The sequence below is a fragment of the Anabrus simplex genome, chromosome 5, assembly GCF_040414725.1.
Source record: "Anabrus simplex isolate iqAnaSimp1 chromosome 5, ASM4041472v1, whole genome shotgun sequence".
Classification (NCBI taxonomy): Eukaryota; Metazoa; Arthropoda; class Insecta; order Orthoptera; family Tettigoniidae; genus Anabrus; species Anabrus simplex.
In genome coordinates this window covers 44,288,325-44,360,413 of record NC_090269.1, presented here as the reverse complement: position 1 = coordinate 44,360,413, position 72,089 = coordinate 44,288,325, and the positions used below count along the sequence as shown (strand labels likewise).

Below are 72,089 nucleotides of genomic sequence, written 5' to 3'. Positions count from 1 at the left end.
ATTTACATTATAAATTATATTTCTTACATTCATTGAATTTTCATTATTGTAAGCAACTCTTTTATTTTTGTGATAGGTCACGTGAGATAACCTAAAACCATGTGGATTTGGCCCTGTTTTACGGCCGGATGCCCCTCCTGACGCCAACCCTATATGGAGGGATGTAATCACTATTGCGTGTTTCTGTGGAGGTTGGTAGTGTAGTGTGTTGTCTGAATATGATGAGGAGAGTGTTGGTTCGAACACATACAACCAGTCCCCGAGCCAGCAGAATTAATCAGAAGTGATTAAAATCCCCGACCCTGCCGGGAATCGAACCCGGGACCCTCTGAACTGAAGGCCAGAACGCTGACCATTCAGCCAACGAGTCGGACAAAATCTAGCATTAATATTGTTACAAATTCTACTTTTTTCATTTTGAAACCCCAAAAACTGCGTCTAAACTTTAATAATAATTATTTTGAAAATATGTTCAGCACTGGATACGGTCATTTATAATATGTACTGTTCATATAGTTAAGAGCCTCCGCGGTTCAAGCGGCAGCGCGCCCGCCTCTCACCGCTGGGTTCCGTGGTTCAAATCCCGGTCACTCCATGTGAGATTTGTGCTGGACAAAGCGGAGGCGGGACAGGTTTTTCCGGTTTTTCCTGTCATCTTTCATTCCAGAAACATTCTCCAATATCATTTAATTTCATCTGGCAGTCATTAATCATTGCCCCAGAGGAGTGCGACAGGCTTCGGCAGCCTGCGCAATTCCTATCCTCCCCGCTAGATGGGGGCTTCATTCATTCCATTCCTGACCCAGTCGATTGACTGGAAACAGACTGTGGACTTTCACTGTTCATATAGTTAAGCATACCACTATTTTCTGAAAGTTTTCAAGAACGTGCCAAGGTTGCACTTTTCATGGAGTCCATGTTTTACCTTTTTAGATCATATTTAGCTAGTTTTTAGGCCATATTTAGCTAATTTATAGGTCATATTTAGCTAGTTTAGGTCATATGTATCTAGTTTTAGACCATATTTAGACAATTTTACGTCATATTTAGCTAGTTTTTAGGTCATATTTAGTTTGTTTTTACGTCATTTATCTAGTTTTTGATCATAATGAGCGAATTTTAGGCCATATTTAGCTAGTTTGTAGGGCTATTTCCTTGCACATTTTGTACTTCTTTAGGTCAGAAATTTCCGAACCCTTATAATAATCTTTTATAAAAGTTAACTTGCACAAAATATTTTACAAAAGATCTTTGACAAACTTATTTGTTAGTGTAACACCAGACTTAGCATATGCGGCAGTGCTTCAGCGTCGTAATTTACCGCTACACCACTGTCTCTGTTTAATGGTTACGAAGGGTTGATAATTCTATTGCTTTGATCCTTATAACAAGAATCACCACAAAGTTCTAGATGTGTCCCTGTGGATCCTCGCATTCTACATTAGAATTCACTGTTCTTGATCATTAATCTTTCCTGCACCATTTCGAACCCAGTAAACGGACGTACAAGTACCGTCCATTATTCATACTTATCTGTCCTTGTCGCGCTGGATTGGCGCTAACGAAACGTTGTTAAAAGACCGACAAAGAGGCTTTTGTTGGGTCTCAACGTCCGCAGGAGTTAAACAAACTTGTAACTTACAACCGTATTTAAATCACATGAATTTATCCTGCCATTGCCGAGATCTGTTCTTAGAGCTTATACATAAACTACTGTAAGGTCATGGAGGAACCAAGAAAATAGTGGAGCTTATAGTTTTACATGATTTGATATCGTAATCATATTCCCGGTCCATCTCTGTGGTGTAGTGGTTAGTGTGGTTAGCTGCCACTCCCGGAGGTCCGGGTTCGATTCCTGGCTCTGCCACAAAATTTTTAAAGAGTGGTACGAGGACTGGAACAAGGTCCACTCAGCCTCGGAAGGTCAACTAAGTAGAGGGGGTTCGGTGCCCTCCTCAGCCATCCTCGAAGTGGTTTACCGTGGTTTCCCCACTTCTCCTCCAGGCAAATGCCGGGATGGTACCTAACTTAAGGCCACGGCCGCTTCCTTTCCTCTTCCTTGTCTATCCCGTCCGATATTCCCATCCCCCTACAAGGCCCCTGTTCAGCACAGCAGGGGAGGCCGCCTGGGCGAGGTACTGGTCCTCCTGCCCAGTTTTATCCACGACCCAAAGTCTTACGCTCCAGGACACTGTCCTTGAGGCGGTAGGGGTGGGATTCTTCTCTGAGTAGGAGGAAAAAAAACCCTGGACGGTAAACGGATAAAATAATAATAATAATAATAACGATAATAATAATAATAATAATAATAATAATAATAATAATAATAATAATAATAATAATAATAATAATAATAATAATAATAATACCGGAAGATACAGTTTTTTTTGCTACTTGCTTTACGTCGCACCGACACAGATATGTCTTATAGCGACGATGGGATAGGAAAGGCCTAGGAAGTGCAAGGAAGCGGCCGTGGCCTTAATTAAGGTACAGCCCCGGCATTTGCCTGGTGTGAAAATGGGAAACCACGGAAAACCATATTCAGGGCTGCCGACAGTGGGGCTCGAACCCACTATCTCCCGATTACTGGATACTGACCGCACTTAAGCGACTGCAGCTATCGAGCTCGGTAGATCCAGTTTTACGTATAATCCGAAGTACAGGAACATAATATCTCATTTCAAAACCACTTGCATTGGCTGAGATTCGAACGGCATCCCCTTGAAATGGCGTATGGCTTTTAGTGCCGGGAGTGTCCGAGGACAAGTTCGGCTCGCCAGATGCAGGTCTTTTTATTCGACTCCCGTAGGCGACCTGCGCGTCGTGATGAGCGAAATTAACCAATTAAGGTTAAAATTCTCGACCCTGCCGTGAATCGAACCCGGGACCCCTGTGGCTAAAGGCCAGCACGCTAACCATTTAGCCATGGAGCCGGACGGCATCCCCTTGATGAGAAGCCAGTGTCTGTGCCACTCGGCTACCACGCTTAGCTCAGCTGAATGATAAGACTAATGCAATTCGTTGCAATTGAGACTAATTTGCACATTGAATATTGAGTGTCGAATGGACATTTACGCCCTTCAATATTTCGACTACCTCCCCCGTGTTGGAACTCGCATTCTTGGGACCACACAGGGCGCTAGTCTGTATATGAGAACGTAGTACACTCTGAACTGTGTTTATCACCAGAGATGGATGTGTACAAGAGCCTGAGTCCTTTATTATGCCTACGTTTGGAGCTCTAGCAGAAATTGAAGTTGAAGGGGGATGAGAGGCATTGTTACCGGCTGTTCACCAAGGCGATTACGGTTCGAATCTCGGCCATTGCACTTGGGAGTTTTTGAAATAAAAAATCACGTCTCTTTAATTAGGATTTCTGTCGGCGGTTGCAGAGTAGCCAGTCGTGGTCCGACAGCTCTGCACTCCTACCGGCCAACTGAACAGAGGACGGGTTGCCACGGTTTTGCCGTCGCTCTACACCTCCGCATTCGGGAGACGGAGAGGTACTGGTCTCCACCCTCGGCTGTCCTGAGAATGGTTTTCCGTGGTTTTTCATTCTCGTATATTAAGGCGAATACCGGGACCGCCAACCCTTCCCCACCTCTCAATCAAACAAAACCAAACAGACCCCATGGCGCAGCAGCCCCGGAGGGCCATGGCCTACCAAGCGACCGCTGCTCAACCCGAAGGCCTGCAGATTACGAGGTGTCGTGTGGTCGGCACGACGAATCCTCTCGGCTGTTATGCTTGGTGTTCTAGACCGGGGCCGCCATCTCTCCTTCAGGTAGCTCCTCAATTGTAATCACGTAGGCTGAGTGGACCTCGAACTAGCCCTCAGATCCAGGTAAAAATCGCTGACCTGGCCTGGAATCGAACTCGGGGCCTCCGGGTAAGAGTCAGGCACGTTACTCCTCCATAACCACCAAAAATCTCCTCGTCCGAGAGACGGCGTCACCGTTTAAGAGGCCCGCCTTCCCCCCTTCAGGAGGGGAATGAAAACAATCAGGACTTCACGTGAAACTGGAGGTCCCATGTCTTGTAATAATGTTATTATTTTTACATCCTACTAACTACTTTTACGGTTTTCGGAGACGCCGAGGTGCCGGAATTTAGTCCCACAGGAGTTCTTTTATGTGCCAGTAAATCTACCGAAACGAGGCTGATGTATTTGGTCACCTTCAAATACCACTGGACTGAGCCAGGATCGAACCTGCCAAGTTGGGGTCAGAGGCCAGTGCCTCAACCGTCTGAGCCACACAGCCCGGCAGGTTCCATGTCTGTTATCTCGAGTCACGTTGAAAATGGGGCTTAGCAAGAAATCGTGCCTGAGATGAGTTTGTCTTTATATTTCTTTTGTGCCTTCACGACGGGTTACACCTATATTGCGTTGAAACCAATTAATAAGAAATTAGTCGACCGTTAGTTGTTACACTAATTTAATAAATCGCATGACCACTGAAAGAGTTTAATGAGTCAGAATGAATTTAGTTCGCTTCATTTTGCAATCTTCTACCAGTATTGTAAATGTCACAGGAAATCTGCTGAAATTAATGTCTTTTTCGTTCCACTCTGATTACTCCGTAAGTTTTTCATAAACTAATTCATAATTCGTTAGAAATCATCGCTTCATGTTGTGACATATCCGCTCTCAATCGAACTGAAATTGTCAATTAAGCCCAGGTGGTAACAGGCTCTAGGTGAACACAAGGCCTGCCGAGTGAAGCGTACGCTAATGTAGGTGACCATGCTCCGTTTAGTACACGTTAACCTACATCTTGCAACTAAATTAATTCGCAAGCTTTCTTGCTCTCATCGTTGAGATTGGGATAATTGATTTAAAATTCGACTAGTAGTGAGAAATTATTATAATTATGAATTTTTAATGATTCCACGAACTGTTGTCCTCTAAAGATCCCTCGTTCCGAGAAAATATTAAACTATTTTGCTGTCACAATGATACGAGGAAGAGGATAATTGGTTCTCTACTTCTCTCACTTTCAATAAATGAAGCAATATACAGCGACTTTCAAAATGCTCTTTCTTCAGCAAGCAAAAACATCCACGTACTGGCCAAGAAGGCCCATGAAGGAGTGGAAAGTGGACTTCCACTGTTCTTAACTTAGGCGCTGAGTGCCCGGCCACATTTGCCACCAGGAATTAACATGCTATTCATTTTTAGTGTAGGCCGATTTAACATCAGGGTTTTTCGAAAATCCACTTAAGGTGGCGAAAAGAATTTAAAAAACGAAAAGAATTTTAAAAATGAGTTTATCTCATAAACTTAACTTGTTACCGACGTGAAAACTGGTATATGGAATTTCCTTTAATAATAAAGAGACACGTCGGTTTAGTTTTCGGAAAGTCCACTTAATCGGGGGAGGAAGTGAAAAGAATTGAAGGAGTTGAATTCTTTTTATGAAGATACTTGGACTATATGAGCCTCCGTGGCTCAGACGGCAGCGCGTCGGCCTCTCACCGCTGGATACCGTGGTTCAAATCCCGGTCACACCCATGTGAGATTTATGTTGGACAAAGCGGAGGCGGGGCAGGTTTTTCTCCGGGTACTCCAGTTTTCCCTGTCATCTTTCATTCCAGCAACACTCCACAGCATCTATCAGTCATTAATAAATCACTTTGGGAGTGGCGACCCCATCGTACTAATAGCCTATATCTGCTTCATTCATTCCATCCCTGACCCGGTCAATGACTGGAAAACAGGTTGTAGGTTTTTCACTTAGACCATATCTCAAAAACGGAAGATGTTGCAGACGTGGAAACAGGTATTTGAAATCTCCTTCAAAAGTAAATCAACAAGTTTTTTGTTTTTCTTGTTTTGTTTTCGACTAGAGAGAGCACTGTTTCTCACATGTAGAATTCCATGTCGCACGCTCCTGAGTTCGCTCTGCCAGTAGCCTCATCATCTTAGTCCCAAAAGGCAGTACCACAAACGTGGTTTACGGAGATGTTTTGGGGTAAATGAAATTAAATTTTTCGGTGATTTTTTATAATTTAGGGACTTTCGGATAATGTCTTAGTGCAGTACCGAGGAAAGATCATTTTATCAAATCATGAAATCCATGCGAGCGAAGCGGTGAGTAACAGCTAGTATATGAATAAATGTAACATATTATTATTGGTGAATGAAGACAAAATACCTTCAGAATAATAGTATATGTTTTAGATAGGACAGATGCATTTTTCTTCATAATTTTATTTGTCCTTACCATTTCCTTTACGCCACTCCGACACAGATACGTCTTATGGCGACGATGGGATAGGCAAGGGCTATGAGTGGGAAGGAAGCGGCCGTGTCCTTAAAGAAGGTACAGCCCCAGCATTTGCCTGGTGTGAAAAAAGGGAAACCACGGGAAACCATCTTCAGGACTGCTGACAGTGGGATTGGAACACACTACCTCCAGAATGCAAGCTCACAGTTGCGTGACCCTAACCGCACGGCCCAACTCGCCCGGGTTATCATTATTGTTCAATGTTTCTGCAGACATTGAAATTTATAAAAATATTCGTTGGTTAGTATGGTGGTTGTTGGAATTTTAAAACTTTTAGGCCTCCTAAAGAATTATTAACTAGAGTTGTTTTACTGCATAAAAGGGCACTGAAGATACTTTTTAAATTGCCTATGTTGACTCCTATCGGCTGCCTGGACGAGGCGGTAAAGGCGTGCTCGTTTCACCCGGGAGGACGTGGGTTCAATTGTCTGTCAGGAAGTCGAAAAATTTAAGAAACGAGATCTTCACTTCCGGAGATGCACATGGTCCAGAGGTTCAATCAGCCTAAACCAAAATTGAGTATTAGGTTAATTCCTGGGGGCAAAGGCGGCCGGGCGCAGAGCTAACCACTCTACCCCATCAAGTGCCGAGGTTACGGATAGTGGAAGCCTTTACCTTCCACACCGCCCAGGGCCTTCGTGGCCTGTACGGAGATAACTTTGCTTATTATTAAAGCCCGGATTTTTAAGCAGTAATAGGTTATATTGCAAACTAATTTGGTGAGTAGGAAGTGTCGGCCACATAAATTACAGGGGTTTTGATGGACCTTACCCCTAATGTCTATGCAATTTCCACAGCACAACGGTTGTGAAGGTAGACTATACTTACAACTCGCTTCAGTAAGTTTGCATCCTAACCTATTAATGCATACAAATCCGGGCTCTACTTATTATGTTGACCCCTACTGAACGATTGACAGACTATGCCTTGTTCTTTCACTTGATAGTCTACGACGGAAAGCTTCATTGGTCGTGATGTATAAAATATTCGTAATTTGACACACTCAAACACATTATGTAAAACAAATTCCGTAATTCACAATTATAATACAAGAAATGCTAATAATATCCATACAAACAAATATGGGAGTAAATTGTGGCATTATTCTGTTAGTCTGTATAATAAACTGCCAGAAGATATAAAGAATGCCCCTTCAATACAAATGTTCAAAACGAGGTTAATGAGCTATCTTAAAATTGTAGAGGTTATAAATTTTGAAATTCAGTGTTATAGTTTCTTTGTTTCTTTCTTTCTTGTATACATATTTGTTTGTTTACTCTTAGAGTGTATCAGTATGAAATATTTAAATAATATAATTCAATTACATATTTATTTATTTATTTCATCGAATAGCACTTTTACAGAGCTCGTTCAATCAATACTTCAATTCATGATATACAGGATGTTTCAAAAATAGGGGGCATAATTTCAGGTATGTATTTGTTACATGTAGACAATCAAAACAGTGCATTACAACATGTGTCTGGAAATGCTTCATTTCCGAGTTATGGCGTTCACAACACTGGACTTCACACCGGAACGTTTTTCTTCTTTCTTCTTGACCTGTGAACACGATCCCAAACTCCAGGAGTATTGCGTATGTCCTCACACGATGCCACAATTCGATTCCGAAGGGTTTCCACACCAGGCACCGGAGACGAATACACCGATGATTTTAAATGCCCCACAAGTATAAAACGAGAGCGTTCAGATCAGGTGAGCGTGGAGACCAAGCAATCGGGCCACCTCTACCTATCCATCGATCAGGAAACATTCGATCCAAGTCAATGAGACATCGATGTGAGGTCTGTATTCAAGCAGGAGGTGGACATTTTGAACATCTTCTGTAATTACAATGACTTGCGGAAATGATTCCCCCCATTTTTGAAACAACCTGTATATTCTTTCTCCCTGTCCGCCCACATTTGTTTCATCCGTTCTGTTTCCAGAGTAGTTCGATGTTATGTGGCTGCTTTCTTTCTGTTTATCGGGCGAGTTGGCCGTGCGGTTAGGGGCCCGCAGCTGTGAGCTTGCATCCGGGAGATAGTGGGTTCTAACCCCACTGTCGGTAGCCCTGAAAATGGTGGTCCATTTTCATACCAGGAAAAAGCTGGGGCCGTACCTTAATTAAGGCCACGTCGCCATAAGACCTATCTGTGTCGGTGTGACGTAAAACAAATTGTAAAAAATGTCCTTTTTCTTTCTTGTTTTATCACTGAAGATCACTTTTTGAATTTTGTCCCTAAATAACTTCATATTATGTGTATCTTAATGTCAATGTTTGCTTCTTTGAGGTCACTTCAAATATTTCCATTTTCATAAGAATACATATCAGAATAAATCAATACAACGATTCATTCTTCATATTATAATATACTGATAATATATGTATGATTAATATATTTTCTATGTAAATTTCATATTTTTGATATTAACGTATGTGTAATATACTGTATTCATGTAACCAAAATTATTGTTGAACTGGTTTGATGTTACAAACTTATAATACTGGAGTGAATGAATTTATCTTGTAAATACTCTGTAGCCATTGCAATGCTGAAGATGGCATCATGTGAAGAAATGAAGAAACCGAGGATCCAAAAGTCCTGACTCGATTTCAGTCAGAAACAATCGGCAGAAATCAACAAGCAAAAATTCGCCTGAACGGTTTAACATACGCACAGCAGTAAATTTATAAGCACACAGACGCAGGTCCCTTTTGATAATGTCTCGACACGACGGTCTTTTAATTCCTACTCGCACAGATAGATGTCGTTGAGATTCCGTCCCAGGCTTCATTCGAGCAATGTTTTCTGGTGTTCGAATTCTTATCGGATAGTTACGGTTTTTACTCGCTACAGAGCCTGTTTTACGCCATTTTGTCACTAAGTTTCACATTGCAGACTTTGTGCTGGAGGTGTTACCAAAACACTTCCAGTCTTAAACTCTTACGCAAACAGTTCCGCACAGGTTTTCCACGAATCGTGCTTCACAAATCCCTCGGCAATTAACACGTGCTATTTTATTGTGAGCACCATTTAGTGTTGCATTCAGCTGGTCACCAAACACCGTCTACTCCTCTCATTTTCTCACACATAACGACACAGCGACGTACTCGGGAGATGTGCGAGATGCGCCCACGCTGACATGTAACAGCAACCAATTAGTGCATCGAAATCATGGTTTACAGCATTTTCTGTGATGGGCAGTTCTCCTGTTCATTGACAAGGGTCAGTTCCGCGTCGGTCTTATAAATGTTTTCCGGGTCAGTTTTATTTTGCCCACCCGGTTTTAGAATACAGTGTACCACATCGAGCTTTCGCTCAGGTGCCTTGACAAATAAATAAAACATTCAGGCCCGGTTTCATCAACACATGTTATATATACACTAACAAGTATGTAGTTAATACGGAGTTAAAAATTTAACACTTTGTTAGGTTTCTTGCGTTTCATCAAACTTTTCTTGTGAAATGTTAACTAATCGACTGTTAACTCTCCCAATATTGCGAACTGGTGCGAATCAAGGAGGCAGTGGTACGAACATGCTGTTTTACAGCGCACTCCGATGCGCTTTTGTTTGAGTACAGCTGCAAAATATGGCGCGTGAAGTGAAACGGAATCGTAGTTCTAATTTTTCGAAAAAGAGTTGTTAATTGAATTAGTTAGTAAATGTATATAAGTTATTGAGTGCAAGCGCACGGATGGCTTGACGATAAAATAAAAGGACGAGGCGTGGAAAAGTCCGCGAGGGTTTCAATGGGGTTAAAAGATACTTTTTTAACGGGTATCCGCTATCACCTAACAAAATCACTTGGTTAATTGTCCCACTTCAAACTGTGCTCCGATATGGGAGTTATTAAATATTGTATTGTCGTGCGCAGAATCTGACCACCTAGCAAGTATATCTCTGATTTGGAGGTTAGGCTCACTAATCACCTGAACATTAACATTAACAGAGAAATATCCCTTCCGATTACGATATATTTCGGCCCAATTGCCTCCAGGTGATTGGATTCTAACATGTGTGCAATCTATTGCACCTAGAGCAAACATAAGGAAAACGGCTTATTTCATAGAAGTCGCGGATAATTCGCTGAAGCTCTCTACTGAAGGAAATATTATATACCTCCTTCTCATGGATGCTATTACTGCAGACACTCGACAAACAACTCTACTAACAGTGGCTTTAGAAATTCCAGCATTGTCTCCGAATATTATGTGAAAATAACCAGTACCAAAAATTGTAATATTATAAGTACCTGCAACATTGGAGAAAGAGGTAAGTTTCTCTTCGTAGGATATTCCAACCTCACTTGAATTTCGTCAACAACCTTAGCAACGACTATTTTCGATAACCTGTATCTATGAAGAAATTCCGCATCCGTCAAATTTTCAAAGTCATTACGTCGCTGAACTCTTCTTTGATTAGGATTGTTTTGTAAAAGATCTAAATAGAGCAATTCCACCTCGAAAGCGAGATTCATAGCAGCCATTTTGGAACAGGTTGCTAAATGCTCGTGTTAGCCATTTAACATTGGAAATGGCTGATGTTAACTTTAATACGCAGTTTAACATTTGTTAATGTTAACACTTGTTGATGAAACGCAAATTTTCTTAAATCGTATGTTAAAATGATTTAACACCTTATTAAGTACTAACATGTGTTGATGAAACCGGGCCTGAGTGTGGTCAGTGACTACGCACTGATGGTTTGTGGAAATCGGAAAGGAACTTTTTTCTTTTGCTAATGGCTTTACGTCGCACCGACACAGATAGGTCTTATTGCGATGATGGGATAGGAAAGGGCCAGGAGTGTCAAGGAAGCGGCCGTGCCCTTACTTAAGGTACAGCTCAAGCATTTGCCTGGTGTGAAAATGGGAAACCACGGAAAACCATCTTCAGAACTGCCGACAGTGGGGATTCGAACCCACTATCTCCCGGATGCAAACTCACAGTCGCGCGGCCCTAACCTCACGGCCAACTCGCCCGGTCGGAAAGGAATTGACCATGCTACTGCTAGTAAACTCTGGCTCAGGATACCGTGACAGCGGAGTTCATTATGTGCGCCAATGACCAGAATTGACACCAAACCAGAGGTGATGAGATGAGTCTGTCTTTTGATTTTTTTTCTTTCGTTGTGGAGGAGACTGCAGATAACTGAAAAAAGAAACACAACGCCCATGGGAGTGAGAAAAATAACTTTTATACAGAGAACGTGACCGAGCTCCAGTCGTGACCTTTTGTTTAAGATTTAATGTTATGTTCTGTAACGGCAATATCTCCCGGGCGTTCGAAAAGACGAATGGTTCTGTTTGATTTGAGGGGTTCACTATATCACTCCGTGGTGAACCGTACACCGGCAGAGTCGAGTAATGAGGTTACCTTTGATAAATACTTGCTCTGAATCTTGGCAGAGAAAGAGAAGGTTGAAGATAACGCCGTTCCCTTTCGAGTTGTATCTTACATTTTGACCTCTAAAATGGAGTACAAATGGCTTAAAATCTCATGGGATACTTCCTTACGAAACCTGGAATTTAGTATTACTCATTTAGATAAATTGTACACACCGATCGAGTTGGTTGTGCGGTTATGGGCGCACAGCTCTGAGCTTGCTTTCGGGAAGTAGTGGGTTCGAACCCCACTGTTGGGAGACCTCAATATGAATTTCCGTGGTTTCCCATTTTCACACCAGACAAATGGCGCGGCTGTACCGTAATTGATGATGATGATGATGCTTATTGTTTTAAGGGGACTAACATCGAAGGTCATCGGCCCTGTACCGTAACTAAGGCCACGGTCTATTCCTTCCAACTCCTTGCCCTTTCCTATCCCATCGTCGCCATAAAACCTACCTGTGTCGGTGCGAAGTAAAGCAGATTGCAAAGAACAAAATACATATTGTACCCATGAATAAAACGCCTATTACTTCAGGCCAGTGATAGACAGAAATAGTAAGGGCTGGATGAGTCAAGTGTGAGTTAGGTAAATGTGGAAACCTTATAGAAGAAAAAACACTGTTGTGATCTATGGGAATTGGCCACATTTTCTGTACGGAGGTGTACATATTCTTTTGACTTGAGTTTGAGGGAGAGTAATTTCTTGATATTATCTTCCAGGTCGTAACTTCTGTTTAATAAGAAGTGATCTGCGTGAGCTGGCGTTGTGCCATCTTTTTCAAAAGCTAGAAACAACTCAGACTTGAATATTAAATTATATGGAACAGATCCTATTAGGCCCACACGTAAAACTGTTCCGATCAGCCAAGAGATATTGAACATCGCAATATACAATTGTTAATTAAGTATGAAGCGTGAAGAAACTACTCCATGTTGGACACACCCAGTCCTTCTTGCAGAGGAATGACATTCCAATGTCTTATTTTTTATTTGTAATACTGGTACATATCGCACGATCAAATTTCGATTGCTATAATGTTTCATTCTGTAGTTACATCATATTGTGTTGCATGAATTAGTGCCATATGAAAGGAAAGTGATGAATGCAGTAAATAAATGTCATTCTGTCTTCAGCACTAATTTTCACATGGATCTAACATATAGTACGTACTTCATAATATGCACCGACAATAAAATACTCGTGTCACACAAATTAAATTGAGGGAAATAAAAGTCATCCTCAAGCAATATGATTTCTGTAATTTCTGGCAAAAATATGGTTACAAATTTACTGATTGGAGATGATTGTATTAATGAAACAACTATAAGTCCTTAGCGAAAAGACGAGTAATTGCGATTCTTCTATTTGTCTATAAATTATTTAACAATCTTATTGGTAGCCCTAACTTGCTCTCTCTGTTCAACTTGTCTGTCCCTAATCCTATACGTTCAAACATACTGTTCAAGATCAAGAACCCAACAACATAGTAATGAACATATTTAATGATTATAGCAATGAGTACATACTAGATATATTTGCAACTACATACTCTTTCATAGTAAAACAATGTAAAAAAGTAACTTAATTTTTTCTGTCCTAAATTAAAATACCAGTGTGCTGACCCTTACTGTAAAGTTCATATAATTAGTTCTCTTTCTAGTTTCTAGTAACACCATCTACCTCATCGTACTTATTCGATGACATCACTACTTTCATGTACAATTATGGTACCAATTGACGTTTTTTTTGCTAGTTGCTTTACGTCGCACCGACACAGATAGGTCTTATGGCGACCAATTGACGTTTAAAGCCGTTAATAAATAATTTTAATATTTTAAATACCTTGTTGCACTCTGTGCATATGCAACTAAATATTTGTCGCATTATGCTACTGAAGAAAAGTGTATTTATATTTCATATATGACTATTTTACAAGGACTTTCGTAGGAGATAATATATATGTCATTAGGTTTATACCCATCTAGGTAAGGGTTATTCTGCCCGAGGGGAGGTCCGAACCTCCGCAGAGGTGTTCCTGAGCCGGAGTTTACGTGCGGTAGGGTGGCCAGTTCCTTTCCGCTCCTCCATTCCCTTACCTCCCACCAACAGCGCGTGGCAACCCATCCAACTCCTGACCACGCCCAATGTTGCTTAACTTCGGAGATCTCACGGGATCCGGTGTTTCAACACGGCTGCGGCTGTTGTCATACCTATCTGAAACATATAAATAAATAAATAAATAAATAAATAAATAAATAAATAAATAAATAAATAAATAAATAAATAAATAAATAAATAAATAAATAAATAAAGTTAGTTCAGAACCTCATGCAGTTGGGTGTTTTAACGTAGACTTACGTTCCTCGACAACGGGTACACGGAAAGAAAAATTAAGATGCATTTAGAGTTTGGGTGGAACGCGTACATTGCCGAGAGCATTTAACTTACGATTATGTTCAATGTCTCGATTGGCAGATAAAATAGGAGGCTACCAGTTACAAAAATAATTAAAAAATGAAAACCTGAAACTCAGTTTTCATGAAATAGCGCTTCAAAGTAAGGCTAAATATGTGATGAGTGATGAGTAAAGCCCGGATTTTTATGCAGTAATAGGTTAGATTGCAAACTAATTTGGTCAGTAGGAAATGTCGGCCAGCCGCTCTTCCATAGCGTAGTAAGAGTAACATAAATTACAGGGGTTTTGATGGACCTTACACCTAATGTCTATGCAATTCCCATAGCACAACGGTTGTGAAGGTAGACTATACTTACAACTCGCTTCAGTAAGTTTGCATCCTAACCTATTAACGCATAAAAATCCGGGCTCTAGTGATGACACATGCATAATCTGTTATAAGATAGGCCTAATGCTGTGTTGACTCGCGCGCTTAGCTGTCGTTGTGAATACATCGTGGTCAGTTGCATAGAATAACAAATTTAATAAGTAAGTCTATGAAACCCTCAAAACCCTGCTGCCGTTAACAATAGTGACAGCCTACCTCCAACGTTTTGTTAATTTTCATGTTATTGTGGAGCATGTTTCAAGCTATAATATTCAGTCTGAGCCATGGGTAGTTTTGTAGAACATACACATTTTGTATATTTCCGAAGTACAGTATATCCTCACTGTATATTTCTTAAGTTTATTTACCTAAAGGAGCATACATATTTGTCTTTCTTGCAACAAATTGAAGATAATTCTCCTTCATTATTTCAGTTTGGTAACTCTCCTCACCAGTCATCGTCCTTGAGAGGTAGGATTGGCCTCCGCAGCCAGCATTGTTCCTATACTATGGTGCTCGTAGGAGCTTCACCACCTGATCTAACAATTGTCAAGAAATAATAATAATAATAATAATAATAATAATAATAATAATAATAATAATAATAATAATAATGTCAGCCTCTGTGGTGTAGTGGTTAGTGTGAATTGCTGCCACGAGGCCCGCGTTCGATTCCCGACTCCGCCACGAAATTTGAAAAGTGGTACAAGAGCTGGAATGGGGTCCACTCAACCTCGGGAGGTCAACTGAGTAGAGAAGGGTTCGATTCCCACCTCAGCCATCCCGGAAGTGGTTTTCTGTGGTTTCCCACCTCTCCTCCAGGGAAATGCCATGGCGGGCAACCTAGAAGGTAACGTTTTCTCCCTAGCTAGGAGATTCAGGCGGGTTAAAGCTTGAGTGAGGGATTTAGGAGTTGGGTAAGGGATGTGTAGAAATTAGGAAATAAAAGGGGTTTGGCCTACTTGCTAATCGTATTTGTATTTTTTCTTTTATTCTGTATTTTTTATTTATTTTTATTCATTGCATAAGTCATTTTTCCCCGATTAATTCGACGGGCTACTCTTAGATTTGACTGATGTGGAGGGTACCCTTTAAATGTAGACAGGGGCGGTGCGTGGTATTGTTGCAGGGTTGCACAACTCCCAATAATTTTGCACTTCATTTGTCGTCTTTTCTTCTAATGTCTTAGTTTAACAAACCTAACATGTATTCGAAAACCTGTTAAAATCAGCCATCTCGGTCGTTCGCTGTACTAATGTTTCGTAACGGACCAACAAACGCTGCTGGCTTCGAATCAAACTCAGGGGGTTTGCTTTCCTACGGCAACTCCCTAGCAGACAGCACGGCGCAATGTACCTCAGCAGGGACGGGTGTAAGTCTGCACAGCACCAGGTAGCATGCTCGCCAGTATCGGTCACAGGGAGTTGCACAAGACTAGCAAGTCCCCTATCGAGAAACAGTTCCAAATGTCCCCGTTAGATTGCTGTATTCTGCGGAGATTACTTCATTCCTACTTAATTAAGCCACAGCCACTGCATTTGCCTGGTTTGAAAATTGGAAACCTTGGAAAACCATTTTGAGGCCTTCCGACAGTGGTGTTCGAACCCACTACACCCCGAATGCAAGCTCACAGCTATGCGACCCTAACCGCACGGCCAACTTGTTGGGTAATTTCTTTTCCACGCCACACCAGACCACACACAATATTAGCAACAACTTTCTTCAATGAAAAAAGGACGGCAAATTTTCAGTTCAAGTGAGGCAAAAGTAACTGTGCCAGGCTGAGTGACTCAGGCGGTTGAGGCACTGGCCTTTTGACCCAACGTGGCAGGTTCGATCTTGCTTCAGTCCGGGGGCATTTGAAGGTGTTCAAATACGTCAGCCTCGTGTCAGTAGATTTACTGGCATGTAAAAGAACTCCGGCACCTCAGCGTCTCCGAAAACCTTAAAGAGTCGTTAGTGGGACATAAAGTCAATAACGTTTTTATTAAGAGTAACTGTAGTTACAGTGTATAATTAGCCTCTTATTTCCTCGTTTGTAATTGCCAGATATATTACAGTTTAGTAGGAATGTAGTTCATTACTTAACGATAACAGTTTCTTGTTATTTCTGTAAGCTATAAGAATGTGACACTGGAAATGTTGGTGCAACACCCAGCGCCAGATACCACCAACCGCCACTGAATGTAGAACGACTTAGAAGCGGATGTAGATCGGTATTCAGTAACATATTTCACAAGAACTCCCGCGTCTGTTCTAAGTCGAGAACAATGACCAGTTCCGTTCTTGTAAGCTAGGTGATCTTTAACTGGCGCCAAAGAAATGCGCGCCTCTTTTGCAGGGGGAAGGCATTGGCAAGTTACAGAGGAACAGCAGGAAAGTGAGAGTAAGCAAGGTGGTATTGGATATGGCCCTGAAGGAAGCATAAGAGACAATTTGAACATTTGAGTTAATGAAATAATTAAAAACGAAAAGTAGGAATGCGTAGTGCCGGTTGCTCTTCAAAGGCACAAGGTCACGTGACTCCCCAACCCCACCCTCTTATAAGATATGAGCCTCCTTGCTTTTCAGGTAGAAATTAAAATGAGGAAATAATCGAAATTAAGGTATATAGGTCATCATGTCATAAACTACAGCCAATTGCATGTATCATAAACATATTCTGCTAGTATCAATGCTAAATGCAGCAGCGGGATACAACCCCCTCTGTGACTGAAAGAGCAATCCATAAGGAAACCTTTCCGCTACTTTGGCGCTGGGCACGTGGACGAGGAAGAACACTGCAAACATTACAGGAGCCTCGGTCACAAGCTCAATGTGTCCGAGGCGCATGCTGGCACTGTGGGAGACGGCGGATTGGTGGTTTCTAACGGTTACAGTCTTTTCATCCTGGAGTGCTGTTCGAAGGCTGCAAACTGGCTGTTATAGTCAGTGTGTTAGGAACTGCGAAAGAAAGTGCGAGTGAGGTGTTTGATATTTATAAATCTAACAATTTAATCGTTATATTTAGTAGTTTCTTCGTAAAGATTATTTACTATACATTATACTTAGTGTATTTAGTTGACTATTTACTATACAACGTACTATATTCTGTGCAAAGCAGTTCACTTTTCTGAATATTCATCACTGTTGTAAAGTTAAACGATCCAGAGAATGATGACGATAAATAATAATAATAATAATAATAATAATAATAATAATAATAATAATAATAATAATGACAGGCGGAGTACTTCAGATGGCTGAACGCTGGCCTTCTGAGCTCAGATTCGCAGGTTCGAACCCGGTCAGTCCGGTAATATTTGAAGGTGTTCAAATATGTCTGTAAAGTTACTGGCGTGTAAAAAAACTCCTGCAGGACAAAATTCCGACACTTTTGCATCTCCGAAAAACGGAAATATTCAGTGGCGCCTGGTGAGGTGCAAATTTATTTATTTATTTATTTATAGGGTTTAGTTTAGTTCTGATCTCGTCTGTGTGACCTCAATTCATACCTCACGAGCCACCACTGAAAATACGAAGGAAGAGACTAATTAGGCGTTAAAAACGAAGTTTGGTTGTGATGATCAGGACCGGTTGCAATTATAATTTGCATATTCATCGTCCTAAATGAACTGATGTGGGCGCTGGGCGGAGTAGAGAAGATTTCGTTCGAATTAAATTACTCCCGTCGTTGAATCTTAATGGTGCGAGCACGAATAGCCTGGAGAGTTCCTCATCGTACTGCCCTGGTCGATACACGTTTGTATTTGAAAAATACCCGCGTGCGATCTTATGTTTTGTAATTGTTTTCGTTAATGAAACAATATATCAGGCAGTCATTCATATGAACTAATTACACGGGGCAATTGACCTCGACATCGTAGACCTCTTTCATGAAGCAACAACAACAAAACAACCGGAGCACACCCATAGTAGGATGGTTCAAATCCCGTCTGCTCCACTATCTACCGTAGCAGGTTCCCAGTTGTCCAGTCTCGTACAAAACAATTCAAATAAATAAATAAATAAATAAATAAATAAATAAATAAATAAATAAATAAATAAATAAATAAATAAATAAATAAATAAATAAATAAATAAATAAATAAATAAATAAATAAATAAATAAATAAATAAATAAATAAATAAATGATGGTCATAGTGTATGCGCAAATTTGCATGATCGAATGCAACTGTAATCGGTCAGTTTAAGAGAACTTACATGCAAGAGACCTGTGTCAGTAGATGGTGGTAGTGGTGGTGGTGATGATTGTTTTAAGAGGAAGTACAACTAAAAGAGAGAAAGAAAGGAAGGGATCCAACACTTCGAAAAATGAAGGTGTCGGCCAAGGAAAGACGAGGGCCACGAAAGGCGTGAAAATGAAGGACTCCCTAGACCTCGAATGCTCTAATGGCGTCGGGGTCAGAAAAGAACAAGAGTTGACCAAGGTAGGTCGGATACGGTAGTTGAAAGTGAGGAGTCTGGCACAAGTAAGTGGAAGCAATCCCAGGACTCAGCTAAGGGCTCCGTGGTGTACCATATCCTGGCCACCTCTATCTTTTCTCTGGTTCGCTTTATGGACGAACTGCTTGCCCTCTGTTACTTAGGTGTACTCGTTGACTTCGGTATCATGGCCGATTCAGTACAAGCAAACTTAGCCCAATGAGATCATAGATGTCGCCTTTGTCGTCCTGTGACTTTACGACGTTTCTTCCCGATCCTGTCTATCTAGCATTCTCCATGGCGCTTCTTCTAAGCTTTTTATCTTGGTGAAGGGTTATGGCGAGGGACACAATGTTTACCTACGCTTGTTTTTATAAACCTTATTTTAAACGTTTTAAGACATTATGCATTTTGTCTCCGAGCTTTCCAACGTACTTTCTTGCACATATATTGTACCTGTCCAAGGCTTCAGTACATAAATCAAATGTCGTGGCACATAAATATGATATCAGAATGGCGCACCCTTGATGAGAGCTTCGAACAAGCCCGGCGTCGAAGTCCCATCATCCCTACTAGAGTATGTCCGCGGCTGGGCTCAGGAGAGCATTACGGGTCAGTGGGCCGTTCGTGAAAAGGGCAATAAACTAATTATCTCTATAGTAGGCGAATTTTAACTATGAAAGGAATACAGATACACTAAGAAATGAGAAGAATGAATCTATTTTTCACAACACAAATTTAATGGGTAAGGAAGCATATGCATACTATCTGCACAGATATGCCACATTATTAAAATACATGAAACTACATACACTTCAAATTTTGAGTGATTCAATGTCTTTCTAGTCTGTTTCCTAGAACCGCATTACACTCTATAACTTTATAAACCTGAGAAGGCGTCCCTTCTCTGACCATTTAACTATCGGAAGCATTTGTCACATTATACACTTACTGTATATCACTGTGCACAAAGATAATTTTACAAAGGCATATCTTGCGATGTTTCGTCCTGTTTATATCGTTAATTTACATATTTAAACAACAAATTAGGATGCACTAATCTCATGTGAACTGAGGTGTTTGACAATGTTTTTACGATCCTTTTCAAGATACATGAAAGTCGTATCACAGCATTCGCTTGAAAACCTATCTTAACTCTCTCATAAATCATCAAATCTTATATGGTGCTTGTTTCATCGGGATATAACTTAAACACTCATTCATAAACAAGACACTTAGATAACGTCTTTTTCCTGGAACAATACATATAGTGAAGCGAAACCAGTACAATAAAACATATTAATTATCACTCCCTGAAATAAAGACAAAAGAATAATGCACTTCATATTCACACGACAAATCATGGACGATACAGTCCATCAGCAGGTGGCAACAGTGGGCATAACCTCCACTGCTGCTGCTTGGGAATGAACTCAAGCTCCTTTGACAGCGTGGGTGTGTAATCCATCTGAAATCCCTATACGCTTGAATTTAATGTAAATACATGGAGGAAATTCTCTCATCTCACGAACGGCGAATGTATCCAACGGTGTTAATATCTAAATGATGGCATGCAATTGTTATACCGAAAAGAAAGAAAGGCGAGCTTCCTGCAGTGCGTTTCTCAATGCGGCAGCACAAGTATCACTCCCTCTGTCGTCTCGACAGGGCCATAAATCAGGAAGGGCCAGCTGACTGCCTCCTTCCACTATCCCTTTCAATATAACGGACTCTGTTGCTCCACTGGCAGCTCTGCAGCTAATTTCTTATTCCTTTAATTTCCTCGGATGCTTTCGGCATCAATAACGCATATCGGCTTAAATGTAGCCTTATTCATATCATTGGCGTGGAATTCAGCATCGGGCTTATCAACCACTCATTGGGGAAATTCATATTCTCATATAACATCACATTCAATACAACCATCTCCCTAAAAAAAGCTCCGCCCCCCTCTCATGGTATATTAAACACATGCGCATTTAAAGAAGAAGTTCTATTCTCCGGGACAAATGTACGCTTCGCCCGCGATCTAAATTAAACATAATCACACCCACTGTCATTTCTCCATCTTCCGGTACATGGGAGGACTGTCTAGCACATATGTGAAGCGCAAAATAAATAGTCTCAGAATCTTTTGACGACTTATGCTGATTTATAAACCGATGGTAGCAGGAGTGACTTTGCTGAATATCAAAGCCTTTTTAAACATTATGGTGCTTTAAATTTAACACGCACTACATTTCCCGTAATAAATGAAATAAAAATACGGTTATCCAACCGTGAAGAAAACTCAATATAAAACCCTAATAAATAACTATTATGTCCCTCTGAAACAGCAAAATCGTATACTACATTCTGGTATATTTACATGCAGTTTACATTTAATTAAAGATACGACTTCATGCTATAAAACTTTAAATGGTACTCATCACTTCTGGATCACAAACATCTCTCTCGGGCAGGCACACACAGGGATCCTAGCGAACATCATAGCTGCTTCAGCGAAGTAGAGTCCGGAGTTCGGCTGCTGAAGGGTCGCTCGCATCTCGACGGGGTTCTCGTTCAGTGTGGGATGCTCTGGAAGTTCCACGACGCGTAGCACGAATACAGGTAACCTGCTTGTAGTCTCCCTCCTCGGATGATGATGTCACTGGTTCAAGTACACAAATGAGGAGACCTGACTGATTATAACTGTGCTAATTTTACTTCACAAATTATATTTATTATGATTAGAGATACTCATAGACTCGAGAATTCCAATCTAGTAACGGTATTGTTCATGTCGCCCGTTACTACTCACTCATTTGCATATGTAGTTCAATCTCAGCACTTTAGGCCCTGAATTAACACATGTTTGGCTGGTCACTGTCACCAGATATATACTGTTACTTCAAACAGAAGTAGTTTTAAGTTGACCTAACTCACAGCACTAGTTTTAGGTAATACAGATTATCTACTGCACTTGGGGTTGCCTAGCAAACACAGCCCTTTCCGACAATATTGTTAATAAGCCGATATTTCTTCTTCCAACTGGCTCTCACAATAACACATAATTATAGACCTTCTACATTGCTCCCTCAGCACTATTGGATCCATGCACTTAGTTATTTGTTAGTGTAGCCTACTACAATCGAGCTGCACTTATTTCACTTACGTACGGTTTAACATGCCGCCTCACACGTCACACAAATAATTATACTCACGGCTACGTACCGTCCTCTGTAAATTCTTTAACAGCGAATTTTATATGCACATTACTTTGGAATTATTTCACTGGCAAGTACCATCAGCCTCGTAATCACTATTGAATAATTACTGAATCACCATTTTACCATTTCACACTTTAACAAAGAATACTGTCGGCGCACCGTCACTCACGTACAGGTTCACATACATCTTTTGCTAGTGGCTTTACGTCGCACCGACGGGATAGGAAAGGCCTAGGAGTTGGAAGGAAGCGGCCGTGGCCTTAATTACGGTACAACACCAGCATTTGCCTGGTGTGAAAATCGGAAACCAAAGAAAACCATCTTCAGGGCTACCGACAGTGGGATTCGAACCCACTCTCTCCAGGATGCAAGCTCACAGCCGCGCACCTCTAACCGCACGACCAACTCGCCCGGTTGTTCACATACAATACGAATAGAAGTATCATTCGAAGTGTCATACCTTGCCTCAAACTGCATCCCTTAAATAGCTAGACCGGGCTGGCATGCGTGGAGAGGGAAAAACCACGCCTCTTCACTGATTTCGCTCCGCTAATAGGTAGTTCTCAATATCAGCTGAGATATCAAATTGAAGCTTGATCGTCCCAGTTTCCACTGATCGATTTTCATCAAGATTCCATCGTGGATTTATCTGTAATCTTGAAAGTGTCCTTTGGTAATTCAGTGTAGGAGGAGCTTCAGCTCGGGGAAATTTTGTATTCTCTCTCGCTGTCCGCTTTCAACATCTGGCTCCCATCTGCTTACAGCCTTGTTTACTGCGTACTCAGTATTATTTCAATTATGCAAAACACTTCTTAGTGTTATAAATTGGTATAAAATTCACTGATTCTTACGAGCCTTAACTCGCGAATAACCATCACGTACTTCACAATTATTATTATTATTATTATTATTATTATTATTATTATTATTATTATTATTATTATTATTACTACCAAAACAGCTGAAGACTGTGGATTGGTAATAATAAATCTGCAGGGAAAACATCGAAGAAATACTATTTCTAGGGTTGAACGCAATGTTTCGTGACCTACTTCGTCCGTCCTATGCGGCGTGCCTCGTCTCTTCTCTGTCCCACAGAGAAGGAGCGCTTTTCACTAGACCTGGGCCTCTCGGGCTAGCGGTGTGCTACTCGTGTCCCGAGAAGGGTGAAATGTGCTAACTTGGGCACTATTTGACGTAGAATCGCACGGAAAACGGCATATTCAAACTGCAGGGTATCATAACATGCTCCTGGCCATGTGATGAACGGTCACAATATGTATGGCTTGATTAAGGTAATGTATCTACGTTTTATTTTTCATTTTCTCTCTGTTATTTGAAGTTGGGCTTTTGGATCATGTCTGTTTTATATTGCCACGTGGCGTTGTGGTTGGCCACTATTTCTTGCTCTCCGTAGGTATTTATTTGGTGGCCCGTTTTGTTCTTTCTGTTGTTGCCCATGTAACGGTATTTATATCGGCTATGTTTTACTTTGTGTCACTATTCGGTACATTGATTTGCATCTTACTGTAATTCAGTGTCTGTATTGCGTGAATGAGCTCTGTTGCACCTTGGATGCGTGTTACGTCGATTTTATTCTACGGTTCATGTGTGGAAGTCTCTGTTATTATTCATGTACCAAATTCTCTCCGACGTCGCCACTATCTTGTTGTGTATCGAAAGGGCCTGTACATGGATGATTTGTGCTGTTTTGGAATTTGAATTGTATATGAGAGACGTATTCATGATGTGATTTGGGCCTCCGATCTTGTGTGGGTTTGGCCTCGTATGTCCGCGTGAGACGTTATTTGTGTACCGTGCTTCTACATTTTTGGGGTCCTATTGACCGTTGTTATCGTTTACGCGTTTCCTGTTCCTTGGATCACTTTTTTAACCTATTGTACGAGTGTTCGAATGTGAGATATGTAGGACCCATATCATATTGCCTATTTGTGTAATTTGTTCTTATTTTTGCTTTTTTGATCTCTGGCATTTTTTGGGTGTGTATATGTTCCCTTAGCAACGCCTTGTTTATTCCTGATCCCCGGCGCCAAGCTTACGCGTGCCTTCCTTTGCTTGATCTTTGGCTCGATCATATTTTATCTTTCGTCTTTTTTAGTTCGTTGGAAACCAATGTTGTGTGGCACCTCATTGAATGGCCATGTATTGCGATCTGTAATGGCTCGTCTTGTTGATATGGATTTCTAATAATTTATTACTTTGGGCTGAGCTCTGCGTCACGGATTCATTCTATTTTTCCCCCAGGTAACAATTCCTTTTGTTATTTTCTGATTAATTATAATTTATGTATGGTTGAACCTGTTTGGCTGAATCATGTTGTGAGGAGGCACGATGCTATGAGGATAGTGAATAGTTTATTAAGCTCATGTATTGTTTCAATCTGGGCCTGTTTTCCATTTTTCTGATTTTTCTGATTTTCGTGTGACCATTTACCATTTTGATTTATTTAATAAACTCTTTGTTTTTCTAATCGGCGTTATTATTGTTGGAATAGAAGTGGTCGCCTTTTAAATTTTATCTTTTTGGTTTAATACGCTCGAGTTCAGTTCATGACTTCGTTTATAGTCATTTTCGACCCGGTCCACGTGAAGATCATTGGTAAGTATTTATTTATCACCCCGTTACCTCTGGATGATTTGAGATTCCATTGATTTTAATTTTTATATTTTTGTTTTATTTTTTCGTTATCTTTCTGCCTGTGTATGCGTTGTGTTTTCCGGCTATTTATTCCTCGGTTCTCATCGTGCCGGACCTGCCGTAGGCATGCGAGAAGAATAAGATGGAGCTGGTCTAACACAACAACATATCATATTCGCCGTAGGCAACTACAGGTTCGCATTTAGTGGGGGTGCAGGGGTCATCAACTCACTCTCCAAAGTTAAGAGCCGTTTAGTCGCCTCTTATGTGTCAGTAGGTTCATTTGCACATTAAAGAAACACTTTCAAGAATAAATCCCGGTGTTCCTGTTATTGAATCGAAAATAAAGATTGTTTTCATTACTGCATAATCATCAAAGTCTTGTCCGGCTTCATGGCTAAATGGTTAGCGTGCTGGCCTTTGGTCGTAGGGGTCCCGGGTTCGATACCCGGCGGGGTCGGGAATTTTAACCATCATTGGTTAATTCCGTTGGCACGGGGGCTGGGTGTATGTGCCGTCTTAATCACCATTTCATCCTCATCACGACGCGCAGGTCGGCTATGGGAGTCAGCTCAAAAGACTTGCACCTGGCAAGCCAAACATGTCCTCGGACACTCTCGACACTAAAAGCCATACGCCATTTCATTTTATTATCGAAGGCTTAATCTCTTCATGCATACTACTAAGCTGGTACTGTTGTTTATCTACACAACTGACCTAGTGCTGACACATTGTGTTATAATACAGGTCACGATCAAACAATCAAATTAGCAGACCAGTGCCTACAGTAGTTCGAGTACCTGGTAGAAAAATATTTGCTATTCTCAAACATCTGGAGCCTCGTAAATGGCATTGCTTCCTGCAGGGGAGTGTTATAGCTGAATGATGACAACAGCTTCCCTCCAAGGTAGCTATGGGTTGAATCCTGGCCATTGCTTATGGTTCAGATTTGACATAAACCTTGAGAAAGTCTGAGACGAACAATCTCAACAAACTTGAGCTGTTACTTCATATTCATGTTGTTGTTTGAGTCATCAGTCCATAAACTGGTTTGATGCAGCTCTCCATGCCACCCAATCCTGTGCTAACCATTTCATTTCTACGTAACTACTGCATCCTATATCTGCTCTAATCTGCTTGTCATATTCAAACCTTGGTCTACCCCTACCGTTCTTACCACCTACACTTCCTTCAAAAACCCACTGCACAAGTCCTGGATGTCTTAAGATGTGTCCTATCATTCTATACCTTCTTCTTGTCACATTTAGCCAAATCGATCTTCTCTCGCCAATTCGATTCAATATCTTTTCATTCGTGATTCGATCTATCGATCTCACCTTCAGCATTCTTCTCTAACACCACATTTTAAAAGCTTCTATTATCTTTCTTTCTGAGCTGGTTATCGTCCATGTTTCACTTCCATACAATGCCACGCTCCACATGAAAGTCTTCAAAATCATCTAATTCCTATATCAATGTTTGAAGTGAGCAAATTTCTTTTCTTAAGAAAGCTCTTCCTTGCTTGTGCTAGTCTGCATTTTATGTCCTCCTTACTTCTGCCATCGTTAGTTATTTTACCACCCAAGTAACAATATTTATCTACTTCCTTTAAGACTTCATTTCCTAATCTAATATTTCCTGCATCACCTGCCTTCGTTCGACTGCACTCCATAATTTTGTTTTGGACTTCTTTATTTTCATCTTGTACTCCTTACCCAAGACTTGGTCCATACTATACAGCAGCTTCTCGAGATCTTCTGCAGTCTCAGATAAAATAACAATATCATCGGCAAATCTCAAGGTTTTGATTTCCTCTTCTTGGACTGTGATTCCCTTTCCAAATTCGTCTTTGATTTTCTTTACTGCCTGTTCTATGTAAACACTGAAAAGGAGTGCGGACAAACTGCAGCCTTGCCTCACTCCTTTCTAGATTGCTGCTTCTTTTTCAAAGCCCTCGATCCTTATCATTGTAGACTGATTTTTATACATATTGTAGATAATTCTTCGTTCTCGGTATCTGATACCAATCACCTTCAGAATCGTAAATAGCTTGGTCCAATCAACATTATCGAATGCCTTTTCTAGATCTACGAATGACCTGTACCTGGGCTTGTCCTTCTTGATTCGATCCTCTAAGATCAGACGTAATGTCAGGATTGCTGTACGTGTTTCTACATTTCTTCTGAAGCCAAATTGATCTTCTCCTAACTCAGCTTCAAATTGTTTTTCCATTCTTCTGCAAATAATACGTGTTAAAATTTTGCAGACTTGAGATACTAAACTAATGGTGGGTTGTTTTCACACCTGTCAGCACCGGCTTTCTTGGGAATAGGTATAACAACATTCTGCCGAAAATCGGATGGGACTTCTCCTGTCTCATACATCTTACACACTAAATGGAATAACCTTGCCATGCTGGTTTCTTCTAAGGCAGTCAGTAATTCAGAAGGAATATCATCAATTCCAGGTGCCTTGTTTCTATTTAGGTCTCTCACAGCTCTGTCGAACTCTGACCTCAAAATTGGGTCTCCCATTTCATCAGCATCAACAGCCTCTTCTTGTTCCAGAACCAAATTATCTACATCTTTACCTTGATACAACTGTTGGATATATTCTTGCCATCTTTCTGCTTTGTCTTCTTTCCCTAGAAATGGCTTTCCATCTGAGCTCTTAATATTCATACACCTAGATTTTCTTCCTCCAACGGTTTCCTTGATTTTCCTGTATGCAGCATCTACCTTTCCCAGGACCATACAACCTTCGACATCCTTGCACTTCTCCTTCAGCCATTCTTCCTAAGCTACCTTGCACTTTCTATCCACTTGATTCTTTAATCGCCTGTATTCTTTTCTGCCCTCTTCATTTCTAGCATTCTTGTATTTTCGTCGTTCATCAATCAGGTCTAGTATCTCCTGAGTTATCCACTGATTCTTAGTTGATCTTTTCTCCTTCCTAACATCTCTTCAGCAGCCCTACAGACTTCATTTTTCATGACTATCCATGCTTCCTCTATTGTGTTTCCTTCTGCCTTTTCATTTAGCCTTTGTGCAACATGTTCCTTGAAACAATCCCTCACACTCTTTTCTTTCAACTTGTCTAGATCCCATCTTTGCATTTTTTCCTTTTTTTCAATTTCTTCAACTTCAGATGGCATTTCATGACCAACAAGTTGTGGTCAGTGTCCACGTCTGCTCCTGGGAAAGTTTTGCAATCCAACACCTTGTTTCTGAATCTCTGCCTAATCATAATAAAGTCTATTTGATACCTTCCAGTGTCTCCAGGTCTCGTCCACGTATACAGCCGTCGTTTGTGGTGTTTGAACCAAGTATTGGCAAGGACTAAATTATGATCAGTGCAGAATTCAACCAGCCGAGTTCCTCTTTCTTTCCTTTGTCCCAATCCGAATTCTCCTACTGTATTACCTTCTCCTCCTTGGCCTACCACTGCATTCCAGTCTTCCATCACAATTAGATTCTCGTCACCGTTTACATATTGTATTAAATCTTCTATTTCTTCATATATTCTTTCAATTTCCTCATCATCCGCTGAACTAGTAGGCATATAGACCTGCACTATTGTGGTGGGCATTGGTTTGGTGTCTATCTTGAGGACAATAATTCTTTCACTGTGCTGGTCGTAGTAGCTTACCCGCTGCCCTATTTTCTTATTCATTATTAAACCAACTCCTGCATTTCCCCTGTTTGATTTGGTGTTGATAAATCGGTAGTCGCCTGACCAAAATTCCTGTTCTTCCTGCCAACGTACTTCACTTATACCAATTACATCTAACTTTAGTCTATCCAACTCCCTTTTCAGATTCTCTAACCTACCACAACGATTCAAACTTCTAACATTCCACGCTCCGACTCGCAGAATGTCAGTATCCATCTTCCTGATGATCGCCCCCTCTCGTGTAGTCCCCACCCGGAGATCCGAATGGGGGACTAGTTTACCTCCGGAATATTTTACCCGGGAGGAAGCCATCATCAGTACATACTTCATACAGAGAGAGCTGCATGTCCTCGGGAGGTAGTTACGGCTGTAGTTTCCCGTTGCTTTCAGCCGTGTAGCAGTATCAACACAGCTAAGCCATATTGAGAATTATTACACGGCCATATCAGTCAGTCATCTAAACTGCCACCCTTGCAACTTCCGAAGGGCTGCTACCCACCTTTCGATGAACCATTCGTTAGTCTGATCTCTCAACAGATACCCATCCGATATGGTTGCACCTGCGGCTCGGCTATCTGCGTCATTGGGACACGCAAGCCTCATAACCGCGGCAAGGTCACATGGTTCTTATAGAGGAGGTTCATATTCATAAATATACCATTTGTGTGGTTCTATGTCTTAGAAGAAGGAGAGGATGTGGAAGAAGAGGAAGATGCGAATGTAACATGATGATTACGACTGTGATAGTCACAGAGTAAGATAAAGATTGAGCATAAACAGCTTTAAAAACTCAAGGCAAGGGTACTTAGCTGTCAGTGATAACAAGTTTTATTCTTTTCGATTAGAATGGTTCAGTAAGTGACAAGTGTTCAACACAAGCCCCTAATGTGAAAATCAACTGACGATATAAGTTACTGTCAATGCTCTCCCCTACGGTATATCGCCTTTGGCCGCACTTGCTAAAAAGACCAGCTGGCGATATTTGCCAATGGAATAAATCTGAATGTCTTCGAAATATAAATTTTTGTCAAAATTCTGTAACCGAGCTCGATAGCTGCAGTCGCTTAAGTGCGGCCAGTAGGCCACTCAGTATTCGGGACATAATGGGTTCTAACCCCAATGTCGGCAGCTCTGAAGATAGTTTTCCATGATTTACCATTTTCACACCAAGTGAATGCTAGGTCTGTACCTTAATTAAGGCTACGGCCGCTTTCTTCCCATTCTTACCCCTTTCCTGTCCCATCGTCGCCATAAGACCTATCTGTGTCAATGCGACGTAAAGCAACTTGCAAAATACTGCTTTCCTTGCCATTGTTATGAAAAAGGGCATTTCTCTCAACATGTAGGAAAAAAGAAAAGAAAATCGTTTATAAATCTTAAATAAAACCTATGCTGTCGAACAGCAAAATATGCCTGAATTCTTTTCACCACACCATCTGGTAAACAAGTAGTCTTTTTAGGCGCACTCTCGCATTCACGTCGTGGTGAAGATTTTTGGCTCACTGTTACCATAACGACCTGAGCGAAATGAAGGTATGGAAAATGAAATGTTTGTAAGCGGTAAGCTTTTATAATATTAATAGAAGGTATACGAAAGGATGTGCCTTCATTTGGAGGACTGCCGTGGCTTTACGTTACATCGTATCGACAAACGGATTGCGCCCATCAGGCGCCAGTTTTAGTCTACATATATGGTCCTATGACATTTGACATCTCTATTTATACCTTAGAAAAAGCTAGATATTTAGATCTAGGGAAAATTTCGTTCCTTATTTTGATTATTTTCTCCGCCTGATGGACAACTACAGTCCTGAAACATGGCAGGTCTATCGAAGATAAGACAAGATGGAATAATTTCGAATCAATCAATCAATCAATCAATCAATCAATCAATCAATCAATCAATCAATCAATCAATCAATCAATCAATCAATCAATCAATCAATCAATCAATCAATCAATCAATCAATCAATCAATCAATCAATCAATCAATCAATCAATCAATCAATCAATCAATCAATCAATCAATCAATCAATCAATCAATCAATCAATCAATCAATCAATCAATCAATCAATCAATCAATCAATCAATCAATCACCATTGATCTACATTTAGGGCAGTCGCCCAGGTCGCAGATTCCCTATCTGATGTTTACCTAGTCTTTTCTTAAATAACTGCAAAGAATTTAGAAATGTATGAAACATCTCCCTTGGTAAATTATTCCAATCACTAACTCCTCTTCCTATAAAAGAATACTTGCTCCAATTTGTACTCTTGAATTCCAACTTTATCTTCATATTGTGATCTTTCCTATTGAAAATACCACTCAGACTTATTCGTCTACTAATATCCTTGTCATATTTCCACTAAATGTTTTAAAAATAGTATTTTATTCAAAATTTCAGTTTTCCTTGCAATTGCTATGAAGAGGGGCATTTCTCTCAACATTTTGGAAAATAAAAATCGTTTAGATATCTTAATTAAAACCTATGCTACTGAACTGCACATTACGCCAGGGTTCTTTTCACTACACCAGGAGAGGTGGCCTTTCTAGGCGCACTCTTCTTGTACATATAACAGCAATAAACAATAATAAGAGGCAATTGACAAGCTCCCCCTGCAGGTGGGGGTGGTAGAATAACACCTACCGTATTCCCTGCCTGTCGTAAGAGGCGACTAAAAGGGGACCAGGGACTCTTAACTTGGGAGCGTGGGTTGGTTACCATGGGGCCCTCACCTGAGTCCTGGCATTCCTTCCCCTTACTTGTGTCAGGCTCCTTACTTTTATATCTATCCTATCAACTCTTGTTCTTTTCCGACCCCGACTATTTCAGAGCATTCGAGGCCTAGGGAGTCTTTCATTTTCATGCCCTTCGTGACCCTTGTCTTTCTTTGACCGATACCTTAATTTTCGAATTGTCAGATCCCTTCCATTTTTTTCTTTCTGATTAGTGTTATATAGAGGATGGTTGCCTAGTTGTACTTCCTCTTAAAACAATAATCACCATCACCACCAGCTGACAAAGAAGATAAAATGTTCGCAAGCGGTAATCTTTTATAATAGGCTATTAAATTAACGCGATCTAAGACGAGTAACTGGAGAAAATGGCAGCTAGAAGTCCTGTTGGATATTAGGTGTAATACTTATTCGGTACGAATCGAACCTACCAGCCTTCTGAGCCTGTTGATAATATCTGTATAGGTCTTCTTTTTCCCGAGAGATTGAGTATGAGGTTGACGCTGGTGTTGCGAAGAAATGGCGTGTTGTCATGGTAACGTAGGCAACGTTGACATATTTATGGCTCTAAACCAAGTGTTTAGTTCTCATTGTCACTTGATGTCCTTTTCCGGCAAAATGCCGTTTGGTACCTGTTTTGTGTTACCTTATTTTATCATTGTGTGCGCGATTCATTCCACGAGTGTAGTTATTTTTAATTTACCATTCATAATTAGCTTAATTAGGGTGACCAGATGCACATAGATAAAAAAAGACGCAATTATTAAAAAGGAGGACAATGCCGGAAAAAGAGGACTCAAAAATCTCTAGTGAGAGTCTGAGAGTCTGACATATTATAATTCTCACACACATAAGCAAAAATTATCCATTTCCATATTATACAGTTAATCCTTACAAAATTTAAACAATGAAACTAATTAACATGCCTTGCTGGTAATTTTATGAAGATTCAGTTGTCTTCAGGAGTTTTGGCGTGTCTAGCATTTAATTATAAAAAGATAGATTGCATTGAACCGTTAAGAGGATATTCACAGATTCTGCTTTGAAACGGTTCCTGTTATCAGTCCATTGTGCTGAAATCAATCAAAATAGTCTTTCTACATTTGCATTGTGCCCTGGTATAGAAAAACGTTTTATGCAAGTTTAATAACTCTGAACTACAATCAATTGACTTACGTGAATTATAATACTTTGCCCATTTGTGACTACAAGGTAACTTGATAAATTCAGAGTCATTACTTCTCTTGTTCAACAATTGTTTGAAATTGCAGAACTAATCAAAAGATTTGAAAGGATTTAGACTTAACTTGCAAATACAGAATACATTTTTCAACATCACAATAATCAATATCACTTTTCAGCTCCATCCACTTAAAACAGGCTTCCCTCAAATCCTGGTTATCCTATCGCTTGTCACGTTGTTAGCTCTCAACCATTAACATAGCAGTGTTTTGACGTGGTATTGCGGGGTATGCAGTATACAGAGTGGTAAGTAGCGTCTATTGTCACAATACAACGCATGTCTAGAATAATAGCATGTACTGTATATCCATAATACGTAACATTGCTATATGTATATCGATATGGTATCGACAATGCCGTCGTGTAATGAAGAGTACTTGTGAAAACGAAGTAGCAAAACAGATTACCCCCAAATAAGCAGATTCACTAAAAAAATGGAGGACATTCTGGTTTTTAAAATAATCCACTCGGACCCCGGAAAATAGTTTAAAATGTAGGCCATGTCCGGTTAAAAGAGGACGTCTGGTCATCCTAAGCTTAATAGTTATTAGTGGACGGTTACCTAGTTTTAGGTTAGTTTAGTTGTAGTTGGTAGTGGTTATCTTTGAGTTACGAACTGGTTATTGTGGTTGTTTTTTAATTATGCTTTATGGTTCCCAGCTTTTAATTATTCTGCCCACGTCAACTATTCTCATCGTGATTTTGTGATTTACATTTACAGAACGTAACCTGTTGAGGAGAGGCAATGAGAAATATCTGAACTTGTAATTTATTCTTACTTTAAGCTTAAAAGTACTTTTGTTTTTCATGTTATCTTATGTGCTCTAGTATTACGAACATATAATAAAGCGTTAGAGAATGAATAATGAGTTTAAAAATAACGGCAGTCCGTGAGAGGGGCGTGGCACTACCTATTCTTGGCAATATTGTTTAGTCCTTTGGTGGTGTTCCACGAGAGTCGGAGTTTGAGCGGCGAAAGTAGTAACTACGAAGTACGCTGTATTGTCATAGTTAGTTCCCTCTGCGGCATATAACCCTTTCATACAGGCTGAGTGTTTAATAAAACTTGTAGGCCTAATGCAATTCAATAAACTTTGACCCGTTCCTAAGCTCTTGCTAATAATTATAGCATTTAAGACAGAACACGCCATTGCCGATAAGTATGAGATTTCATAATCACTAACAAAATATCAGTTTCTGGCAATAACCTCAACAAATGCACATGTTCAATACACAATAGAACTGTGCAACTAGCCACTAATTAACTTGCAAAAATAAACTAACAACGAAAATAATACTCAGAAAACAAACACGTGAGTAGAGAAAGCAGCAACAACTAACACAGTATCACTCCGAATATCACAAAAGCGGCTGAAAGTAAGCCAACCCACGTGACGATAGCTTCTTTAAATGTGGCATCGCTGTTATCGTTCCCATAGCGACAGACAATTTTCGTGCAGCTTTAGTCAACTTTTTCTTGCCAGTGGCCTAAACGTCAAACTCGAATTCTCGTCGGCCTTAGTATAAAACAGTAATGTAACGATATGGTTAATGTTGGCTATATTACTGTCTTCGTGGTGTACAGGCCGTACTGTAGGTAGCGCGCCAAGCACGGGCAAGCCAAGACCATCTCCAATAGTATGTGTTGAAGATGGTCTTGGACTCTTGGCCAAGCCCATCAGCTGATCGGTTAGGGCTGTCTAAATGAATGTTATGCATTGTACTTGTGAATGTAATTTATAATAATTGAGAGCGTTCTTCGGGTAACTGTGAGTGTTAAAAGACTTACCTTTTTTGTTAAGTATACGTATTGCATGCTTTTTCTCTAAATTTATTACATTAGAATTTACATAAACAGCTCTTGCTGAGATAATGAAACCTCATAGTTTAGGTTAGGTATGTTAGTTTCATGTAATGACTAATGTAAATTCAAGGAACGTAATATTTCTCATGGAATTTATTCATTGAATCGTTACCGTATAGCATATTTTTGTGGAAATATAATGCTAATCATTTAAATACATTGTTGCAATGCCGAAAAGTTGTGTGCATCACGACGAATATCTAACTATACAAGTGACTATACACACTATATACCAATATTCTCACGTCTTACGAATGAGGGAAGAAGAAACTTATGAAGGACCAAAATCCTAATCGAAAATGTAACTATTACGAAGAATACATGTGTATGTTTCACTCATTTTCCCGACCTGAGGGTGAGTTCTGCTTTTGGCTTTCTTCTTGTTATGTAGATATATGGCAGTGCGTTTGCAGTGCGTTTTATTGTTGATAAAGTAGAGGAGAATCGGGTAATATGGAATAGTCGAGTAATATGGAATACCACAATATCTTGCCTGTAAGGTACACCTCTCAGGTGGAAACTCGTCGAATTACGGTAAATGTTCTCATGATGCTTTGTATTCAGTTTCGACATGCTCGTGAGTGAGGTTAGTGCGTGGAGCAAGAATATTTGTTTTTCATATTTGAAAAGCTTTTGCAGGTAATTCTTTTAAAGCTTGTATTAATTACCAAAACTGAGTTTAGTCCTGGGAAATCCAATGTTACATATTGTACAAGAGTTGCTTATATTGCTACACCAGTGTAACTTCCTTGTTGTGCAAAGTTTATGGCATGACGAATCCTTTAATTCAAACATGGTGTGTCGGGATATATGGAATACTGTTTTAGTTTCAAAGTAAAATGACGTTTAAAATTAATTAAAATTAATTTCATTAATCCTGGTATATTATAACATTTAATTACCTATAGATCTCAGTTTCTGCATCTGTGACTTTTGTCACTGAATGAACAAGTGGCTATAAAAAGAAAACTCTGAATAATTAGTGTATACAGATTATCATTTAAGTTATTTACCAATTTTATTCTTTCGATTTTTAAAAATTTCTGTACGTCCACCTATAAGAACGTTCCTTAAATATAACTGAAAGAATTTATTTGTAGCTGTATTTTAATTTACATATTATTTACCCTACTATTCCATATTAGCCGACTATTCCGTATTACCCACCAAGTGCAACTTTTTGAAAGAAATAATTTTGACGTGAAGACAATAACAATTTTAAAATATAGAGAATCTTGGCTAATGGTTTGAATTTTCAAACCATATTAATTTATATTTCATAACTGATTTCGGAAAGAAGTTATACTGCCAGAAGTAAATGGTATTCCATATTATACGACTCTCCTCTACAATCCTAAAAGTAACATAGATGATCAGTAACCAAGCGAGCCTACATTTGTGTTATTTCTTGGGTTAAGTAATATTGAGAATGTGCAATAAATGCGGAATCCAGTCCAAAATGTAGAACGCAATGCGGTTTATAAAATCCAACCTCTGTTAAAAGATTTTGGCATTGTTATGCATACACTTTAAACAATTTAAATTAAATTATTGCTGCTAGACAATATTTAGGTATTACAAGTAATGCAACTTAATTCCTTGAAGGACAGTGCCAGAAGTTCCAAAAAAATGAAACCACCAAAACTAGAGGTATGGTGGCAAAGCCTTATTTTTTTATTTGTGTACGTTTGTTGTCTCCATATTTTTATTAATGCACAATAAATTATGATTTGTTGGGTACATGAACGATTAATATAAAACAATCGTTGCGATTTGACCACTTTGATCCCATTTTAAGTCTACTTCTCCTAAAATTATCTAGACGTAACCTACAAGATATCAAAGGATTACAGATGTTCGTGATCTCACCTGTTCTATTAATACAACATTTGCGAATATTTTTTAACTACAAAGCACAGACTTATCGTGTGTTTGCAGCGCGCGGGTCGGCCGGAGAAACTGCCTCTTTGCGTGACGTCATCGGAACGCACACGGGTATTTTCGTATGTTGAAGGTTGGCAGCCCTGTTTAGTTTGGCAATGAAAATTGCAAACAACGCCCAGACGCTCAAGGACAATGACTTGACAAGCCTACAACAGCTGTTGCCCGAGTCCTGTGGTTATCTTCTCGGTCGGCGATAAGGACGGAACAAGTGTTGTATTTCGAGACTCTCTTCTAGCCATGAAGGCCAGTCTGTGATTGTTCTTGAACGGAGTGAGAGCAGTCATCATGGCTACGTCACAAGTGTTGAGCGAACAGGAATGGCTGTGCGCTGTTCAGAAAAGGCTCAGGACTAATGACTGTAAAATTCTGAAAGTTACTGTCAGTCAACTGGGTGGAGATGTTGGCGGCTTCTTGGGTGACCATCTTCGGGTAAGTTTATACAAACAAAGTCATGGCGAACTGGTTGAACATGTGACATCAAATTTTCTCTGAAAATGAATGTTATTATTATATTCACATCTGTTAAGGCCACAGGGGCCCCGGGTTCGATTCCCGCCAGGGTCGGGAATTTTAACCATAATTGTTTAATTTAACTGACACGGGGGCTGGGTGTATGTGTCGTCTTCATCATCATTTCATCCTCATCACGACGCGCCGGTCGCCTACGGGCGTCAAATCAAAAGACTTGGCGAGCCTCCTCGTGGCCATGATCGTTAAGGTGCAAGATCTGTATGGTTTGACACCGCGGTTGGCCGGTTCGAGTCCCGTTGGCCGTCAGGGTTGGAGAGGTGGTGATATATAATTTCTAATCACTAGATTGCGTGCCAAAAGCCTGGATTCAATTCCAAACCTCTCCATAGTCTTCATATGGAGTGAAAGCACATGACGCTGTTGATGGTGATTCGTCCATCGGATGGAGAAGTTAAGCCTTGGGTAGACCCCTTGGTGCTATTCGTGAGGAGTAGGCTCTGTACCGGGACTCGGTTTCACCCTCTCCCTTCCTACTATTATATGTCGCACCCAACCTCACTTCATCCCATTAACTCCTCTGAGGAGGTTAACGTCAGGAAGGACATCTGGCCGTGAAACTTAGATTCGTCTAACTTCATACCCGATCCCGTAAATAAACGGGACAAGGGTTGGACATAACACATTTTCACCTGTTTAACATTCTGCCAACTATTGCCCGTATTAAACAATACCAGAGTATTGGAAATTCGTCCTGAGAATATGTTTTTTAGCATGCCAATACTTCTGCTGACACGAGTCTCTCACATTTAAGTACTCGTGGCTGTATCGGAATTCGATCCCATAAATGTGTGTGGATACAAAGCCCGGCTCCTTGGAAGAATGGTCAATGTTGAGGCCTTCCGTTCAGAGGGTCCCGAGTTTGATTCCAGGCCGGGTCGGTGATATTAATGGTATCTGGTTCGTTCCTCTGACTCGCAGAGTGTTTCCTCCTATGTATTCCTCTTCACTTACACACAACATTACCAACTACCACCGAAACATGCAGTAGTGAATACATCCCTCATTGGCGTCAGGAAGGGCATGCTGCAGTAAAATAAAGTCATATGTGCGACATAGTTCGTATCCGCGACCTCACCAATACGGTATGTGTCAAATGCTGGGGCTGCACCTTAATTAAGGCCACGGCCATTTCCTTCTCACTCCTAGCCCTTCCCTATCCCGTCGTCGCCGTAAGACCTATCTGTATCGGTGCGACATAAAAGAACGAAACTCGGGTTCGATTCTCAGCCAGTGCAACGATTTTAATTTCTCAGCTGAGGTCAGTCAGCTTGTAGAGACCAACCGAGGACTTGTTGATAAGAGTGGCAACGAACCCGGTCACGAAAGCCTAGTAATACGCTGAGAATATCGTGACGCCGTGAAAACAGAAGAAGAGTTGTGTGCGTACAAACTGTCTAACGGTCACACTAATCAGCATGCCACTATCCCCTCGTTTACGAACTACCTCCGAAGGTCAGTGGTACAGTGTTCGTTCTATGATCCCAGCTTCGCGGGGTCAATTCAGGCAGTCATTTATTGTTGGCATGCTCGAGACCTCTAGTGACGCACTGTCAGCAATTCATCAATTCATCAATTCATCTTTATATTATATCCAGAAGAGTTCCGTTTTGTCTGTTAGAAAGCAGCCTACAGTAAACGGCACCACTTCAGGAGATATGCAGCCTGGCAAAACTAATTTGTTATTATTATTATTATTATTATTATTATTATTATTATTATTATTATTATTATTATTATTATTAGCCAGTCCTTTGGCGTAAGGGCGACGTGTCTGTCTCTTACCTGGAGGACTCGGGTTCGATCCTCAGCCAGTGCAAGGAGTTTAATTCTCAGCTGAGGTCAGTCAGCTTGTAGAGACCAACTGAGGACCTGTTGATAAGAGAGGCAACGGACCCGGTCAAAGCCTAGTAATACGCTGAGGATATCGTGACGCCGGTCACGTGGCACTCCATCCAGTGTCTGCAAACCGTCTGACTGGACAGCACTCCTCTTGGCAAGCGGAGGCCTGTAATGCGGTGTATGTACCACCGTATTTCTTCTTCTTCTTCCACCACTTTTCGCACACCCCGGTGGGATTTCAGGTGTAAACTGTTTCTCGGATGTTTTGATATTTTTTAACGGCCGGATGTCCTTCCTGACGCCAAACTTTCGTGGAGACATGTATACACCATTGTGTGTTTCTTAGAGCTGGTGAGTAGTGCGGGAGGCTACATGAATATGCATAAATATGCACGTTTATGCAAGGTATGTTGTTTATTGAGACAAGCACGAAGAAGAATTAACCAGCCGCGGCTAAAATTCTTGCCACATGGTCGGGAATTAAACCCAGCACCATCTATCTGAAGCAAAGACCGCACTCCTGACAATTCAACAGAAGAACTGGGCATTATTATTATTATTATTATTATTATTATTATTATTATTATTATTATTATTATTATTATTATTATTATTATTATTATTAATGAGATAGCCACATACTTACTGTCTGGTCTTTGCTACATAATTTTGTAGGATTTTGGTTAAAACATTCTCCGCTTTATGACATGTTTTTGTTCGGAAATAGGCCTTCTTTTATTTTCAAAAGCCTCTATGTCCAGTTTTCGGTTTCAAAAACAGTCCCCAAGTCTAAATTAAATCGTATAAATTTGTTAGTTTCCAGGCCTGTAGTTTTTGGGAAGGAAGGGACTGTTTGTTCGGTACCACCGGGTCGTTCCTGCTTTTCACTGATCAATCCAAGTCGAACGTTAATGTTTCGTGGCAGATTCTGTTGGCTTGTTTGTAATGTTATGGCTCACTTGTTAAGCTTGCTACGTGAGTGATGTGTTAGTAATACTGTGTTAAGATATTTTCAGTGCATAGGTGTGGAAGCTAGCGCCCACGCGCTAAATAGGCCCTGGCTCTCATAACAGCACCGCCGTCTCGATCCTCCTATACTGCCTGCTCTATGCGAGCCTTTTTGCGACTACGCTGCGACAAAATTTCTCCGCTAGATGGCAGACATAGACGCACAATGTTCTAAACTTATTCTAATGATGACAGCCTACAAAACACTATGCAGTATGGTCATATGTTCACTGAAGCTCGTAAATTACATTAGTAATATTAAATATCGGCAATATTACCTGTATGAAGTCGCAGTAGGCCTCTTCATGCACAATTTAAAGATTTTCCTGGTCTAAGGCTTGGAGTGATACCGTAGGTACTTTTTGTGTTCTTGCCAACGCAATATCAAATACCGTAATAGAGGTCTTACGAACTTGGTTAGGATAATATAATTAACAGTTTGCTGATGTTCTTTGACCTAACGCTGTTACAAAATACATTCGGAAAGTTTTTTTTAAATATTTGTTTTACGTCGCACCGACACAGATAGGTCTTATGGCGACGATGGGATAGGAAAGGCCTAGGAATGGGAAGGAAGTGGCCGTGGCCTTAATTAAGGTACAGCCCCCAGCATTTGCCTGGTGTGAAAATGGGCAACCACGGAAAACCACATTCAGGGCTACCGACAGTGGTGTTTGAACCCACTGTCTCCCGGATGCAAGCTCACAGCTGCGCGCTCCTAACCGCACGGCCAACTCGCCCGGTATTCTGAAAGGGAAGACGTCGCAAGTCCTCGTATTACTCTCGTACGTTTGAAGGACTTCGACAATAGAGCACAGCAGCTTAAACGAACTCCTGCAGATGCTTCACCAGAACAATAAAACAAGGTTTTGGGTATCAAACTCCTCCCCTGTCCTGATGCATAATCATTTCCATTTAGCGGTGTCTAAGCAATGAGATGTTGCTGACACAAATGTCACATTCCATCCTCTCTTCAATAACACGAACCTTGTACCCGCAAATTCGGATCTGATTTCCTGTTTCTAGTTTAATTGGAATATTATCGTCTGGATATCTGAGGTTGTGCAAAATGTGATTGTCTGTCACAATTCTTATCGCAAGGAATCCACTATCCTCCACAGCTTTAATCACCTTCTGGAAAAACATCCGCAGCCTGTTTCCAGTCATTCGACCGGGTCAGGAATGGAATGAATGAATCGCCCATCTAGGAGCGAGGATAGGAATTTTGCCGGCTGCCGAAGCCTGTCCAGGGCAACGATTAATTAATGACAGATGAAATGAAATGATATTCGAGAGTGTTGCTGGAATGAAATATGACAGGGAAACCCGGAGTATTTGAAGAAAAACTTGTCCCGCCTCCGCTTTGTCCAGCACAAATCTCAATGGAGTGACCGGGATTTGAACCACAGAACCCAGCGGGGAGAGGCCGGCGCACTGCCGCCTGAGCCGCGCAGGCTCCATTACCTTCTGAAATAAGGTGAAAAGGCACAGATGCGGGAGTAATCTGAGGATATCCAATTACTTCCTTTATTAGGTCATTGCCTAGAGAAAGCCGACAGCCGCTTTTCTCTTCATTCCCTTCTAGACGGTATTTCATGGAGTCGTATCTTTTCTGGCTGCGAACCACCTTGCCGAGATCGGCAAAATGGTATACAACAGTTGAATATTTCGGGGAAGGAATCTGAAGTTTCAGTTCTACAAAAAAATATACCTTGCACGAATGGAAAGAAACAAGTACCAACACCTTAAAATCACTTTTGAAATATCTATAAGCATAACATAATTAATTCATTTCACAGTTCTATACAAAATATCTCTTGTACGAACGGAAATGACCAGACACGTTTACTCATAGTACGAAATAACTTGTTTTCACACACATTCATGCACCAATAACACAGTGCTACACCCACACTGACAGCGAAGATTGTGCGTCTACTGCTGCACTCTTACGGCGACTTGGAGAAATATTGGTAGTCGCGCCTTCCTGTGTTAAACTAGTAGCATAGAGCAGGCAGTATAAGAGGATCGAGACGGCGGTGCATAACAGTCGCTCGTTTATCGCATTCCCCGACAGATGGCAGCAGGATCTAAGGCCATATATAATTATCAAGCGGTGTGTTCTGAAATGCTACAGCACTGTGAAGTGACTCGTATGTTTATAACGTTCTTCGTAAGCAGGATATGCGGCGAAGTGTTCAAATTCATTGTTGAAAGAGTGGATAGACTTGCATCAAGATAATTGGAGAGACTTTCTCGCTTTATGAAGTTCCAATGAATTAAACATTACCAGAAAAATAGCAAAAAGCTCTTCAAGGAATTGATAAGGAATAAGTTCGCGTGCTTCGTTTCAATCCTCGTCTATTAGTTAAAGTGCGATCAACAGCACATGTTGGTGACTGCACTGCCTTCGTAATGTACAGGCCGTACTGCAGAAAGCCCACCATGCCCCTCAGCTGATCGATTGAGGCGAGCTAAGCGTTATACTTGTGAATGTAATTCATAAGGATTGGGAGCATTCTTTGGATAACTGCGGGTGTTGAAAGACAGACCAGTATATTGCATGCTTGTTCTCTTAATTTATCACATGAGGATTTACATAACCAGCTATTGTTAAGATAATGAGACCTCATAATTTAGGTTAAGTATGTTATCATCTTATGATGAGTAATGTAAATTAAAGGGACTTCTCGTGGAATTTATTCGCTGAATTGTTACCGTATAACACGTTTTTGTGGAAATATAATGTGTTGCGAGTTTAAACACAGTGTGTGAAAGTTCGTAGGTGCCACAGTTCTAAGAAGCTGTGCGTACCATGTCGAAAATATAACCGTATGAGTAACTATGAACTTACATTTTCATTTCCTTTGAACGAGGGAAGGATACATTTCTGGGAGACGAAACTCCGAACAGAAAATATAACTGTTACGAACAATACAGCGGTATGTTTCGCAGATATTCCCGAGCTGATGGTGAGTCCTGATTTTGACTTTCTTCTTGGTATATTAATGTATAGCAGAGCGTTTTGTTGTTGATACAGAACAATCATACCAATAACATAAATGATCAGTAACCAAGTAAACTTGCAAATTTGTTACTTCTTGGGTTAGGTAATATTCAGAACGCGGAGCCCTTTCTCCCCAAAATTAATGCGAAGTGAAAGCAAAACCCAGTCTAAACATGTAGAACTAAATGTAGTTTATGATTAAATGATTTTTACATTATTCTTCTTTCTTCTTTCGAATGGGCCACCAGAGGACCACGTGCCAATTTCAATTCCTTCTTCTTTGTTCTTTCCTTTTCTTCCAGTACGCTTTCATCTGTTCACTATGTTTCTTCTTTTTGTCTTCAGACCACTTTGAACCAGTCTTTTTTACTTTCCTACCTTGGAATCCTTCTATTTTCAATACTTTTTCCCGAAAGCCTTCTCTATTATTTATTTATTCTGTTGTTATATTTTTTTTCTAAATCCTTTCTTACTTCATTGACCCAGCTTGTGGTTGATTTCTTACCCCACAAATATCTGAAAATCTTACTGGTTAATCTACTATCTTGCATTCGATATAAATGTCCAAAAAACATAAGTCTCCTTTTCCTCATTACATCTGATATATTTTCTATTTTTTGATATATTTCAGCATTGCTTCGTAATTTCCAACCTTCTGTTGTGTTTTGTGGGCCTAATATTTTCCTCATAATTCCCCTTTCTAGTATTTCTAGTTTATCTAAATTATAGTTTAATGCCAGACATTCGCTTGCATATAGGTAATCTGGCTTCACTACTGTGTTGTAATGCCTTATTTTTGCATTTTTGGATAGGCATCTTTTATTGTACATATCTTTGGTGACACCATAAGCTCTCTCCATTTTATGTACCCTCTCCTCTACTGCAGATTTTTCTAAACCATTTTCTTGGATTATTTCCCCTAGATATTTGAATTTTTTAACCCTCTCTATTTGGCCAATATCTGTTTTCAGAAATTTTGGTGCATCCCAAATATTTCTTAAAAATTTTGTTTTTTCTGCAGAAATTCTTCATCCAGTTCTGCTGGCGATTCTTTCCAAGACATTTACTTGGGTTATAGCAGATGTCACATTTTCAGAAAGTATTGCTAAGTCATCTGCAAATCAAGACAATTTATTTCGATCCTTTTGTTTCCTCTTCCTAACCTTATCGGTGAAATGTTGAGTTCAATAAGTTTTTCGTTCCAAATTCTCACTATTTTCTCTAGGACACAATTAAAAAGAATTGGGGATAGTCCGTCGCCTTGTCGTACACCAGTTTTTATTTTGAAAGGCTGTGATATCTCTCCCAGAAATTTCACTTTAGAGACTGTGTCTGTAAGTGTTTCACGGATTAGATTTGCCAGTTTAGACTTTATGCCAAATTCTCGAATTATTTTATATATTATTATTATTATTATTATTATTATTATTATTAATTTTGTACATTGACGAGTAAAACAATCGTTATGCTTTGACAGGGTTGGTCACACTTTAAACCTACTTCTCCTAAAATTATTTGGACCTACTGACGAGATATAAAGACACAGACGTATCATGTCCTTGCATTGCGCGGGTCTGACGAATAAAAGTTCGGATCTTTGCGTGACGTCATCGGAGTTACAGTACGGCCTGTATATCACGAAGGCAGTTGCGACCGAGAGCAAATCTGTTACTAAAATTTACCTGTTTGTCCGAAAAAACAAGAAACCAAAGTAAGGAAATCATGGAAGGAATCGGGCTGGTACACACCATTCTAGTGACATAAAAATCAATGATTCATAAAATGTGCAATTTCTGCGATGATAAACTTTAAATGAAAACATGTTTTTCCACGTATGATTCTCTTAAAACTGATCAATAAGAATTGAGTGAAGAACATTATACACACAGTATTTCTCTCCTTCTAGTGACTGAGCCTCCCATGAAGAGAAAACACAATTTTACTTTCTTTGAAACAAGATTCAGTACGGAGTTACAAGTTGTGGTGACAAAGAATTAACTCAATACATTTGATAACAGATCTGTTAAAGTAGTGTTTTACAGAATAATGCCGATTTGTCTAAACTAGACAATAGTTCGATAATTGAAGGTGTAAAAAAACATGATTGATGTTCTCCAAGAGAAGAATATACGATTATTCAGAACACATTCAGAATTCGTGAAACGAGGCTAACTTAGGCTACACTACACTACACGTTCCAGTCCTAAGAAAAAGAAGCCATACATTTCTGTTTTGAAGAAAAGACATACAATCCCAGATACGTTATCCCAAATGCAAACATACATTTATTTTCAAGTTTAAAATAAGTACTTTAATGACGTTAAGGCGCAATTAATTGAAATAGACACTGAAGAATATTTTCAAGAGCAAAGAAGTCTTGAGGAAATAGGAAAAAATATAGTAGAAAGTTCACCGAAAACTGGCCTGGTTTGTGCTGTGTTTACTAAAAATAAATACACATTATAACGAGATGAAAATATATAAATATTGCTCTCAATGCGACAGTATTTCCCCACTACAGACAAAATACGGCTCGCTGATTTGTTAGAACAGGGGTTAAGGATGAAGCAGTTATCTCAAACATATGGAATTTCTGTGTTGTTTGTGACGAAAATCAAGTCCGCATAACTTTAAATTCGAAGTGAAAGCTGTGGACATAACGGAATTTCCTGAAACATTGATCCAGTCATGTAACAGTCATTCCTTCTTAAATGATTACCTGTTTGAAACTACATTGTACAAGAGATGTAATATTTCTACATATTTTTTTTTCTCTCTTCATGTTTCCAGGGCTGACAAAACATAATTTTCTAAGTTTAAAAATATTTCAAAAAGGAGAAATGGCTGGTCTGTAACTGAATACGTAGACCATAGGTCAGAGAAATTATAGTACTTATTCACACTGCAGTTGCACACATACTCACAAACGACAGACCATGAATTACACTGGCAGAAAAAATCAAATACCAAGAGAGGGTTGTGCTAGATTAACGAACGTTTATACATCTGAAAGATGACGTTGATTCAGATTTCCAGCTAATCGTATTAGCGTGGTGCTAGTAGCGGCCCCATGATATTGCACATCAGGTTTGCTTTAAATATGGGCTGTACTGTGCGAGAGCGTTAGTTACCTGTGAAATTGGACGGAGTGACTGTGAGTGGTCAATAAATCCTTTACGACGACGAAGTTGCCAGTATCAACAGCTCACTGCGGTTGAACGAGGCCGTATAACAGGGCTACGTGAAGGTGGATGTTCTTTCCGCACTATTGCAGAACGACTTGGCAGGAATGCCTCCACCGTGCATGCGTGCTGGCAGCAGTGGTCACGCTCCGGACGTCCCCGTGGCACCACCGAGAGGGAGGACCACCGTATTCGGCGTATTCCAGTGGCAATTGGCACCACAGTGACGCAACGAACCGTTCGAAGTCGGTTACTTGAAGGACAGCTTCGAGCCAGATGACCTGCGGCGTACATTCCACTTACCCCAAACCACCGCCGTCTGTGACTTCAGTGGTATCAAGCGAGAGCTCATACGAGGATGGAGTGGAGATCCGTTGTGTTTTCCGATGAAAGCCGGTTCTGCCTTGGTGCCAGTGATTAGTCGTGTGTTGGTTAGAAGGAGACCAGGTGAGCGCCTGCATTCCACCTGTCTGCGGCGTCGACACACTGGACCTACACTGGGAGTTCTGGTATGGGGAGTAATTCCCTATGACAGCAGGAGCACTCTCGTGGTTATCCCACGCACTCTTGACTGCAGATGTATACGCCCGTCTGGCGATTCGACCTGTCGTGCTGCCATTTTGAACAGCATTGCCGGGGGGTGGGGTTCCAACAGGATAATGCAGGCCCCCATGCCGCTGTTGTAACCCAATGTGCTGTACGGAATGTCGACAAGTTGCCCTGGCCTGCTCAATTCCCCGATCTGTCCCCAATCGAGCACGCATGGGACATTATTGGATGACAACTCTAGCGTCATCCACAACCCGCACTAAACGTCCCTGTATTGGCTGAACAGGTGCAACAGGCATGGAACTCTATCCCACGAGCTGACATCTGGCACTCGTACGACATGCCTACATTCAACAGTCAGGCGATTACATCGGTTATTAATGGACCAGCATGACACATTCGCGATGGCTTTTCTCGCGCGGATGTTAACCTGTAGTCTTGTACCTTTAATCAATTAAATATGTGACCTCGACAAATATATTGCCAAAATTTCCGTATTCGACATTCGACATGGTCTTTGGATATTTTTCCGACAGTGTAGTTGACGTATTTTAAGAATTTGGTGATACTCTTTTACAACCTATATTATCATGTTCGATTCCTGCAGATCAGCTAAATTCTTGAAGTTATTACGCAGTTGCTTTTAAAAGGATTTTATTTGCTAATTAACGTTTGTTAATGGAATAGTACGCCACCCATGGTGTATGGAAGGAGATTGTAATAACTGGAGAAAATTTATAGCGATGCATGCTTTTTACTCATCGTTTGTTTCGTCACTTTCTGATTTCCAGACTAACTTATATACCATTTGTTGATCATGTTTTCTGTCGTTTACCGTCCCAGTTAAGCTGTGGTAAATTTACATCACCCGCTGCAGTCACGTTATTTTCACAGTCGTTTCCGACATAGCTGATTATCTTATGAAATAATGCTGCATCCAAACCCACTCTGTTTCCCGAACAACCCTTCTAAACAAATTCCCTAACCTATATCTATCGCCGCGGTTAAAGTGAAGGCCTTCTGAGCGCAGAACTCATCGCCTACTCACCCATTAGAATTTACAAATCGTACTCTCAGTTTCTCACATGCTCCATAGTCTAATTAAAATCCCCGATCTCCTTCCAGTGCCCCTCCTACACAGAATCCCACTGATAACAATATCCGCTTCCCTAAACTTCTCCTGCGCTGCGTTAATCAGATCTCACACATCCACAACTATATTGGTACCTACTCCTGCTTGCCTTACGTTGTTGGTGCCAACGTGAAAAACTACCACCTTTTCGTTACCATACTCTTTCCCTTCTACTTTCCTCAACACCTGCATTAACCCAATTCCTGGATAACACTCTACCCTGGTTCTATTTCCTCCACACACTTTCCCCACGTGCCTAACAACAATAAAGTCGCCCATGACCAGAGCCTCAATCCCACCCATCTCATTAGATCCCCTTCTCTCCTGGGCTCCCGTAACTTCTCTGACGGCTGCAGACCTACTTTCACCTCCCTTCTCTCCTCTTATGACCCTGTTCCATTCCCTCTTCCTATTCTCTGTTCTACCTTTCCTACCGTTCCCTTCAATCAATAAAATCAATCAACACCACTGATATACATTTAGTACAGTCGCCCAGGTGGCAGATTCCCTATCTTTTCTTAAATAACTGCAAAGAATTAGGAAATTTATTGAACATCTCCCTTGGTAAATTGTTCCAATCCCTAACTCCTCTTCCTGTTGCTTCGCCCCTCCTCTGTAACACATCCCTTTTCCTCTCTTCCCTCTGCTGTTCTACCTGCAGTGACTCATACCGACTCATCACTGATACCTCTGCTGAACTCACTCCTAGGTGAGAACCCTTAGCCCTCAATTTCCTTCCCCTTAAAACATTAGCCTGCCTATTATCGAAAACTTCTCCCTTCCTCCCCTCTCTCATGTATAACTATCATACCGTGAACATTGTTGAAGGGAGACCTATATTCCTTTATCTCCCCTGTTAGAATCGTAATTATCTCCAACTCTCTAACCCCCCTCATACTCCTTAATGCATGCCCACATACCCAGTCCATGCACCTACATTTCTTAGCCATTCTGCAACCTTCTTCTGGAGCTAACGGGATCGCTACGGTGACACCGACTGAAACCCACGGCGTGTTTGTGTTTGATGCTGATTTCTCGGCATTGGTAGCTGCTAAAAGATCGGTCATTTACGGAATTTTTCGTTAAGCAGCCACGTGGCATGCGTATTCTGGACTTGGATTATATTGCAACAGAAACCTTATCTCATTGTTGCTTCGAAGGCGATCTTAACCGAAGCTCAGATTTAGCAACCGGTCTCACAAAGCCCGTTTGAATTCGTCTGCGAAGCGATCTGATTTGCTAACTTCAGCAGCTGATAAAATGACGGCGCGAGATATCGACTTTTTTTCAAATTATTTATCAGTATGACAAACCCTCAAATATCCAGTTCACGTTGTTTTCAACCACCCTGTATAAGGTAATCTTGCGTTCTGCAATCAACTGCTCTGGTCCGTGTTTACGAAAGAGAACAATTTCGCAAAAAGAAAAAACCATTGTAAAGTAATTCCTGAAGTAAAAGAGAGGAGAGATCTTTCCTTTTTGCCTGCCAGGGACCCACAGCAACACCCCTAGAAAGTTTCTTATTTATACAGAGAAATTTAAATGGAGAATATATCAATCTGGGAAATGTGACCATTTTGTATGTTCCTATTGGCGTGAGTAGTTTACCATTTTCCCCGATAGAGTTCGTATCGTGCGTGGGTACGGAGATGACACATTCTTTGAAAATAGCAAAACTAGAAAGTTTGAAAGTGTAATGGCATGTGCCGGATGTAGGCCTACCCGTGACGTGAATGTGTCAATTACAGAATGGGTGATATCCACCGACTTTTTAATCCAGCCCAATGGAATTGACACTGGCCAATGGTCTAACCAATCCAGACAAATGGTTCTCTCCCTAGCCAGTAGCCTAACCAATCTACACCAATGGTTTTATAACTAGCCACTTGTCTAACCAACGTGGACCACTGGTCCTGCAACTAGCCAATTATAACCAATGAAGACCAATGGTCCTGTCACTATCCAATTGTCTAACCAATGCAGAAAACGGTCCTGTCACTAGCCAATTGTCTAACCAATGCAGACCAACGGTCCTGTCAGTAGCCAGTGTTCAAACAAATCCAGACCAATGGTCTTGTCACTAGTCAGTTGTCTAACAAACGCGGACAAATGGTCCTGCTACTATAAAATTTACAACCAAAGCATACAATGGCCCTGTCACTAGCCAATCGTCGAACCAATGCAGACCAATGGTCCAGTCACTAGCCAATTGTCTGAAGAATGCAGACCAATGGTCCTGTCACTAGCCAGTGGGTTAACCAATCCAGACAAATGATTTTGTCACTAGCCAGTGGTCTAACTAGTCCAGACCATTGATCTTATCACTAGCTAAAAGTCTAACCAACGCCGATCAATGGTCCTGTCACTAGCCAATTGTCTAACCAATGCAGTCCAATGGCCTTGTTAATAACCAATCAAGACCAATAGTCTTGTCACTGGCTAGTTGTGTAACCAATGGAGACCAATGGTCCTGTCACTAACCAATTGTTTAACGAATCCAGAACAATGGTCTTGTCACTAGCCCATTGTCTAACCAATGCAGACCAATGGTCTTGTCACTAGCCAATAGTGTAACCAATCCAGACCAATGGTCTTGTCACTAGCCAATAGTGTAACCAATCCAGACCAATGGCCTTGTCACTAAACAATGGTTTGACCAATCCAGGCCAATGGTCTTGTTGTGATCCAATGGCGTAACCAATCCAGACTAATGATCTTGACACTAGCCAATGGTCTAACCAATGAAGAAAAATGGTCCTGTCACTAGCCAATTATCTAACAAATTCAGACTATTGATCCTGTCAGTAGCCAATGGTCTAACAGTGAAGATCTTGGTCCTGTCGCTAGCCAAATATCTAACCGATGAAGAACAATGGCCTTATCAATAGCCAGTTGTCTAACCAATCCAGACCAGTGATCTTGTCAATAGCCAATGGTCTAATCAATGTAGACCAATGGTCTTGTCGCTACCCAATGGTCTAACCAATCCAGACCAATGGTCTTATCAATAACCAATTGTCTAACCAACACGGACCAATGGTTCTGTCATTAACTAATTGTCTAACCAATACACACCAATGGTCCTGTGGTCCTGTCCCTATCCAGTTGTCTAACCAACGCAGAACAATGGCCCTGTCACTAGCCAATAGTCTAACCAATGGAGACCAATGGTCCTTTCATTAGCCAATTGTCTAACCAATCCAGACCAAAGGTCCTGCCACTAACCTATTGTCTAACAAATGCATACCAATGGTCTAACCAATCTAGACCAATTGTCTTATGGTTAGGCAATGGCGTAACCAATCCAGACCAATGGTCTTGACACTAGTCCATGATCTAACCAATGCAGAACAATGGTGCTGTCACCAGCCAATGGTTTAACAAATTCAGACCAATGATCTTGTCACTAGCCAATTGTCTACACAATCCAGACCAATGATCTTGTCACTATCCATTTGTCTAACCAATACTGACCAATGGACGTGTCACTAGTCAATGGTCTAACCAATCCCTAGCAATGGTCTAGTCACTAACCAATGATCTAATCAATGTAGAACAATATTCCTATCACTAGCCTATTGTCTAACCAATGCAGACCAATTGTCTTGTCACTAATTAATCCAGACCAGCAGACAAATGGTCCTGTGACTAGCCAATTGTCTAACCGATCCAGACCAATGGATTTGTCACTAGCCAATTGTTTAACCAATGCATACTAATGGTCGTGTCGCTACCCAACGGTCTAACCATTCCATACCAATGGCCTTTTCATTAGCCAATGGTGTAATGAATTCAGACCAATGGTCTTGTACCTAACCAATTGTTTAACCAGTCCAGACAAATGGTTCTCTCAGTACCCAGTTGTCTAACCAATCCAAAACAATGACCTTGTCACTAGTCCGTGGTTTAACCAAAGCAGACCAATCGTCCTGTCACTACCCAATTGTCTAACCAATCAAGACCAATGGTCTTGTCACTAGCAATTGTCTAAGCAATGCAGACACATCGTCTTGTTGCGAGCGAATGGTCTAACCAATTTAGACCAATGGTCTTGTCACTACCCAATGGTGAAACTAATCCAGACCCCTGGTCCTGTCGTTGGCCAATGGTTAAACCAATCCAGACCAATGGTATAACCAATGAAGACCAATGGCCATGTCATTAGCCAATTGTCTAACCAACCAGACCAATGGTCTTGTCACTAGCAATTGTCTCAGCAGTGCAGATCAATCGTCTTGTCGCTAACCAATGGTCTAACCAATTTAGACCAATGGTGTTGTCGCTACCCAATGGTCTAACCAATCTAGACCAATGGTCTGGTCGCTACTCAATGGTCTGACCAATCCAGACCGATGGTCTTTTCATTAGCCAATTGTTCTAATCAATCCAGATCAATTGTTTAAGCAGTCCAGACCAATGGTCCTATCACTAGCCAGTTGTCTAACCAATCCAGAGCAATGATTTTGTCATTAGTCCGTAGTCTAACCAAAGCAGACCAATGGTCCTGTCCCTGGCCAATTGTCTAACCAATCCAGAACAATGGTCTTGTCACTAGCAATTGTCTAAGCAATACTGAACAATGGTCGTGTCACTAGCCAATTTTCTAACCAATACTGACCAATGGTCGTGTCACTAGCCAATTGTCTAACCAGTACTGACCAATGGTCGTGTCACTAGTCAATAGTCCAACCGATCCCGACCAATGGTCTGGTCACTAACCAATAGTCTAACCAATGCAGAACAATGATCTGGTCACTAACCAATTGTCTAACCAATCCAGACCAAAGGTCCTGCCACTAACCAATTGTCTAACAAATGCAGACCAATGGTCTTATCGTTAGGCAATGGCGTAACAAATCCAGACCAATGGTGTTGACACTAGTCAATGATCTAACCAATGCAGACCAATGGTGCTGTTACTAGCCAATTGTCTAACAAATTCAGACCAATGATCTTGTCACTAGCCAATTGTCTACACAATCCAGACCAATGATCTTGTCACTAGCCATTTGTCTAATCAGTACTGACCAATGGTCGTGTCACGAGTCAATGGTCTAACCAATCCCGACCAATGGTCTGGTCACTAACCAATGGTCTAATCAGTGCAGACCAATGGTCCTATCACTAGCCCATTGTCTGACCAATGCAGACCAATTGTATTGTCACTAATCAATCCAGACCAGCAGACCAATGGTCCTGTGACTAGCCAATTGTCTAACCAATCCAGACCAATGGTCTGGTGACTGACCAATTGTCTACCAGTCCAGACTAATGGTCATGTCGTTAGCCAATGGTCTGACCCATCTAGACAAGTGGTCTCGTCGCTATCCAATGGTCTAACCATTCCATACCAATGGCCTTTTCATTAGCCAGTGGTCTAATCAAGGCAGACCGATGGTCTTGAACCTAACCAATTGTTTAACCAGTCCAGACCAATGGTACTATCACTAGCTAGTTTTCTAATCAACCAGAACAATGACCTTGTCACTTTTCCGTAGTCTAACCAAAGGAGACCAATCGTCCTGTGACTAGCCAATCATCTAACCAATCAAGACCAATGGTCTTGTCACTAGCAATTATCTATGCAATGCAGACAAATCGTCTTGTCGCTAGCCAGTGATCTAACTAATTTAGAGCCATGGTCTTGTCACTACCCATTGGTGTAACCAATCCAGACCAATAGTCCTGTCGTTGGCCAATGGTTAAACCAATCCAGATCAATGGCCTTGTCACTAACCAATTGTCTAACCAATGCAGACCAATGATCTTGTCACTAATCAATCCAGACCAGCAGACCAATCGTCCTGTGACTAGCCAATTGTCTAACCAATCCAGACAATGGTCTTGTCACTAGCCAATTGTCGAACGAATGCAGACTAATGGTCGTGTCGCTACCCAATGGTCTAACCATTCCAAACCATTGGCCTTATCATTAGCCAATGTTCTAATCAATCCAGGCCAATGGTCTTGTCACTGACCAGTTTAAGCAGTTTAACCAGTTTAACCAGTCCAGACCAATTGTACTATCACTAGTCAGTTGTCTAACCAATACAGAACCATGATCTTGTAACTAGTCCGTGGTCTAAACAAAGCAGACCAATGGTCCTGTCACTAGCCAATTGTCTAGCCAATCAAGACCAATGGTCTTGTCACTAGCAATTGTCTAAGCAATGCAGAGCAGTCGTCTTGTCGCTAGCCAATGGTCTAACCAATTTAGACCAATGGTCTTGTCACTATCCATTGTGTAACCAATCCAGACCAATGGTATTTTCTTTATCCAATGGTTTAACTAATCCAGACCAATGGTCTTGTCACTAGCGAAAGGTCTAACCAATGCAGACCAATGGACCTGCCACTAGCCAATTGTGTAACCAATCCAGTCCAATTGTCTTGTCACTAGCAATTGTCTAAGCATTGCAGACCAATACTCTTGTCGCTAGCCAGTGGTCTAACCATGATACCAATGGTCTTTTTGCTACCCAATGTTCTAACCAATCCAGACCAATGGTCTTGTCGTTAGCCAATGGTCTAACCAATCCTGACCAATGGCCTTGTCACTAGCCAATTGTCTAACCAATGCAGACCAATGGACCTGTCGCTACCCAATGGTCTAACCAATCTAGACCAATGTTCTTGTCAGTAGCCAATGGTCTAACCAATGTAGACCAATGATCCTGTCACAAGCCAATGGACTAATCAATTCGGACCAATGGTTTTTGTCTTTAGTCGGACCTGAGATGGCATCTTTGTGTAACGTGTTACAATGTCGTGCGAGCCTGTTTCTGACCTCTCTCTTGCACCTCTGTTATTTAAGTTTTACCATGTAGGTTGATATGGGGCTAGCATGCCCGTACTTTTTGTCTCACGTGTGTCTTTTTATAAGTGGTGATTTCAATGGTAACTCTGGTAGCCTTTTCATCATCATCATCTGTTTACCCACCAGGGTCGGTTTTTCCCTTGGACTCAGCGAGGGATCCTACCTTTACCGCCTCAAGGGCAGTATCCTGGAGCTTAAGACTCTGGGTCGGGGGATACAACTGGGGAGGATGACCAGTACCTCGACCAGGTGGCCTCACCTGCTATGCTGAACACGGACCTTGCGGGGGAATGGGAAATTTGGAAGGGATAGACAAGGAAGAGGGAAGGAAGTGGTCGTGGCCTTAAGTTAGGTACATTCCAGGCATTTGCCTGGAGGAGAAGTGGGAAACCACGGAAAACCACTTCCAAGATGGGTCGGCTGGTGCATGCATTTCAGTGGACTTGGCAGACTGATGTGTAATAACATCAACTTCTGGCCTGGTGAGGAAAGCAACGGGAAACTACCTCATTCCTCATTTCCCTAGTATGTCTCTTCAGTGACGCCTAGGCTGTCTATGATTGCTTTTGGTGGATGTGTGGAGGATCAAACCAGCCTTTGGGCTGAATACCCAACATACATGTTGTGCACCCCTTATCTCTCCCTCCAGACCTCACGGTACTTCCAATCACCACTGATCTGCATTTAGAGCAGTCGCCAAGGTGGTAGATTCCCTATACATTTTTACCTAATATTTTCTTAAGTATTTGCAAAGAATTTGGAAATATATTGAACATCTCCCTTGGTAAATTATACCAATCCCTGACTCCTCTTTTTATGAACGAATTTTTGCCTCAGTTTGTCCTCTTGGACTACCTTTTCTCATGATCTTTGGGGTTCAGGTTGTTCTTTTTTAATGCCAGCCATGAAAAGGTTCAGCTTCCTTTCCCTCAGGCTGGCATCTTCATTTTTAGGCAATGTTTATGATCTCCCCCATTAGAGGGAGGTTATAGACCTTTTGTTTCCTATAAATTATTCCTCCCACCTTCCCTCTGCGTCTAATTCCCAGTCGCCTTCACTGCTTGTATCAAACCTTTCTCTTTCATTTTTCCAATCCAACCTTCCTTACTTTACTGGTGTTGTCTTTTCATTTCAATACTATTACGTTTACTGGGTTTGGAGAAGTTTTCATTTTCATGCCTTTCATGACCTTTTCTTTTCTTTTGCTGATACCTTCATTCTTAGAATTCGAAATTCTTCCTCTTTCCTATTCTGATCAGTTTTAAGACGGAATGATTGTCTACTTGTATTTCCCCTTTACAATAATCACTACCAGTCTTTTCCTTGTCGACTGATATTGAGTAATTCTGTCTGTTTCAGGTGAGGTTGTCCGTGATGACCCATCTCTCGAGTTCTCCGGAGACGCAGGAAGTGGCTTTCTTCGTGAAGAGAATCCCTCTGGACCACCAGAGCCAAGGCGAACTGGTGCAGTCAAGTCAAGGATTCCCCAAGGAGACAGGCCTGTTCTCCACCCTGTTTAGCTTATACCCCGAAAGTGAGAACCCCTGGGCTCCGCAGTGCTACTTCGTGAGGCCCGATGCACTCGTGTTGGATGATCTTATATATGAGAAGTTCCGTCTTGCGGGAAGGAAAAAATGTCTGGATTACGCCCATTGTGTCCTCCTCCTGCGGGCGTTGGCTGTTTTCCACGCGGGATCCATCATTATAGAAGAAAATCAAGCAAAGAAAACTAACAAGCCATGCAGACTAAATGAACTCTATCCTGATTTACTCTTTGAGAACTTTTTTGTTGATGATAACAGTTTCAAAACGAATATGTGGTTTCATTCAGCTGTTGAAAGCCTGGCGTCTTCTGTGATATTGCTGGAAAAGTATAAAAGAAATATTAATGTTAATGAAGTAAATATACAAACATTCAAAAAATTCATTTATCAACTGTATGAGATTGTAAAGCCATCAAATAAGTACAGAAATGTCGTTTCTCACGGCGATCTCTGGACCAATAATATGCTTTTCAAGTACGACGAGGATGATGAAACTCCCGTACAGGTCCGGATGGTGGATTTTCAGTTGGTAAGGTACGCTCCTCCGGCTATCGACGTAATGACCTTCCTTCATATTAACACCCCCCAGGAGTTTCGCATTGCGAACATCGAGAAATTTCTCTCGTTGTACCACAACTGTTTAGGAGAAGAGCTCAGACGCCACGGTTACCGAGTTGAGGACTATCTGCCCTGGCCTGAGTTCAGGGAAAGTTGTGACGTGTACAACATAGCAGGGTGTATCTACGCTCCCTGTTACCACACCTTCAACATAATGGACGAGAGCGTGTTGAGAGAGCGTTTGACTCCGGAAAAGTTCAGCGAGTTCTTCTTCGGCAACAGATATGAGTTGGTGGAGTACTGCTGTGAAACTGATCCTGATTACAAGGAGAGACTGTTGACAGAGCTTGAAGAACTCGTGGAGTGTATGCTTACGAGACAATCGAAAACATTTGAAGATACATCTAAAAGCAATTGATGCAAGAGTTAAATTAACTTTCATGTGGAACATTGTTACATTTACAACCTTCCGGAACTTCTTTCAAAGTACGCGTAAGGAAAAGACCAACCGCGGCTATCAAGAGCATGTATGAGGTAAAAGAATCTACCAAATTGTCGATAAAAACAGCTATGATACTTTTTAATGCCAAAATTCTACTGATTCAGAAAAAGTTAAGAGTAGATGACTTAAACACAATAGAAAAATGTGAAAGTCAGATACTTAAGATATCAGCTTAAAGATTAGCAAATGAGCTAGCCAACGAGCCTTTGCTCGTGGTAGAAGAGTTTAGAATTAAACTACAACTACCATCTATCCGCCCAGAACAGGAACTCCTCACATCCAGACAAGAAAAACGAGAGAAGATTCACCTGGTCTTCTACTCCACAGATGCCATGTTAGATCGTAATTGGACAGGACCAAATAATCGCATACGCAGCGCTCTCACAAGTTTGGCAGTACATGGCTTTCATCATGAGTTGTGCATACAAACAGGTTTTCACGAACCAAATAATCAATGTGTGTATGTCTTGTGCAGGAATTTATGTGAACGGTATCGCTTCAACAAGTGCCGTGAAAGGACTAAATAACTGATTGAATACAGTGAAAATTAGAACAGTCACTCATACATTTGTACCTACAGTCATGGGAAAAAGTATACATACACCTTAAACGTTAAGCAATATTGTCGTTTGTAATTGACGCATTGTCCATAGGCCGCTAGAAATTTCACCACTTTCCTATATTTCGGTATTTCACGAAACATGACTATGAATATGTACCGGAAATAACAATAGTACTTTGGAAATATTTGTTTTAACAAGCATATCATCCAATAATTTCGAAATAGAGATGCATAAAAAGTATTCGTACAGGTGGAAAATCTTCAGATCAAAAACCTTGATGACATTACTTGCAACGCAGGTAAGCAGTAAAGCTCACGTCTTTTACCAAGTCAGTTGTGCTTCAATCGTTGTAAACAACAAGTGATATAGTCTATCAGTAAGATGGGCCGCAAAATGCAAGAAACAACAGAAGAAGGGAGAATGATTATAATTCGGGCTCATAATTTCTGTAAATCTCTCTCGGAAATATCTAAATTTGTGAAGAGACCAAGATCTACAATTCAGGGAATTATTGACAGGTATGGTGAGAGAAAATCTTTCAAAAATGCACGTAGATGTGGACGTCCATGCGAACTAGACGAACTAACTGAAAGACTAAACTTCAGGAAACTTAAGAAAAATCCTAGAATCAGTGCTGCAAAACTGAGGTCTGAACTAGGAAATAATTTAAAACTTCATATCTGTGCTTCCATAATTCAAAAGGTTTTTATACGAATGACTATCATTGTAGAAATGCCAGGCGAAAACCTTTAATTACTCCAGCAAACAGGAAGAAAAGACTACAATATGCTACAGACTACAAACATGCTTCTCTAGCATTATGGTATCCAGTTATATTTACGGATGAAAGAATAATTCACTATTTTTCAAGAACATTGCAAAAAGGGGCGAAGGAAAAAGAACACAGAACTCGAAGAAAAAATCTGCTTCCTTCAGTGAAGCATGGTGGAGGTTGTTTAATGGTTTGGTGGTGCATGAGCTCAGCTGAAGTAGGTTCCTTAGAATTCATAGATGGAAAGGTGGACCGTAAATATTGTATTGAAGTTTTGAACAAACGTCTAGTATCTAGTGCCGAAAAAATGGGACTTCTGGGTGATTATGTAATCATGCAGGATAATGATCCAAACCATACGGCCCTGGATACACGACTGTGGATTTTATAAAACACACCCACATATATGATAACACCCCCCCCCCCCCACTAATCCCCGAATCTGAATCCGATTGAAGATGTACGGGCTTATCGTAAAGAGAGACTGGGCACAAGAAATATTTCATCAAAGCCAGCATTGAAAATGGCTCTCTTGGAAGAATGGGATAAGATTGACCCCACCTTCACCCCCAAGCTAGTTCATTCAATGCCTAGGCGGCTTGAGGCCTTTGTAAAATCAAAAGGGTTGCCAACAAATACTAAATATGCACTAAAATCAGTGAGGAATGAAAGTAAAACCGGACTGTACGAATACTTTTTATGAGTATGAAATCAAGGCATTTTCATTTATTTATGTATTAATGGCAGGGACGTCCATCAATTGTATGTTTTATAGTGTATATGTCTTAACATAGTGTGCAGAAAGCTAACCTATTAATGTTATACAACGTACATGGCAATAAGTGTACTAAATAAAGTATTCTTTGTTTCAGTATTAAGTGTACGAATACTTTTTCCTATGACTGTATATAAGTTTATAGCCGTTCGGCTGAAATGAAATCTTATTGTATGGAACAGTGCTACTTAATGTTAGTACGAGAAGGAAACACATAGGTCCCAAACACTCTCGACTGAATAGCGCAGTTTATCGTCGAGAAGAATAGAACTACTGTGTTAACGGAACTGAAGATCTGTAGCGCGGCTTTGCAAGTTTGTCTTCAGTTCATCAAGTCCTTTGTCAGTTCCGTATCTACGATTGTGAGGTTTGCTCAGTCTACCATCGCTAACTGGAAATTGACGTGTTTTTTTTTTTTTCCTCATTTTATTTATTTCACTTTCCTCATCAGTGCCAATGCCATCAGAAAAGGAGAAAAATAAACTAGAATGTGAAGTGATATGTGTTACTTGAGACGTATAGCCTGTCGGATCAAATACAGTATCTGACCGTTCTGGTTCGTTCACTTGATTCAACTCCTCCCGAAACGACGAATGCCCGTTATCCATTCCTTTCACAACATTCCTGCGAGTGACGTCTGGATCCAACACTTGTAATTATTCAACAAGTAGAGCTTAAGGTGCTTAAATCATATACTATAAAAACTAACCCATGCCGCTAGAGGCCCGAAGGGCCATAGCCTACCAAGCGACCGCTGCTCAGCCCAAAGGCCTGCAGATTATGAGGAGTCGTGTCGTGTCGAATCCTCTCGGCAGTTTTTCTTGGCTTCCTAGACCAGGGCCGCCATCTCACTGTCAGAGAGCTACACAATTGTAATCACGTAGGTGGAGTGGACCTCGAGCCAGCCCTCAGATCAAGGTAAAATCCCTGATCTGGCTAGGAATCGAACCCGGGGCCTCCGGGTAAGAGGCAGGCACACTACCCCTACACCACGGGGCCGGCTAAATCATACACTACTATTACTAAATATTTTCGTTCCTCTCCTGCCTCTTCGAAGGTGTCGCCGTCTCTCAGGTCAGGGAGATGTGATACGGTGAAGAAGATGCTTGGGGAAGGTGAGGGGGTTGGCGGGCATGTCTATACTAGGAACTATCCCTGCATTCGCCTTAGTACAGGAGAAAGGAAAAGCACGGAAAACCATTCTCAGGACAGTCAACGGTGGGGACCAGCCCCTTTCCGTTTGCTAAATACAGAGGCGTAGAACAACGGTAGAACCGGGGCTCTACTCGGCTGGTCGGTCAGAGTGCAGAGCTGTTGGACCACGGACCAGCCTTGGCCACTTGTAGGCCGAAGCTTACTCCGCAACTGCCGACTGGCTTAAGATAACAATGTTTTAGTGATACCGATTCTGTTTAGGCAAAGCGCAATAACAATCGATCTCGCGTCTCACTTCGTTGCCATCTTGATATCAAAAGGTCAGCAGCAAGAACTGTAGCAAGTATCTGAATGAAACGCACAGTTAACGATGCAAAAGAGTTTTGCGCAGTTAAGGAAGCTGCATAATTAACTGTACTAACTGTACATTTCACACCAGTTTTCCATTCAAACATGTTGACATCACACAGAGTTTATCTGAGAGTGTATTGCAGTGGCTCCCAAAGTGTGTGCCGCGCAGAGAATATTGTTGCGAACCCAGGCCTACTCAGTGGATAGGAATGATAAAATGATCATATCTGCATGGGCTTAATTTTTTTACTAGGCCTACATAAAACAATTTGTACGGGATAATGTTAATTATGATCTCTTTATCGTCTTACAATTCCTATCAGGAAGCCCAGTAATAATGAATGTACGTTTCCCACATTCGGTGCTTTGATTCCTTTCGCTTTGTGAATGCGGTTTTTCTGCAATGGCTGTAAAACATTTGAAGTATAGAGATAAACTGAAGATGGAAAAAGAAGTAGGCGTTCCAGTATTATCTAAAATAACACCAGGATACAATGAGCTAATTAAGGATAAACAGGCTCATTTTTCTTATTAGGACTGAAATTGAATACAAACCTACCGGTACCTCATGTTTGAAACAGTAAATACTGTTTTCTGTTTAAAAAATAAATAATTTTTATAACATAAATTGTTGTATTGTATGCTGAAATGAAATTTAACTGTGAACTATGAGATTGTAAAAGAAAAACTGTAATAATGAAGATAAAAGCACATAGTCATTTACAACCATAAATATTAAACAGGTTTCCTTGCTGCATTCAACCACTTTTATATTTGTTTTTTTTTACTGAACTTCATTTCTCTACCCCAAGAATATTACCTACACAGACATAAATTCAAGAATTGGCGTATACCCGATCATAATTGCCTTCCATATAAGGTAGGTAAGGGTTATTCTGCCCGAAGGCAGGTCCGAACCTCCGCAGAGGTGTTCCTGAGCCGGAGTGTACGTGCGGTAGGGTGGCCAGTTCCTTTCCGCTCCTCCATTCCCTTACCCCCCCCCCCCCACCAACAGCGCGTGGCAACCCATCCAACTCCTGACCACGCCCAATGTTGCTTAACTTCGGAGATCTCACGGGATCCGGTGTTTCAACACGGCTACGGCCGTTGGCTGCCTTTCATATAAGGACATACATAATTAAATGTGTTTAACACGGCGTTTGCATAAAATGGGCGAAACACGAAGCTTTGTAATCACCGTGTACTAGGAAAATAAATAATTACTTTAAAGATTGCCAGAAAGTGTCTCTGTCTGTTAGGTCATCAGCCCAGAGGCTGGTTGGATCCTCAAATAGCACCACCAAAGGTTATGCGGTTATAAGGAAACCCCCAAAACCAATGGCAGCACCAAAATGAGGCGTACAAGGCAAGATGAGGAGTGAGGTAGCTTGCCATTGCTTTCCTCACTGGGTCAGAAAGTACTATTGCAGCACGACTGAACCTATGAACAGTACCTTTCGTAACACTCAGATGCACTAGTCATGCTCTGAATGTCATTACTCAGCACTACCCATATCCCAGCAACTTCCATATTGTCACATGGATGTTGACTGGGACTTCGGTGGAAGCTACACTTTACTCTGGACTGTGCCAAGAGATGGATACAAAAGTACTGTATCCATCAAGAAATGACAGCAGGCTAATGCCATAAAGTATGATGTACAAAATAAAAGGATTTTTTTCTTTTTGGCTTAACATGCTCAGCTCTCCTATGAACAATTCTATTATGAAGCAGAATAGTGCCGAATACTTTGACGTTTGTACATCTCTTCTGCGACAAAACGTCACTTTTTGGTAAACTTGTACAAAGGATAATAGGCTTCTATAACAGTAGCATCTCCCCAAGTAACCGTATTGATCCAAAAGCGCACAAATACAAACACACAATAACAAATTACTGTATCAGTTCTTATGCCACAACGTACTCTATGTAGCTACAGTGACTGTCAGAATTTTTCAGACAGAATAATCTATACATGTATTACCCCTGTTATTAAATAAAGAACAGATAACAAATTCGAAATTACTAAACTCTGAATTTAATGCACTTCGTAGGTACTGTAAATTATCCAATTGCGATTTGTAGATGAGTTTGCGAAGTAATAATACCTTTTAATTATTTGAGATACGAACATTTGCTGGTCAATATTTTTCGGACAGGAGATGTTTAGCTACTCAAGGCATGCTTTGCACTTGTTATGCACTGTCCAGGCAGATCCCAGTCAGAGCCTTTCTCATGCAAAAAGCAGACGCAACGATTCACGGGTGAAATGGAACGCAGAGGAAAGAACAGTACATTCGATCTAAGGCAATTAGTAATATTCCATCATGAAAAAGGGAAAACATGTCAACAAATCGCAGATTGTCTGAACATGAAAAAAAGGTACTGTGTATCATGATAGAGCCGATACAAACTGCAAGGCAGAATTGAAACTTTGCCCGAGGGTTCTTACTAGGAGAGAAGAGGGCAGTAGTAAGAAAAGTGAAAAGAAATCCATGTCTTACTACAACCAATATTGCTGCTGCAGCTGAGAACGAGTTTGGAAAGAAGATCAGTGCAAGTACAATTCAAGTGATTATCACGGGCGAACTGCAAGTAGGAAGCCCTATGTCAAAAATAAATAAATAAATAAATAAATAGGATCAAGCGACAACGATTTGCTAAGGAGTATCTTAGGAAAGACATGAACTGGTGGAAGACTGTATTTTTCCGCGATGAATCAAAATTCAACGTTAATAGCTCAGATGGGCGCATCATAGGTTGGAGACAGTCAAATAAAGATTTTGAAGAAAGAAATATGAAGGCAACGGTAAAACATGGAGGGGGACATGTTATGGTTTGGGGCTGTATGTCGGCTCATGGAGTAGGTGAGCTGGTTTTGATAGACGGAAATATGGACCACCGCCAGTATCTTCAGATTTAAAAAAAACAACCTGAAGGAAAGTGCAAAAATATGGGAGTTGGGGACTGTTTTAAATTTTATCACGACGACGACCCTAAACATACGGCCTATAATGTACAGCTATGGTTGTTGTACAACTGTTCTAAAGTCTAAAGTTTTTAATCCTTCCCCACAAAGTCCTTACATTAACCCCATAGAGAATCTATGGGATATACTGGAAAACAACATTCGGAAACTTCCCATAAATTCCAAAGCTGATGTGAAGAGACGACTGCAAGAGGAGCGGGAAAAATTGTCCGAGAAACCTGACTGAAATGATTCGCAGGAAGGAAAGAATCACGAAGTATTAATATTCCTACATGGACTCTTGTCTGAATATTTATGAACAGGCAATTTTCTATTTTTGTAATTACATTCATAAGTTGCAATTTTTTTGTGTATCATGAAATGAAGTGCATATTTATTTTTGGTATCTGTATGTGTAACTATTCATTTTGGAGTAACGAAAATTAAATTATATATTTTTGTTATTAATCTTTTTATGTTAAATATAAAGGAACTCTGGCTGTCCGAAACATTATGACGGTCACTGTATATGTTTCAACCAATATCAATTCAGCACGTCCCACTGCTCAGAGTACGAGTGTCTGCTGTACTGTTGTCAGTATTAAACAGGGAACTAGTACGTACTCTAATGCATTTCACGTACGTTTCGGATATTTCTATCACCGAGTTCGATAGCTGCAGTCGCTTAAGTGCGGCCAGTATCCAGTATTCAGGAGATAGTGGGTTCGAGCCCCATTGTCGGCAGCCCTGAAGGTGGTTTTCCGTGGTTTCCCATTTTCACAGCAGGCAAATGCTGGGGCTGTACCTTAATTAAGGCCACGGCCACTTCCTTCCCATTTCTAACCCTTTCCTGTCCCATCGTCGCCATACGACCTAATTGTATCGGTGCGACGTAAAATAACTTGCAAAAATAAAATATATTTCTTTCCGTATTAATAGAATGAACCCTGTTTGGTGTTTTATTTTTGTTTCTGTTACATTTGATTTCACCTAGTAGATATGCCGGTATTCAGTAATGAAGAGAAACTAGACATTATTTTAATGTACACTGAATGTCAGAGAAATGTTATATAATGTGTATGTGACACTGTTGTTGGCTTAGGATAATAACGGTTTATAAACTTCATATCGACCAATCATATTCTCGATTCAATTCAGATTTCATTTTCATTCATTTGGGAGAACTATCGGAACCGGGACAGCTCCCTCCTTACTCCTCAACCCCGTACACAAGTGCATCCAGATAAGGTGTGCCGATAATATTTCATGGTATGGGGACTCCTGCGTTGTCTGCTAAGGAATGTTGTCAACATTAAAGTAAGTTGCTTACAGTACTCAAAATTTAATGAATGTAAGAAATATAATTCATAATGTAAACATCATATTCAATTTCAGTTTTTCAAACAAATACTGGCTACGTAATCCATTCAATTTCTTTTTCACGTACAAAAGTGTGTATCCTATAGTCCGCGCACCTTTTCACGATATTTCTTTGTACGGGCTGGAGGAGTAAGGAGGGAGCTCTCTCGGTTCTGGTAATACTGCCAACTGAATGGAAATGAAATCTGAATTGAATCGATAGTATGATCGATCGATATGAAGTTTCTAAACCGTTATTATCTTAAGCCAACAACTGTGCCACACACGCATTTTATAACATTATATAAACATTTCTCGATGCGAATCTTGTTCTTAGCATGAATTCTATAGTTTGGCTTTGCTGTGTAAACAACAACAGTACTAGTACGTAAAGTGTACGCCAGATGTCGCACAGCGACGCATAAGTGATTCATAGTTTGTGTTTCAAAGGTTGCCAATACGAATCTCGAAGATACCCGAGGTCGATCTATTCAACACTAGGGTGTCCAAGTATCGCTAAAAGGTGCGCGTACGGTACCTGGATAGTATTTATCGTCTCTGTTATGTTTAAATACATTTGCTGTCTTAAATATCTATTTTTTTATTTTCCTGTTGTCTTGTGTTGTACAACATTTCATTCATTTCATACTCCGAAATAAGCTGTTTCGTTGTAGCAACGTCTCAACTGAACTTACGTCCGACTCGTTGGCTGTATAGTCAGCGTACTGGCCTTCGGTTCAGAGGGTCCCGGGTTCGATTCCCGACCGGGTCGGGGATTTTAACCTTCATTGCTTAATTCCGTTGGCTCGGGGGCTGGGTGTTTGTGCTGTCCCCAACATCCCTACAATTCACACACCACACATAACACTATCCTCCACTACAATACCACACAGTTACCTACACATGGCAGATGCCGCCAACGCCGCCAACCCTCATCGGAGGGTCTGCCTTACAAGAGCTGCACTCGGCTAGAAATAGCCACACGAAATGATTATTAAACTGAACTTACGATGCGCCATTTTTCATTTAACAAGTCAAATATTGCGCAAAAGATATTTTATCAAAGATATAAAACAACATTTTATGAAATATTCCTCCATTAGACTGTCATATATTTTGTAAAGGATCTTTGACAAACTTCTTTGAGGGTGTAATAAAAGCCTTAGCAGTCCACTCTCGATAGCGAAAAGTAAACAAATTTATAACTAAAAAAATAGGGTCTCATGATTGATTATCGAAGTCTGAAGTTAATAGCTTAATTACATTTCTTCTGATGGAATCGTAACAGAACATCATCATTAATGTCTCTGTGGACAGATAAGGAGAGGAGTAACTTGTCACAAACCTTCAAACTACTGGCTGTTAGATGTTCTGTGATGAGCCACTCCTGCAAAACCGTCAAAAGATAAAATTCTCATTATCTGATGCAAAATACAGGTGTGCAAAATAAATCTGGGCCGGAAAATATTTATAAGACCGACGCGGAATTGACCCTGCCCGTCACAGGAAATGCTGGAAACAGCGATTTCAATGCACCAATCGGTTGCTGCCACATATATGCACGGAAAGGGCTGGGAGTGGGAAGGAAGCGGCCATGGCCTTAATTAAGGTGCAGCTCTATCATTTCACGGGAAACCATCTTCAGTGCTGCTGACAGTGGGGTTCGAACCCACTATCTCCCGAATACTCGATACTGGTCGCACTTAAGCGACTGAAGCTATCGAGCACGGTAAAGCAAGAAAGAAAGTTGTGCGGAAAGCGCAAGAAACGTAAAATTAAAGGCATAAGGATTGTACTCATGATCGGTTTGGCACAAATTTTAAAGAATTACACCTTCCTGGTCTGGATTGCTCATAGCAGTCGATGAAATGGTGTATGGCTAAGGGCATGATATTTTCGCATTAATTTATGTTCGATTTCGCGAAAAGGAAGCACTTTTTCGCGTTATTTCGCGAAATAGGGCTTACCACATTGCTTTAATTTCGCGTTAATCACTTCCAAGAATTATTCATAAAAAGTTCAATTCATGAGATTAATGAATTAGTTGAAAGATAGATAAATAAAGAGAAACACTATTAATAATCATTCATTATTCCATATGTAATCTTGATTAGAACTGTAATATAACCCTTATCAAGACTGCATAACAAATTACCCTTTCACGCTACATGGCCGTAGCTTTCACCCTTTATGACCATACCATTATTGATTAATTTAATAGAATATTAATACGAAGAGATACCTCTGTCGAAATGAGAAATCCTTATTCTGTCTTCTCTGACCTTGTGAGTGTTTCTCTTTAAACACATAATTTTGGAATACAATTTCAAAATCTTTATTTTCCATGAATTTCGCTGCATTTTCACACTTATCGCAAAATAAGTAAATTTAGCTTTATAATTCGCGAAAACGAAATCACGAATTTCTTAACCAGAATCATATGATTCGTTAAGATTCGTTAAGATATCTCAAAATCGCTTCAAAATATTTCTTGTCGCGCTTATCGTTAATGCGAAAAAGTCATGCCTCTATGTATAGCTTATAGTGCCGGGAGTGTCTGAAGACACATTCGGCTCGCCAGGTGCAGGTTTTTCTGATTTGACACCCGTAGGTGACCTGCGCGTCGTGATGAGTGTGAAATGATGATGAGGATGACACATACACCCAGGCCCCTTGCCAGCGAAGTTAACCAATGATGGTTTAAATTCCCGACCCAGCCGGGAATCGAACACGGGACCCCTGTGACCAAAGGTCAGCACGCTAACCATTTTGCCACGGAGCCGGACAAGCTAGACCAAGACTACCGAAATAGGAAATTAGAAGTAAAAAGGATTGTGAGAGAAGAAAAGGAGAAATGCTGGGGTGAATTTACCCAAAATCTACACGAAGCTAATAAAGGAAACATGAAGACGGTGTAGTCTGGTTAAAAGCAAGAGATTTGACGAAGAGGATATCACAGCACTAGAAACAGTAAATGGAAATATAAACAGGAGCGAACAAGAAATTAGAATTAAAATGAAGACCTATTTCGATACACTCCTGGCAATAGATAATATACAACTACTGTAATGCTTGTGGACGAAATGCTGATTTATTTTTGTAAGTGGAAGTAGTACATTTTTAAGGGACAGTTAACGTCAAGGAAAAAAGAAAATTTAGTAGAGTAATAGTCAAAATAATTATAAGAGGAAATGTAATGCATGTATCAAACTTTAATGAATTGCAATAAAAAAAATGCTCTCTCTCTCTCCCTAGTTTTAGGCGATCCGGAGTTGGGAGTACTCTATTCTATTTTATTCTATAGAGTAAGTCGGGGAGAGATGGCGCACATTTTGCAATGATCGTGCAGCAAGTCTTCGCCAACATTTCGATTAGCTTATTTTTATGCTAGACGTCATTCCTTATATTTCACTTCACTGCCTTTTGAAGGAAATGGTCTTAATGTAAGTAGATTACAGAGAGGATTCGTTTATTTGAAAGAGTGTCACCTGCGCCATCTCTCCCGTAGTGTCCGGGTGAGATGGCGTTATGTACTTGATATGCTAAGGAGCGAAGAAATTAAGAAGTAAACTATGATTACAGGTTTAATACATTTATTTACCTTATTTACATTCACTTGTCTATAATTCCTTGGTCATTAATGAATCAATTAATTATTTAAATTTATCAAAGTTGATCCCTCAGTCCTTTTAGGGTATGTTTTTCCTTACTCTCACTCATCACAATCGTTACACAATTTCTTATACACTGAACACAATTCATGCAGCCACTTGTTGCAGACGGTGCACTTAATCCAATCATCCTTCTTCTTTGTGAAATAATAGTTCTCCTAGCACTCCACACACTTGTTGCAATAATCAGATATTGCATTATTTTGCCCATCTTGAATCATTTTGGCTGCTTGATTGGACTGAGGTTTTTCTCCATTCCTGCTCTTTCCCGTTGTGGCAGCGGTTGCAATTTTTCTTTACACTTTGTTCTTTTGATTCACTGAGATTTCTCTTTTGTTGGAGACATTACGCTTTAAAGTTGCATTAAAGGCATGTACCACAAACTTCGATTAGGCTGTAGCTGCTTCCTCTTCTCCACAATTAGTATAAATAGACACATAATTAAACAAAATACATATAGGCAATATAATATACTTTATATTTTATTACCAAACTGATCAGTGAATGGAAACACATTTTACACCTAAATGGAAATTCAAAGAATGCTGTGCCATCTCTCCCGGGAATGTAGCGCGCCATCTCACCCGACATTTGGGGAGAGTTGGCGCACCCCTGACCCAGGGACTGCGTTGGCCCAACATGGCGTATATCACACCAGCACAGTCGTTGACTAACCTGGTCACCCGCCTGTGCTAATGCAAAGTTAATTTAGGTTGAACAACCCAGTCAGTGGGCTTTTATATCATACCGTAGAAAAACTTCGAAGGTAGAGAAGACGTACTTGCCAGAAATATCCAGGATTTCAGGCAAAATCACTCGCACTATGTGATATCCAACAGATAGCTTTTGTTCTCACGTACACACTGTACACACGAGAAGCAGTGGTCGAGCGATCTAGCGGGCGATTGCCGCACTGGCCTACCCTGCGCCATCTCACCCGGTGCGCCATCTCTCCCGGAATCACTATACTTACCTATCTTGAATCACGGCCGACTGGATACCTCGCTGCGCTCCTTGAGCTAGCTAGAGCGACGCATCAAGTCGGCCGTGCTTGAATCTACAACTCAACCGTTTCTACCTTGATTCCGTTAGCTCGTCTTTGTGCGCATCCAATAGGAAACATTGACCCAGACACTCGCTGATAAAATGAAATGCTCTATCCGAGGTACACCAAAAATAAAAGCTAAGTGAAAGGTTCCCAGAACTGCAACATGTAGACAGACAACTTGTTCAACCGCTGTTCACCGCAAGCTATAGAACTCGGCTACGACTTGGTATATCCGTCATGTCAGGAGCATACAGTACTGTTTGCAGTTTAAAGCGTTATATTGTAGCAATGTCGTTTACTGGCTACAATTTGTGCGCTTTGTTCTGTACAGTGTCACTTGTATTACGTAGCTGCGATTTTGTTCTTTACGGAACACAGTGTTTAAAAAGATAGTAAACAATTCAAGAAGGTAAATAAATGCTTTCATACGCTCGGTGTTACTAATGAGTAACATTCACAACAGTTACGTAACAATATATAATCGTAAATGTAAGTGTCGTCCTCCTCTGTGGTGTTAGCTGCCACCCGCGGAGGCCCGGGTTCGATTCCCGGCTCTGCCACGAAATTTGAAAAGTGGTACGAGGGCTGGAACGGGGTCCACTCAGCCTCGGGAGGTCAACTGAGTAGAGGTGGGTTCGATTCCCACCTCAGCCATCCTAGAAGTGGTTTTCCGTGGTTTCCCACTTCTCCTCCAGGCGAATGCCGGGATGGTACCTAACTTAAGGCCACGGCCGCTTCCTTCCCTCTTCCTTGCCTATCCCTTCCAATCTTCCCATCCCTCCACAAGGCCCCTGTTCAGCATAGCAGGTGAGGCCCCCTGGGCGAGGTACTGGTCATACTCCCCAGTTGTATCCCCCGACCAAGAGTCTGAAGCTCCAGGACACTTTCCTTGAGGCGGTAGAGGTGGGATCTCTCGCTAAGTCCGAGGGAAAAACCGAACCTGGAGGGTAAACAGATGATGATGATGATGATGATGATGATGATGAAATGTGTCTACCTGATGTTGTCATGAATAATGTGTTGATGTTAGTGCAACTCTAAACTTAAACATGGCGATGTAAAATTGGAAATTTATGAAGTCCGATATAATAATACTAATGATAATAATTGTTACAGGGGCTGCCTGGCCGAGGCGGTAAAGGCGTGCTTTGTTCGCCCGGAAGGACGTGGGTTCGAATCCCCGTCAGGAAGCCGTAAAATTTAAGAAACGAGATTTCCACTTCTGGAGGTGCATATGGGCCTGAGGTTCACTCAGCCTACACCATAAATAAGTACCAGGTTAATTCCTGGGGGCAAAGGCGGCCGGGCGTAAAGCTAACCACTCTACCCCATCAAGTGCCGAGGTTACGGATAGTGGAAGCCTTTACCTTCCACTCCTCCAAGGGACTTCATGGCCTGTACGGAGGTGACTTTGCTTTGCTAATAATTGTTACCGTGTTTATGTGGAGCAGAGAGGTGAAAGAAGGTGCGGGCATGAATGGGTCGACATAAGACAATCAGAAGATTAATTTAAAACTTTAAAATTAGACCTGTATTTATTTCTCTGCTATTTTTTGGGTTCCTTTTCAGGTATTAAATTTTAACGAACGCTTCGCTAAGCGAAGATTTCAGGTACAATAAAGAGATATAGAAGTAATATAATAAATGACAAGAGAACCTTTGCGATAGGAAAATTATCTAGGATACTACTCTCGAAACACTACACCATTCCAGCCTTCCAAAGGCACCATTCAACATTTACATTAACACCTTTACCTTAATCGAAAGAGCATCTGTGCTCTATAAAATATAGGAACCTTTATCCAGAAACGTCCAGTCCTATCAGAGGCGCAACCCTCATTTAAAATTTTTTTTTTTTTTTTGTTAGTTGCTTTACATCGCACTGACACAGATAGGTCTTATGGCGACGATGGGACAGGGAAGGACTAGGAATGGGAAGGAAGCGGCCGTGGCCTTAATTAAGGTACAGCCCTGGAATTTTCGTGCTGGAAATGAGAATATAAAATATCATCTTCAGATCAGTCGATGGTGGAGTTCGAACCCACAGTCTTTCGAATAAAAGCTCACAGCTACACGACCCGTACTGCGTAGCGGAATCTCTCTATAAGAGTAATAATAATACCCCTGGTTTAACGTCCCACTAACTATCTTTACGGTTTTTGGAATCGCCGAGCTGTCGGAATATTATACCACATGAGTTATTTTACGCGCCGTTAGATCTACCGGTATTAGGTTGACGTATCTCAGCATCTTCAAATATCACCGGACTGTGCCCCACCAATTTGTGCTCATCCAATCTTGCCGATGTTAATGAGAGTGAAATGGGTCAAAGCAACATTCAAAAGTTTGGAATCTTCCGGTTTACTTACATGAAACGAAAAAGGTTTAAAACTGTAGCGGCAACAATTGGGAGCTAGAGGTGGGAGGCCAAAAACGTATAGACAACATAAAGTACCCGTGTCTAGGGCTATAGTGGGGTGGGAGTGGGGGCGGAGCATCAATATTGAAAATAATCTACAAAATGGTAAGTAT

General features: G+C 40.9%; 1 protein-coding gene across 1 annotated transcript; it reads left to right on the top strand.

Moving 5' to 3' along the window:
• The first annotated feature begins 36,359 nt into the window (after window positions 1–36,359).
• LOC136874306 (uncharacterized) lies at window positions 36,360–57,465 on the top strand. Its single transcript, XM_067147950.2, has 2 exons — window positions 36,360–36,654; window positions 55,650–57,465. Exons 1-2 carry the CDS (start codon window positions 36,511–36,513, stop codon window positions 56,808–56,810), a joined length of 1,305 nt encoding a protein of 434 aa, XP_067004051.1. The 5' UTR covers window positions 36,360–36,510; the 3' UTR covers window positions 56,811–57,465.
• Window positions 57,466–72,089: the final 14,624 nt, after the last annotated feature.

Excerpts from the sequence above, each read along its gene's own strand:
- LOC136874306 (XM_067147950.2), top strand. The coding sequence starts at position 36,511 with ATGGCTACGTCACAAGTGTTGAGCGAACAGGAATGGCTGTGCGCTGTT. Across the intron at positions 36,655-55,649 it reads TCTTGGGTGACCATCTTCGG|GTGAGGTTGTCCGTGATGAC; the intron begins GTAAGTTTATAC and ends TGTCTGTTTCAG.